We start from the raw sequence: 72,089 nt of genomic DNA on the forward strand, positions 1-72,089 counted from the left end.
ATTGAGGATAGAAGATTGAGGATTGAGGATTGAGGATTGAGGATTGAGGACTGAGGACTGAGGATTGAGGATTGAAGATTGAGTATTGAGTATTGAAGGTTGAGGACTGAGGATTGAGGATTGAGGATTGAGGATTGAAGATTGAGTATTGAGTATTGAGATTGAGGATTGGGTATTGGGGATTGAAGAATGAGGATTGAGGATTGAGGATTGAAGATTGAGTACTGAGGATTGAAGGTTGAGGATTGAGGATTGAGGATTGAACATTCAGGATTGAGGATTGAGGATAGAGAATTGAGTATTGAGGATTGAATGTTGAATATTGATGATTGAAGATTGAGGATTGAGGATTGAGCGTTGTCGATTGCGGACGAGGCCTGAGGGTTGAGTATTGATGTTTGAGGTCTGAGGATTGAGGTTTGAGGATTGAGAATTGAGGATTGAGGATTGAGGATCGAAGATTGAGGATTGGGTGTTGAGGATTGAAGAATGAGGATTGAGGATTGAGGATTGAAGATTGAGGGTTGAAGATTGAGTATTGAGGATTGAGGATTGAAGATTGAGTATTGAGTATTGAAGATTGAGGATTGAGGATTGAGGATTGAGGATTGAGGGCTGAGGACTGAGGATTGAGGATTGAAGATTGAGTATTGAGTATTGAAGATTGAGGATTGAGGATTGAGGATTGAGAATTGAGGATTGAGGATTGAAGATTGAGGACTGAGTGTTGAGGGTTGAGTGAAGAGAATTGATGTTTGTGGATTGAGATTTGAAGTTTGAGGAATGGGGATTGAGTATTGAAAACTGTGAATTGAGGATATTCTATTGAGCATTGAGGATTGACAATTGATTGTTGAGGACTGAGCGCTGAAGATTGAGGATTCAGTATTGACGATTCGGTATTGATGTTTCAGGACTGAGGAATGAGGGTTGAGGGTTGAGGATTGAGGATTGAGGATTTGGGATTGAGGATTGAGGATTGAGGATCGAGGATTGAGGATTGAGGATCGAGGATTGAGGATTGAGGATTGAGTATTGAAGATTGAGTATTGAGGATTGAAAATTAACGATTGAGGATTGAGGATTGAGGATTGAGAATTGAGGATTGAGGATTGAGGATTGAAGATTGAGGACTGGGTTTTGAGGAGTGACGAATTAGGATTGAGGATTGAGGATTGAGGATTGAGGATTGCAGATTGAGTATTGAGGATAGAAGATTGAGGATTGAGGATTGAGGATTTAGGATTGAGGATTGAGGATTGAGGACTGAGGACTGAGGATTGAGGATTGAAGATTGAGTATTGAGTATTGAAGATTGAGGATTGAGGATTGAGGATTGAGGATTGAGGATTGAGGATTGAGGATTGAAGATTGAGGACTCGGATTCGAGGAGTGACGAATTGGGATTGAGGATTGAGGATTGAGTATTAAGGATTGAAGATGGAGGATTGGGTATTGAGGATTGTACATTCAGGATTGAGGATTGAGGATAGAGGATTGAGTATTAAGGATTGAAGGTTGAATATTGATGATTGAAGATTGAGGATTGAGGACTGAGCGTTGTGGATTGCGGACGAGGACTGAGGGTTGAGTATTGATGTTTGAGGTCTGAGGATTGAGGATTGAGGATTGAGAATTAAGGATTGAGGATTGAGGATTGAAGATTGAGGATTGGGTGTTGAGGATTGAAGAACGAGGATTGAGGATTCAGGATTGAAGATTGAGTGTTGAAGATTGAGTATTGAGGATTGAAGATTGAGGATTGAGGATTGACGATTGAGGATTGAGGATTGAGAATTGAGGATTGAAGATTGAGTATTGATGTTTGAAGATTGAGGATTGGGGATTGAGGATTGAGGATTAAGGATTGAAGATTGAAGATTGGGGATTGAAGATTGAGGATTGGGAATTGAGGATTGACGATTGAGGATTGAGTATTGAGGATTGCGAATTGAGGATTGAGGATTGAAGATTGAGTATTGAGGATTGAAGATTGAGGATTTAGGATTGAGGATTGAAGATTGAGGATTGAGGATTGAGGATTGAGGATTGCAGATTGAGTATTGAGGATAGAAGATTGAGGATTGAGGATTGAGGATTGAGGATTGAGGACTGAGGACTGAGGATTGAGGATTGAAGATTGAGTATTGAGTATTGAAGGTTGAGGACTGAGGATTGAGGATTGAGGATTGAGGATAGAAGATTGAGGATTGAGGATTGAGGATTGAGGATTGAGGACTGAGGACTGAGGATTGAGGATTGAAGATTGAGTATTGAGTATTCAAGATTGAGGGTTGAGGATTGAGGATTGAAGATTGTGGACTGAGCGTTGAGGGTTGAGTGATGAGAATTGATGTTTGTGGATTGAGATTTGAAGATTGAAGAATGGGGATTGAGTATTGAAAACTGTGAATTGAGGTAATTCTATTGAGGATTGAGGATTGACAATTGATTGTTGAGTACTGAGGGCTGAAGGTTGAGGATTCAGGATTGAGGATTCGGTATTGAGGTTTCAGGACTGAGGATTGAGGTTTGAGGATTGAGGATTGAGGATTGAGGATTGAAGGTTGAGGATTGGGTATTGAGGATTGAAATTTCAGGATTGAGGAATGAGGATAGAGGATTGAGGATTGAGGATTGAAGATTGAATATTGATGATTGAAGATTGAGGATTGAGGATTGAGGGTTGTGGATTGCGGACGAGGGCTGAGGGTTGTGTATTGATGTTTGAGGTCTGAGGATTGAGGATGGAGGATTGAGAATTGAGGACTGAGGACTGAGGATTGGGGATTGAGGATTGAGGATTGAGTATTGAGTATTGAGATTGAGGATTGGGTATTGGGGATTGAAGAATGAGGATTGAGGATTGAGGATTGAAGATTGAGTACTGAGGATTGAAGATTGAGGATTGAGGATTGAGGATTGAACATTCAGGATTGAGGATTGAGGATAGAGAATTGAGTATTGAGGATTGAATGTTGAATATTGATGATTGAAGATTGAGGATTGAGGATTGAGCGTTGTCGATTGCGGACGAGGCCTGAGGGTTGAGTATTGATGTTTGAGGTCTGCGGATTGAGGTTTGAGGATTGAGAATTGAGGATTGAGGATTGAGGATCGAAGATTGAGGATTGGGTGTTGAGGATTGAAGAATGAGGATTGAGGATTGAGGATTGAAGATTGAGGGTTGAAGATTGAGTATTGAGGATTGAGGATTGAAGATTGAGTATTGAGTATTGAAGATTGAGGATTGAGGATTGAGGATTGAGGATTGAGGGCTGAGGACTGAGGATTGAGGATTGAAGATTGAGTATTGAGTATTGAAGATTGAGGATTGAGGATTGAGGATTGAGAATTGAGGATTGAGGATTGAAGATTGAGGACTGAGTGTTGAGGGTTGAGTGAAGAGAATTGATGTTTGTGGATTGAGATTTGAAGTTTGAGGAATGGGGATTGAGTATTGAAAACTGTGAATTGAGGATATTCTATTGAGCATTGAGGATTGACAATTGATTGTTGAGGACTGAGCGCTGAAGATTGAGGATTCAGTATTGACGATTCGGTATTGATGTTTCAGGACTGAGGAATGAGGGTTGAGGGTTGAGGATTGAGGATTGAGGATTTGGGATTGAGGATTGAGGATTGAGGATCGAGGATTGAGGATTGAGGATCGAGGATTGAGGATTGAGGATTGAGTATTGAAGATTGAGTATTGAGGATTGAAAATTAACGATTGAGGATTGAGGATTGAGGATTGAGAATTGAGGATTGAGGATTGAGGATTGAAGATTGAGGACTGGGTTTTGAGGAGTGACGAATTAGGATTGAGGATTGAGGATTGAGGATTGAGGATTGCAGATTGAGTATTGAGGATAGAAGATTGAGGATTGAGGATTGAGGATTTAGGATTGAGGATTGAGGATTGAGGACTGAGGACTGAGGATTGAGGATTGAAGATTGAGTATTGAGTATTGAAGATTGAGGATTGAGGATTGAGGATTGAGGATTGAGGATTGAGGATTGAGGATTGAAGATTGAGGACTCGGTTTCGAGGAGTGACGAATTGGGATTGAGGATTGAGGATTGAGTATTAAGGATTGAAGATGGAGGATTGGGTATTGAGGATTGTACATTCAGGATTGAGGATTGAGGATAGAGGATTGAGTATTAAGGATTGAAGGTTGAATATTGATGATTGAAGATTGAGGATTGAGGACTGAGCGTTGTGGATTGCGGACGAGGACTGAGGGTTGAGTATTGATGTTTGAGGTCTGAGGATTGAGGATTGAGGATTGAGAATTAAGGATTGAGGATTGAGGATTGAAGATTGAGGATTGGGTGTTGAGGATTGAAGAACGAGGATTGAGGATTCAGGATTGAAGATTGAGTGTTGAAGATTGAGTATTGAGGATTGAAGATTGAGGATTGAGGATTGACGATTGAGGATTGAGGATTGAGAATTGAGGATTGAAGATTGAGTATTGATGTTTGAAGATTGAGGATTGGGGATTGAGGATTGAGGATTAAGGATTGAAGATTGAAGATTGGGGATTGACGATTGAGGATTGGGAATTGAGGATTGACGATTGAGGATTGAGTATTGAGGATTGCGAATTGAGGATTGAGGATTGAAGATTGAGTATTGAGGATTGAAGATTGAGGATTTAGGATTGAGGATTGAAGATTGAGGACTGAGAGTTGAGGGTTGAGTGAAGAGAATTGATGTTTGTGGATTGAGATTTGAAGATTGAAGAATGGGGATTGAGTATTGGAAACTGTGAATTGAGGATATTCTATTGAGGATTGAGGATTGACAATTGATTGTTGAGGACTGAGGGCTGAAGATTGAGGATTCAGTATTGAAGATTCGGTATTGATGTTTCAGGACTGAGGAATGAGGGTTGAGGGTTGAGGATTGAGGATTGAGGATTTGGGATTGAGGATTGGGGATTGAAGATTGTGGACTGAGTGTTGAGGGTTGAGTGATGTGAATTGATGTTTGTGGATTGAGATTTGAAGATTGAAGAATGGGGATTGAGTATTGAAAACTGTGAATTGAGGTAATTCTATTGAGGATTGAGGATTGACAATTGATTGTTGAGGACTGAGGGCTGAAGATTGAGGATTCAGGATTGAGGATTCGGTATTGAGGTTTCAGGACTGAGGATTGAGGTTTGAGGATTGAGGATTGAGGATTGAGTATTGAAGGTTGAGGATTGGGTATTGAGGATTGAAAATTCAGGATTGAGGAATGAGGATAGAGGATTGAGGATTGAGGATTGAAGATTGAATATTGATGATTGAAGATTGAGGATTGAGGATTGAGGGTTGTGGATTGCGGACGAGGGCTGAGGGTTGAGTATTGATGTTTGAGGTCTGAGGATTGAGGATTGAGGATTGAGAATTGAGGATTGAGGACTGAGGATTGGGGATTGAGGATTGAGGATTGAGTATTGAGGATTGAGATTGAGGATTGGGTATTGAGGATTGAACATTCAGGATTGAGGATTGAGGATAGAGGATTGAAGATTGAAGATTGAAGATAGAATATTGATGATTGAAGATTGAGGATTGAGGATTGAGGGTTGTGGATTGCGGACGAGGTCTGAGGGTTGAGTATTGATGTTTGAGGTCTGAGGATTGAGGATTCTGGATTGAGAATTGAGGATTGAGGATTGAGGATTGAAGATTGAGGATTTGGTATTGAGGATTGAAGAATGAGGATAGAGGACTGAGGATTGAAGATTGAGGATTGGGTGTTGAGGATTGAAGAATGAGGATTGAGGATTGAGGATTGAAGATTGAGGGTTGAAGATTGAGTATTGAGGATTGAGGATTGGGGATTGACGGTTGAGGATTAAGGATTGAAGATTGAGGATTGGGGATTGAGGATTGAGGAGTAAGGATTGAAGATTGAGGATTGAGGATTGAAGATTGAGGATTGGGAATTGAGGATTGACGATTGAGGATTGACTATTGAGGATTGAGAATTGAGGATTGAGGATTGAAGATTGAGTATTGAGGATTGAAGATTGAGGATTTAGGATTGAGGATTGAAGATTGAGGACTGAGTGTTGCGGGTTGAGTGAAGAGAATTGATGTTTGTGGATTGAGATTTGAAGTTTGAAGAATGGGGATTGAGTATTGAAAACTGTGAATTGAGGATATTCTATTGAGGATTGAGGATTGACAATTGATTGTTGAGGACTGAGAGCTGAAGATTGAGGATTCAGTATTGAAGATTCGGTATTGATGTTTCAGGTCTGAGGAATGAGAGTTGAGTGTTGAGGATTGAGGATTGAGGATTTGGGATTGAGGATTGAGGATTGAGGATTGAGGATTGAGGATTGAGGATTGAGTATTGAAGATTGAGTATTGAGGATTGAAAATTGAGGATTGAGGATTCAGGATTGAGGATTGAGAATTGAGGATTGAGGATTGAGGATTGAAGATTGAGGACTCGGTTTCGAGGAGTGACGAATTAGGATTGAGGATTGAGGAATGATGATTGAGGATTGCAGATTGAGTATTGAGGATAGAAGATTGAGGACTGAGGATTGAGGATTGAGGATTGAGGACTGAGGATTGAGGATTGAGGATTGAAGATTGAGTATTGAGTATTGAAGATTGAGGATTGGAGATTGAGGATTGAGGATTGAGGATAGAGGATTGAAGATTGAGGATTGGGGATTGAGGATTGACGATTGAGGATTGAGTGTTGAGGACTGAGAATTGAGGATTGAGTATTGAAGATTGAGTATTGAGGATTCAAGATTCAGGATTGAGGATTGAGGGTTGAGTATTGAGGATTGAAGATTGAGTATTGAGGATTGAAGATTGAGGATTGGGGATTGAGGATTGAGGATTCAGGATTGAAGATTGAGGATTGAGGATTGAAGATTGAGGATTGGGAATTGAGGATTGACAATTGAGGATTGAGTGTTGAGGATTGAAAATTGAGGATTGAGGATTGAGGATTGAGGATTGAGAATTGCGGATTGAGGATTGAGGATTGAAGATTGAGGACTGGGTTTCGAGGAGTGACGAATTAGGATTGAGGATTGAGGATTGAGGATTGAGGATTGCAGATTGAGTATTGAGGATAGAAGATTGAGGATTGAGGATTGAGGATTGAGGATTGAGGGCTGAGGACTGAGGATTGAGGATTGAAGATTGAGTATTGAGTATTGAAGATTGAGGATTGAGGATTGAGGATTGAGAATTGAGGATTGAGGATTGAAGATTGAGGACTGAGTGTTGAGGGTTGAGTGAAGAGAATTGATGTTTGTGGATTGAGATTTGAAGTTTGAGGAATGGGGATTGAGTATTGAAAACTGTGAATTGAGGATATTCTATTGAGGATTGAGGATTGACAATTGATTGTTGAGGACTGAGCGCTGAAGATTGAGGATTCAGTATTGACGATTCGGTATTGATGTTTCAGGACTGAGGAATGAGGGTTGAGGGTTGAGGATTGAGGATTGAGGATTTGGGATTGAGGATTGAGGATTGAGGATCGAGGATTGAGGATTGAGGATCGAGGATTGAGGATTGAGGATTGTGTATTGAAGATTGAGTATTGAGGATTGAAAATTAACGATTGAGGATTGAGGATTGAGGATTGAGAATTGAGGATTGAGGATTGAGGATTGAAGATTGAGGACTGGGTTTTGAGGAGTGACGAATTAGGATTGAGGATTGAGGATTAAGGATTGAGGATTGCAGATTGAGTATTGAGGATAGAAGATTGAGGATTGAGGATTGAGGATTGAGGATTGAGGATTGAGGAATGAGGACTGAGGACTGAGGATTGAGGATTGAAGATTGAGTATTGAGTATTGAAGATTGAGGATTGAGGATTGAGAATTGAGGATTGAGGATTGAGGATTGAGGATTGAAGATTGAGGACTCGGTTTCGAGGACTGACGAATTGGGATTGAGGATTGAGGATTGAGGATTGAGGATTGAGGATTGCAGATTGAGTATTGAGGATAGAAGATTGAGGATTGAGGATTGAGGATTGAGGATTGCAGATTGAGTATTGAGGATAGAAGATTGAGGATTGAGGATTGAGGATTGAGGATTGAGGACTGAGGACTGAGGATTGAGGATTGAAGATTGAGTATTGAGTATTGAAGATTGAGGACTGAGGATTGAGGATTGAGGATTGAGGATAGAAGATTGAGGATTGAGGATTGAGGATTGAGGATTGAGGACTGAGGACTGAGGATTGAGGATTGAAGATTGAGTATTGAGGATTCAAGATTGAGGGTTGAGGATTGAGGATTGAAGATTGTGGACTGAGTGTTCAGGGTTGAGTGATGAGAATTGATGTTTGTGGATTGAGATTTGAAGATTGAAGAATGGGGATTGAGTATTGAAAACTGTGAATTGAGGTAATTCTATTGAGGATTGAGGATTGACAATTGATTGTTGAGTACTGAGGGCTGAAGGTTGAGGATTCAGGATTGAGGATTCGGTATTGAGGTTTCAGGACTGAGGATTGAGGTTTGAGGATTGAGGATTGAGGATTGGGGATTGAAGGTTGAGGATTGGGTATTGAGGATTGAAAATTCAGGATTGAGGAATGAGGATAGAGGATTGAGGATTGAGGATTGAAGATTGAATATTGATGATTGAAGATTGAGGATTGAGGATTGAGGGTTGTGGATTGCGGACGAGGGCTGAGGGTCGAGTATTGATGTTTGAGGTCTGAGGATTGAGGATGGAGGATTGAGAATTGAGGACTGAGGACTGAGGATTGGGGATTGAGGATTGAGGATTGAGTATTGAGGATTGAGATTGAGGATTGGGTATTGAGGATTGAAGAATGAGGATTGAGGATTGAGGATTGAAGATTGAGTACTGAGGATTGAAGATTGAGGATTGAGGATTGAGGATTGAACATTCAGGATTGAGGATTGAGGATAGAGAATTGAGTATTGAGGATTGAATGTTTAATATTGATGATTGAAGATTGAGGATTGAGGATTGAGCGTTGTCGATTGCGGACGAGGCCTGAGGGTTGAGTATTGATGTTTGAGGTCTGAGGATTGAGGATTGAGGATTGAGAATTGAGGATTGAGGATTGAGGATCGAAGATTGAGGATTGGGTGTTGAGGATTGAAGAATGAGGATTGAGGATTGAGGATTGAAGATTGAGGGTTGAAGATTGAGTATTGAGGATTGAAGATTGAGGATTGAGGATTGAGGATTGAGTATTGAGGATTGAGGATTGAGGATTGAAGATTGAGTATTGAGGATTGGAGATTGAGGATTTGGGATTGAGGATTGAGGATTAAGGATTGAATATTGAGGATTGAGGATTGAAGATTGAGGATTGGGAATTGAGGATTGACGATTGAGTATTGAGTGTTGAGGATTGAGAATTGAGGATTGAGGATTGAAGATTGAGTATTGAGGATTGAAGATTGAGGATTTAGGATTGAGGATTGAAGATTGAGGACTGAGTGTTGAGGGTTGAGTGAAGAGAATAGATGTTTGTGGAATGAGATTTGATGTTTGAAGAATGGGGATTGAGTATTGAAAACTGTGAATTGAGGATATTCTATTGAGGATTGAGGATTGACAATTGATTGTTGAGGACTGAGGGCTGAAGATTGAGGATTCAGTATTGACGACTCGGTATTGATGTTTCAGGACTGAGGAATGAGGGTTGAGGGTTGAGGATTGAGGATTGAGGATTTGGGATTGAGGATTGTGGATTGAGGATTGAGGATAGAGGATTGAGGATTGAGTATTGAAGATTGAGTATTGAGGATTGAAAATTGAGGATTGAGGATTGAGAATTGAGGATTGAGGATTGAGGATTGAAGATTGAGGACTGGGTTTCGAGGAGTGACGAATTAGGATTGAGGATTGAGGATTGAGGATTGAGGATTGCAGATTGAGTATTGAGGATAGAAGATTGAGGATTGAGGATTGAGGATTGAGGATTGAGGGTTGAGGACTGAGGATTGAGGATTGAAGATTGAGTATTGAGTATTGAAGATTCAGGATTGAGGATTGAGGATTGAGGATTGAGGATAGAGGATTGAAGATTGAGGATTGGGGATTGAGGATTGACGATTGAGGATTGAGTGTTGAGGATTGAGAATTGAGGATTGAGGATTGAAGATTGAGTATTGAGGATTCAAGATTGAGGGTTGAGGATTGAGGATTGAAGATTGTGGACTGAGTGTTGAGGGTTGAGTGATGAGAATTGATGTTTGTGGATTGAGATTTGAAGATTGAAGAATGGGGATTGAGTATTGAAAACTGTGAATTGAGGTAATTCTATTGAGGATTGAGGATTGACAATTGATTGTTGAGTACTGAGGGCTGAAGGTTGAGGATTCAGGATTGAGGATTCGGTATTGAGGTTTCAGGACTGAGGATTGAGGTTTGAGGATTGAGGATTGAGGATTGAGGATTGAAGGTTGAGGATTGGGTATTGAGGATTGAAAATTCAGGATTGAGGAGTGAGGATAGAGGATTGAGGATTGAGGATTGAAGATTGAATATTGATGATTGAAGATTGAGGATTGAGGATTGAGGGTTGTGGATTGCGGACGAGGGCTGAGGGTCGAGTATTGATGTTTGAGGTCTGAGGATTGAGGATGGAGGATTGAGAATTGAGGACTGAGGACTGAGGATTGGGGATTGAGGATTGAGGATTGAGTATTGAGGATTGAGATTGAGGATTGGGTATTGAGGATTGAAGAATGAGGATTGAGGATTGAGGATTGAAGATTGAGTACTGAGGATTGAAGATTGAGGATTGAGGATTGAGGATTGAACATTCAGGATTGAGGATTGAGGATAGAGAATTGAGTATTGAGGATTGAATGTTTAATATTGATGATTGAAGATTGAGGATTGAGGATTGAGCGTTGTCGATTGCGGACGAGGCCTGAGGGTTGAGTATTGATGTTTGAGGTCTGAGGATTGAGGATTGAGGATTGAGAATTGAGGATTGAGGATTGAGGATCGAAGATTGAGGATTGGGTGTTGAGGATTGAAGAATGAGGATTGAGGATTGAGGATTGAAGATTGAGGGTTGAAGATTGAGTATTGAGGATTGAAGATTGAGGATTGAGGATTGAGGATTGAGGATTGAGGATTGAGGATTGAGGATTGAAGATTGAGTATTGAGGATTGGAGATTGAGGATTTGGGATTGAGGATTGAGGATTAAGGATTGAATATTGAGGATTGAGGATTGAAGATTGAGGATTGGGAATTGAGGATTGACGATTGAGTATTGAGTGTTGAGGATTGAGAATTGAGGATTGAGGATTGAAGATTGAGTATTGAGGATTGAAGATTGAGGATTTAGGATTGAGGATTGAAGATTGAGGACTGAGTGTTGAGGGTTGAGTGAAGAGAATAGATGTTTGTGGAATGAGATTTGATGTTTGAAGAATGGGGATTGAGTATTGAAAACTGTGAATTGAGGATATTCTATTGAGGATTGAGGATTGACAATTGATTGTTGAGGACTGAGGGCTGAAGATTGAGGATTCAGTATTGACGACTCGGTATTGATGTTTCAGGACTGAGGAATGAGGGTTGAGGGTTGAGGATTGAGGATTGAGGATTTGGGATTGAGGATTGTGGATTGAGGATTGAGGATAGAGGATTGAGGATTGAGTATTGAAGATTGAGTATTGAGGATTGAAAATTGAGGATTGAGGATTGAGGATTGAGGATTGAGAATTGAGGATTGAGGATTGAGGATTGAAGATTGAGGACTGGGTTTCGAGGAGTGACGAATTAGGATTGAGGATTGAGGATTGAGGATTGAGGATTGCAGATTGAGTATTGAGGATAGAAGATTGAGGATTGAGGATTGAGGATTGAGGATTGAGGGTTGAGGACTGAGGATTGAGGATTGAAGATTGAGTATTGAGTATTGAAGATTCAGGATTGAGGATTGAGGATTGAGGATTGAGGATAGAGGATTGAAGATTGAGGATTGGGGATTGAGGATTGACGATTGAGGATTGAGTGTTGAGGATTGAGAATTGAGGATTGAGGATTGAAGATTGAGTATTGAGGATTCAAGATTGAGGATTGAGGATTGAGGATTGAAGATTGTGGACTGAGTGTTGAGTGTTGAGTGATGAGAATTGATGTTTGTGGATTGAGATTTGAAGATTGAAGAATGGGGATTGAGTATTGAAAACTGTGAGTTGAGGATATTCTATTGAGGGTTGAGGATTGACAATTGATTGTTGAGGACTGAGGGCTGAAGATTGAGGATTCAGGATTGAGGATACGGTATTGAGGTTTCATGACTGAGGATTGAGGTTTGAGGATTGAGGATTGAGGATTGAGGATTGAAGGTTGAGGATTGGGTATTGAGGATTGAACATTCAGGATTGAGGATTGAGGATAGAGGATTGAGGATCGAGGATTGAATATTGAATATTGATGATTGAAGATTGAGGATTGAGGATTGAGGATTGAGGATAGAGGATTGAAGATTGAGGATTGGGGATTGAGGATTGACGATTGAGGATTGAGTGTTGAGGATTGAGTATTGAGGATTCAGGATTGAAGATTGAGTATTGAGGATTCAAGATTGAGGATTGAGGATTGAGGATTGAGGATGAGGGTTGAGGTTTGAGGATTGAGGTTTGAGGACTAAGGACTGAGGATTGAGGATAGAGAATTGAGGATTGAGGATTGAGGATTGAAGATTGAGGCTCCGGTATTGAGGTTTGAGGATTGAGGATTGAGGATTGAGGATTGAGGACTGAGGATTGAGGATTGAAGGTTGAATATTGATGATTGAAGATTGCGGATTGAGAATTAAGGGTTGTGGATTGAGGACGAGGACAGAGGGTTGGGTATTGACGCTTGAGGTCTGAGGATTGAGGATTGAGGATTGCGAATTGAGGATTGAGGATTGAGGATTGAAGATTGAGGATTTAGTATTGAGGATTGAAGAATGAGGATTGAGGATTGAGGATTGAGGATTGAGGATTGAGGATTGAGGATTGAGGATTGTGGATTGAAGATTGAGGATTGGGTATTGTGGATTGAACATTCAGGATTGAGGATTGAGAATAGAGGATTGATGATTGAGGATTGAAGATTGAATATTGATGATTGAAGGTTGAGGATTGAGGATTGAGGGTTGTGGATTGTGGACGAGTACTGAGGGTTGAGTATTGATGCTTGAGGTCTGACGATTGAGGATTGAGTGTTGAGAATTGAGGATTGAGGATTGAAAATTGAGGATTGGGTATTGAGGATTGAAGAATGAGGATTGAGGATTGAGGATTGAGGATTGAGGATTGAAGATTGAGTAGTCAGGATTGGAGATTGACAATTGAGGATTAAGGATTGAGGATTGAGGACTGAGGATTGAGGATTGAGGATTGAAGATTGAGTACTGAGGATTGAAGATTGAGGATTGAGGATTGAGGATTGAGGATTGAGGATTGAAAATTGAGGATTGGGGACTGAGTGTTGAGCGTTGAGTGATGAGAATTGATGTTTGTGGATTGAGATTTGGAGATTGAAGATTGGGGATTGAGTATTGAAAACTGCGAATTGGGTATATTCTATTGAGGATTGAGGACTGACAATTGATTGTTGAGGACTGAGGGCTGAAGATTGAGGATTCAGTATTGAAGATTCGGTATTGATGTTTCAGGACTGAGGAATGAGGGTTGAGGGTTGAGGATTGAGGATTGAGGATTTGGGATTGAGGATTGGGGATTGAAGATTGTGGACTGAGTGTTGAGGGTTGAGTGATGTGAATTGATGTTTGTGGATTGAGATTTGAAGATTGAAGAATGGGGATTGAGTATCGAAAACTGTGAATTGAGGTAATTCTATTGAGGATTGAGGATTGACAATTGATTGTTGAGGACTGAGGGCTGAAGATTGAGGATTCAGGATTGAGGATTCGGTATTGAGGTTTCAGGACTGAGGATTGAGGTTTGAGGATTGAGGATTGAGGATTGAGTATTGAAGGTTGAGGATTGGGTATTGAGGATTGAAAATTCAGGATTGAGGAATGAGGATAGAGGATTGAGGATTGAGGATTGAAGATTGAATATTGATGATTGAAGATTGAGGATTGAGGATTGAGGGTTGTGGATTGCGGACGAGGGCTGAGGGTTGAGTATTGATGTTTGAGGTCTGAGGATTGAGGATTGAGGATTGAGAATTGAGGATTGAGGATTGAGGATCGAAGATTGAGGATTGGGTGTTGAGGATTGAAGAATGAGGATTGAGGATTGAGGATTGAAGATTGAGGGTTGAAGATTGAGTATTCAGGATTGAAGATTGAGGATTGAGGATTGAGGATTGAGGATTGAGGATTGAGGATTGAGGATTGAAGATTGAGTATTGAGGATTGGAGATTGAGGATTTGGGATTGAGGATTGAGGATTAAGGATTGAATATTGAGGATTGAGGATTGAAGATTGAGGATTGGGAATTGAGGATTGACGATTGAGGATTGAGTGTTGAGGATTGAGAATTGAGGATTGAGGATTGAAGATTGAGTATTGAGGATTGAAGATTGAGGATTTAGGATTGAGGATTGAAGATTGAGGACTGAGTGTTGAGGGTTGAGTGAAGAGAATAGATGTTTGTGGAATGAGATTTGATGTTTGAAGAATGGGGATTGAGTATTGAAAACTGTGAATTGAGGATATTCTATTGAGGATTGAGGATTGACAATTGATTGTTGAGGACTGAGGGCTGAAGATTGAGGATTCAGTATTGACGACTCGGTATTGATGTTTCAGGACTGAGGAATGAGGGTTGAGGGTTGAGGATTGAGGATTGAGGATTTGGGATTGAGGATTGTGGATTGAGGATTGAGGATAGAGGATTGAGGATTGAGTATTGAAGATTGAGTATTGAGGATTGAAAATTGAGGATTGAGGATTGAGGATTGAGGATTGAGAATTGAGGATTGAGGATTGAGGATTGAAGATTGAGGACTGGGTTTCGAGGAGTGACGAATTAGGATTGAGGATTGAGGATTGAGGATTGAGGATTGCAGTTTGAGTATTGAGGATAGAAGATTGAGGATTGAGGATTGAGGATTGAGGATTGAGGGTTGAGGACTGAGGATTGAGGATTGAAGATTGAGTATTGAGTATTGAAGATTGAGGATTGAGGATTGAGGATTGAGGATTGAGGATAGAGGATTGAAGATTGAGGATTGGGGATTGAGGATTGACGATTGAGGATTGAGTGTTGAGGATTGAGAATTGAGGATTGAGGATTGAAGATTGAGTATTGAGGATTCAAGATTGAGGATTGAGGATTGAGGATTGAAGATTGTGGACTGAGTGTTGAGTGTTGAGTGATGAGAATTGATGTTTGTGGATTGAGATTTGAAGATTGAAGAATGGGGATTGAGTATTGAAAACTGTGAGTTGAGGATATTCTATTGAGGATTGAGGATTGACGATTGATTGTTGAGGACTGAGGGCTGAAGATTGAGGATTCAGGATTGAGGATACGGTATTGAGGTTTCATGACTGAGGATTGAGGTTTGAGGATTGAGGATTGAGGATTGAGGATTGAAGGTTGAGGATTGTGTATTGAGGATTGAACATTCAGGATTGAGGATTGAGGATAGAGGATTGAGGATCGAGGATTGAATATTGAATATTGATGATTGAAGATTGAGGATTGAGGATTGAGGATTGAGGATAGAGGATTGAAGATTGAGGATTGGGGATTGAGGATTGACGATTGAGGATTGAGTGTTGAGGATTGAGTATTGAGGATTCAGGATTGAAGATTGAGTATTGAGGATTCAAGATTGAGGATTGAGGATTGAGGATTGAGGATGAGGGTTGAGGTTTGAGGATTGAGGTTTGAGGACTAAGGACTGAGGATTGAGGATAGAGAATTGAGGATTGAGGATTGAGGATTGAAGATTGAGGCTCCGGTATTGAGGTTTGAGGATTGAGGATTGAGGATTGAGGATTGAGGACTGAGGATTGAGGATTGAAGGTTGAATATTGATGATTGAAGATTGCGGATTGAGAATTAAGGGTTGTGGATTGAGGACGAGGACAGAGGGTTGGGTATTGACGCTTGAGGTCTGAGGATTGAGGATTGAGGATTGCGAATTGAGGATTGAGGATTGAGGATTGAAGATTGAGGATTTAGTATTGAGGATTGAAGAATGAGGATTGAGGATTGAGGATTGAGGATTGAGGATTGAGGATTGAGGATTGAGGATTGTGGATTGAAGATTGAGGATTGGGTATTGTGGATTGAACATTCAGGATTGAGGATTGAGAATAGAGGATTGATGATTGAGGATTGAAGATTGAATATTGATGATTGAAGGTTGAGGATTGAGGATTGAGGGTTGTGGATTGTGGACGAGTACTGAGGGTTGAGTATTGATGCTTGAGGTCTGACGATTGAGGATTGAGTGTTGAGAATTGAGGATTGAGGATTGAAAATTGAGGATTGGGTATTGAGGATTGAAGAATGAGGAATGAGGATTGAGGATTGAGGATTGAGGATTGAAGATTGAGTAGTCAGGATTGGAGATTGACAATTGAGGATTAAGGATTGAGGATTGAGGACTGAGGATTGAGGATTGAGGATTGAAGATTGAGTACTGAGGATTGAAGATTGAGGATTGAGGATTGAGGATTGAGGATTGAGGATTGAAAATTGAGGATTGGGGACTGAGTGTTGAGCGTTGAGTGATGAGAATTGATGTTTGTGGATTGAGATTTGGAGATTGAAGATTGGGGATTGAGTATTGAAAACTGCGAATTGGGTATATTCTATTGAGGATTGAGGACTGACAATTGATTGTTGAGGACTGAGGGCTGAAGATTGAGGATTCAGGATTGAGGATTCAGGTTTGAGGTTTGAGGACTGAGGATTGAGGATTGAGGTTTGAGGATTGAGTATTAAGGATTGAAGATGGAGGATTGGGTATTGAGGATTGTACATTCAGGACTGAGGATTGAGGATAGAGAATTGAGGATTGAGGATTGAGGATTGAAGATTGAGGCTCCGGTATTGAGGTTTGAGGATTGAGGATTGAGGATTGAGGATTGAGGACTGAGGATTGAGGATTGAAGGTTGAATATTGATGATTGAAGATTGCGGATTGAGAATTAAGGGTTGTGGATTGAGGACGAGGACAGAGGGTTGGGTATTGACGCTTGAGGTCTGAGGATTGAGGATTGAGGATTGCGAATTGAGGATTGAGGATTGAGGATTGAAGATTGAGGATTTAGTATTGAGGATTGAAGAATGAGGATTGAGGATTGAGGATTGAGGATTGAGGATTGAGGATTGAGGATTGAGGATTGTGGATTGAAGATTGAGGATTGGGTATTGTGGATTGAACATTCAGGATTGAGGATTGAGAATAGAGGATTGATGATTGAGGATTGAAGATTGAATATTGATGATTGAAGGTTGAGGATTGAGGATTGAGGGTTGTGGATTGTGGACGAGTACTGAGGGTTGAGTATTGATGCTTGAGGTCTGACGATTGAGGATTGAGTGTTGAGAATTGAGGATTGAGGATTGAAAATTGAGGATTGGGTATTGAGGATTGAAGAATGAGGATTGAGGATTGAGGATTGAGGATTGAGGATTGAAGATTGAGTAGTCAGGATTGGAGATTGACAATTGAGGATTAAGGATTCAGGATTGAGGACTGAGGATTGAGGATTGAGGATTGAAGATTGAGTACTGAGGATTGAAGATTGAGGATTGAGGATTGAGGATTGAGGATTGAGGATTGAAAATTGAGGATTGGGGACTGAGTGTTGAGCGTTGAGTGATGAGAATTGATGTTTGTGGATTGAGATTTGGAGATTGAAGATTGGGGATTGAGTATTGAAAACTGCGAATTGGGTATATTCTATTGAGGATTGAGGACTGACAATTGATTGTTGAGGACTGAGGGCTGAAGATTGAGGATTCAGGATTGAGGATTCAGGTTTGAGGTTTGAGGACTGAGGATTGAGGATTGAGGTTTGAGGATTGAGTATTAAGGATTGAAGATGGAGGATTGGGTATTGAGGATTGTACATTCAGCATTGAGGATTGAGGATAGAGGATTGAGTATTGAGGATTGAAGGTTGAATATTGATGATTGAAAATTGAGGATTGAGGACTGAGCGTTGTGGATTGCGGACGAGGACTGAGGGTTGAGTATTGATGTTTGAGGTCTGAGGATTGAGGATTGAGGATTGACAATTAAGGATTGAGGATTGAGGATTGAAGATTGAGGATTGGGTGTTGAGGATTGAAGAACGAGGATTGAGGATTCAGGATTGAAGATTGAGTGTTGAAGATTGAGTATTGAGGATTGAAGATTGAGGATTGAGGATTGACGATTGAGGATTGAGGATTGAGAATTGAGGATTGAAGATGAGTATTGATGTTTGAAGATTGAGGATTGGGGATTGAGGATTGAGGATTAAGGATTGAAGATTGAAGATTGGGGATTGAAGATTGAGGATTGGGAATTGAGGATTGACGATTGAGGATTGAGTATTGAGGATTGCGAATTGAGGATTGAGGATTGAAGATTGAGTATTGAGGATTGAAGTTTGAGGATTTAGGATTGAGGATTGAAGATTGAGGACTGAGAGTTGAGGGTTGAGTGAAGAGAATTGATGTTTGTGGATTGAGATTTGAAGATTGAAGAATGGGGATTGAGTATTGGAAACTGTGAATTGAGGATATTCTATTGAGGATTGAGGATTGACAATTGATTGTTGAGGACTGAGGGCTGAAGATTGAGGATTCAGTATTGAAGATTCGGTATTGATGTTTCAGGACTGAGGAATGAGGGTTGAGGGTTGAGGATTGAGGATTGAGGATTTGGGATTGAGGATTGGGGATTGAAGATTGTGGACTGAGTGTTGAGGGTTGAGTGATGTGAATTGATGTTTGTGGATTGAGATTTGAAGATTGAAGAATGGGGATTGAGTATCGAAAACTGTGAATTGAGGTAATTCTATTGAGGATTGAGGATTGACAATTGATTGTTGAGGACTGAGGGCTGAAGATTGAGGATTCAGGATTGAGGATTCGGTATTGAGGTTTCAGGACTGAGGATTGAGGTTTGAGGATTGAGGATTGAGGATTGAGTATTGAAGGTTGAGGATTGGGTATTGAGGATTGAAAATTCAGGATTGAGGAATGAGGATAGAGGATTGAGGATTGAGGATTGAAGATTGAATATTGATGATTGAAGATTGAGGATTGAGGATTGAGGGTTGTGGATTGCGGACGAGGGCTGAGGGTTGAGTATTGATGTTTGAGGTCTGAGGATTGAGGATTGAGGATTGAGAATTGAGGATTGAGGATTGAGGATCGAAGATTGAGGATTGGGTGTTGAGGATTGAAGAATGAGGATTGAGGATTGAGGATTGAAGATTGAGGGTTGAAGATTGAGTATTCAGGATTGAAGATTGAGGATTGAGGATTGAGGATTGAGGATTGAGGATTGAGGATTGAGGATTGAAGATTGAGTATTGAGGATTGGAGATTGAGGATTTGGGATTGAGGATTGAGGATTGAGGATTAAGGATTGAATATTGAGGATTGAGGATTGAAGATTGAGGATTGGGAATTGAGGATTGACGATTGAGGATTGAGTGTTGAGGATTGAGAATTGAGGATTGAGGATTGAAGATTGAGTATTGAGGATTGAAGATTGAGGATTTAGGATTGAGGATTGAAGATTGAGGACTGAGTGTTGAGGGTTGAGTGAAGAGAATAGATGTTTGTGGAATGAGATTTGATGTTTGAAGAATGGGGATTGAGTATTGAAAACTGTGAATTGAGGATATTCTATTGAGGATTGAGGATTGACAATTGATTGTTGAGGACTGAGGGCTGAAGATTGAGGATTCAGTATTGACGACTCGGTATTGATGTTTCAGGACTGAGGAATGAGGGTTGAGGGTTGAGGATTGAGGATTGAGGATATGGGATTGAGGATTGTGGATTGAGGATTGAGGATAGAGGATTGAGGATTGAGTATTGAAGATTGAGTATTGAGGATTGAAAATTGAGGATTGAGGATTGAGGATTGAGGATTGAGAATTGAGGATTGAGGATTGAGGATTGAAGATTGAGGACTGGGTTTCGAGGAGTGACGAATTAGGATTGAGGATTGAGGATTGAGGATTGAGGATTGCAGTTTGAGTATTGAGGATAGAAGATTGAGGATTGAGGATTGAGGATTGAGGATTGAGGGTTGAGGACTGAGGATTGAGGATTGAAGATTGAGTATTGAGTATTGAAGATTGAGGATTGAGGATTGAGGATTGAGGATTGAGGATAGAGGATTGAAGATTGAGGATTGGGGATTGAGGATTGACGATTGAGGATTGAGTGTTGAGGATTGAGAATTGAGGATTGAGGATTGAAGATTGAGTATTGAGGATTCAAGATTGAGGATTGAGGATTGAGGATTGAAGATTGTGGACTGAGTGTTGAGTGTTGAGTGATGAGAATTGATGTTTGTGGATTGAGATTTGAAGATTGAAGAATGGGGATTGAGTATTGAAAACTGTGAGTTGAGGATATTCTATTGAGGATTGAGGATTGACGATTGATTGTTGAGGACTGAGGGCTGAAGATTGAGGATTCAGGATTGAGGATACGGTATTGAGGTTTCATGACTGAGGATTGAGGTTTGAGGATTGAGGATTGAGGATTGAGGATTGAAGGTTGAGGATTGTGTATTGAGGATTGAACATTCAGGATTGAGGATTGAGGATAGAGGATTGAGGATCGAGGATTGAATATTGAATATTGATGATTGAAGATTGAGGATTGAGGATTGAGGATTGAGGATAGAGGATTGAAGATTGAGGATTGGGGATTGAGGATTGACGATTGAGGATTGAGTGTTGAGGATTGAGTATTGAGGATTCAGGATTGAAGATTGAGTATTGAGGATTCAAGATTGAGGATTGAGGATTGAGGATTGAGGATGAGGGTTGAGGTTTGAGGATTGAGGTTTGAGGACTAAGGACTGAGGATTGAGGATAGAGAATTGAGGATTGAGGATTGAGGATTGAAGATTGAGGCTCCGGTATTGAGGTTTGAGGATTGAGGATTGAGGATTGAGGATTGAGGACTGAGGATTGAGGATTGAAGGTTGAATATTGATGATTGAAGATTGCGGATTGAGAATTAAGGGTTGTGGATTGAGGACGAGGACAGAGGGTTGGGTATTGACGCTTGAGGTCTGAGGATTGAGGATTGAGGATTGCGAATTGAGGATTGAGGATTGAGGATTGAAGATTGAGGATTTAGTATTGAGGATTGAAGAATGAGGATTGAGGATTGAGGATTGAGGATTGAGGATTGAGGATTGAGGATTGAGGATTGTGGATTGAAGATTGAGGATTGGGTATTGTGGATTGAACATTCAGGATTGAGGATTGAGAATAGAGGATTGATGATTGAGGATTGAAGATTGAATATTGATGATTGAAGGTTGAGGATTGAGGATTGAGGGTTGTGGATTGTGGACGAGTACTGAGGGTTGAGTATTGATGCTTGAGGTCTGACGATTGAGGATTGAGTGTTGAGAATTGAGGATTGAGGATTGAAAATTGAGGATTGGGTATTGAGGATTGAAGAATGAGGAATGAGGATTGAGGATTGAGGATTGAGGATTGAAGATTGAGTAGTCAGGATTGGAGATTGACAATTGAGGATTAAGGATTGAGGATTGAGGACTGAGGATTGAGGATTGAGGATTGAAGATTGAGTACTGAGGATTGAAGATTGAGGATTGAGGATTGAGGATTGAGGATTGAGGATTGAAAATTGAGGATTGGGGACTGAGTGTTGAGCGTTGAGTGATGAGAATTGATGTTTGTGGATTGAGATTTGGAGATTGAAGATTGGGGATTGAGTATTGAAAACTGCGAATTGGGTATATTCTATTGAGGATTGAGGACTGACAATTGATTGTTGAGGACTGAGGGCTGAAGATTGAGGATTCAGGATTGAGGATTCAGGTTTGAGGTTTGAGGACTGAGGATTGAGGATTGAGGTTTGAGGATTGAGTATTAAGGATTGAAGATGGAGGATTGGGTATTGAGGATTGTACATTCAGGACTGAGGATTGAGGATAGAGAATTGAGGATTGAGGATTGAGGATTGAAGATTGAGGCTCCGGTATTGAGGTTTGAGGATTGAGGATTGAGGATTGAGGATTGAGGACTGAGGATTGAGGATTGAAGGTTGAATATTGATGATTGAAGATTGCGGATTGAGAATTAAGGGTTGTGGATTGAGGACGAGGACAGAGGGTTGGGTATTGACGCTTGAGGTCTGAGGATTGAGGATTGAGGATTGCGAATTGAGGATTGAGGATTGAGGATTGAAGATTGAGGATTTAGTATTGAGGATTGAAGAATGAGGATTGAGGATTGAGGATTGAGGATTGAGGATTGAGGATTGAGGATTGAGGATTGTGGATTGAAGATTGAGGATTGGGTATTGTGGATTGAACATTCAGGATTGAGGATTGAGAATAGAGGATTGATGATTGAGGATTGAAGATTGAATATTGATGATTGAAGGTTGAGGATTGAGGATTGAGGGTTGTGGATTGTGGACGAGTACTGAGGGTTGAGTATTGATGCTTGAGGTCTGACGATTGAGGATTGAGTGTTGAGAATTGAGGATTGAGGATTGAAAATTGAGGATTGGGTATTGAGGATTGAAGAATGAGGATTGAGGATTGAGGATTGAGGATTGAGGATTGAAGATTGAGTAGTCAGGATTGGAGATTGACAATTGAGGATTAAGGATTGAGGATTGAGGACTGAGGATTGAGGATTGAGGATTGAAGATTGAGTACTGAGGATTGAGGTTTGAGGATTGAGGATTGAGGATTGAGGATTGAAGGTTGAGGATTGTGTATTGAGGATTGAACATTCAGGATTGAGGATTGAGGATAGAGGATTGAGGATCGAGGATTGAATATTGAATATTGATGATTGAAGATTGAGGATTGAGGATTGAGGATTGAGGATAGAGGATTGAAGATTGAGGATTGGGGATTGAGGATTGACGATTGAGGATTGAGTGTTGAGGATTGAGTATTGAGGATTCAGGATTGAAGATTGAGTATTGAGGATTCAAGATTGAGGATTGAGGATTGAGGATTGAGGATGAGGGTTGAGGTTTGAGGATTGAGGTTTGAGGACTAAGGACTGAGGATTGAGGATAGAGAATTGAGGATTGAGGATTGAGGATTGAAGATTGAGGCTCCGGTATTGAGGTTTGAGGATTGAGGATTGAGGATTGAGGATTGAGGACTGAGGATTGAGGATTGAAGGTTGAATATTGATGATTGAAGATTGCGGATTGAGAATTAAGGGTTGTGGATTGAGGACGAGGACAGAGGGTTGGGTATTGACGCTTGAGGTCTGAGGATTGAGGATTGAGGATTGCGAATTGAGGATTGAGGATTGAGGATTGAAGATTGAGGATTTAGTATTGAGGATTGAAGAATGAGGATTGAGGATTGAGGATTGAGGATTGAGGATTGAGGATTGAGGATTGAGGATTGTGGATTGAAGATTGAGGATTGGGTATTGTGGATTGAACATTCAGGATTGAGGATTGAGAATAGAGGATTGATGATTGAGGATTGAAGATTGAATATTGATGATTGAAGGTTGAGGATTGAGGATTGAGGGTTGTGGATTGTGGACGAGTACTGAGGGTTGAGTATTGATGCTTGAGGTCTGACGATTGAGGATTGAGTGTTGAGAATTGAGGATTGAGGATTGAAAATTGAGGATTGGGTATTGAGGATTGAAGAATGAGGAATGAGGATTGAGGATTGAGGATTGAGGATTGAAGATTGAGTAGTCAGGATTGGAGATTGACAATTGAGGATTAAGGATTGAGGATTGAGGACTGAGGATTGAGGATTGAGGATTGAAGATTGAGTACTGAGGATTGAAGATTGAGGATTGAGGATTGAGGATTGAGGATTGAGGATTGAAAATTGAGGATTGGGGACTGAGTGTTGAGCGTTGAGTGATGAGAATTGATGTTTGTGGATTGAGATTTGGAGATTGAAGATTGGGGATTGAGTATTGAAAACTGCGAATTGGGTATATTCTATTGAGGATTGAGGACTGACAATTGATTGTTGAGGACTGAGGGCTGAAGATTGAGGATTCAGGATTGAGGATTCAGGTTTGAGGTTTGAGGACTGAGGATTGAGGATTGAGGTTTGAGGATTGAGTATTAAGGATTGAAGATGGAGGATTGGGTATTGAGGATTGTACATTCAGGACTGAGGATTGAGGATAGAGAATTGAGGATTGAGGATTGAGGATTGAAGATTGAGGCTCCGGTATTGAGGTTTGAGGATTGAGGATTGAGGATTGAGGATTGAGGACTGAGGATTGAGGATTGAAGGTTGAATATTGATGATTGAAGATTGCGGATTGAGAATTAAGGGTTGTGGATTGAGGACGAGGACAGAGGGTTGGGTATTGACGCTTGAGGTCTGAGGATTGAGGATTGAGGATTGCGAATTGAGGATTGAGGATTGAGGATTGAAGATTGAGGATTTAGTATTGAGGATTGAAGAATGAGGATTGAGGATTGAGGATTGAGGATTGAGGATTGAGGATTGAGGATTGAGGATTGAGGATTGTGGATTGAAGATTGAGGATTGGGTATTGTGGATTGAACATTCAGGATTGAGGATTGAGAATAGAGGATTGATGATTGAGGATTGAAGATTGAATATTGATGATTGAAGGTTGAGGATTGAGGATTGAGGGTTGTGGATTGTGGACGAGTACTGAGGGTTGAGTATTGATGCTTGAGGTCTGACGATTGAGGATTGAGTGTTGAGAATTGAGGATTGAGGATTGAAAATTGAGGATTGGGTATTGAGGATTGAAGAATGAGGATTGAGGATTGAGGATTGAGGATTGAGGATTGAAGATTGAGTAGTCAGGATTGGAGATTGACAATTGAGGATTAAGGATTGAGGATTGAGGACTGAGGATTGAGGATTGAGGATTGAAGATTGAGTACTGAGGATTGAAGATTGAGGATTGAGGATTGAGGATTGAGGATTGAGGATTGAAAATTGAGGATTGGGGACTGAGTGTTGAGCGTTGAGTGATGAGAATTGATGTTTGTGGATTGAGATTTGGAGATTGAAGATTGGGGATTGAGTATTGAAAACTGCGAATTGGGTATATTCTATTGAGGATTGAGGACTGACAATTGATTGTTGAGGACTGAGGGCTGAAGATTGAGGATTCAGTATTGAGGATTCAGGTTTGAGGTTTTAGGACTGAGGATTGAGGATTGAGGTTTGAGGATTGAGTATTAAGGATTGAAGATGGAGGATTGGGTATTGAGGATTGTACATTCAGGATTGAGGATTGAGGATAGAGGATTGAGTATTGAGGATTGAAGGTTGAATATTGATGATTGAAGATTGAGGATTGAGGACTGAGCGTTGTGGATTGCGGACGAGGACTGAGGGTTGAGTATTGATGTTTGAGGTCTGAGGATTGAGGATTGAGGATTGAGAATTAAGGATTGAGGATTGAGGATTGAAGATTGAGGATTGGGTGTTGAGGATTGAAGAACGAGGATTGAGGATTCAGGATTGACGATTGAGTGTTGAAGATTGAGTATTGAGGATTGAAGATTGAGGATTGAGGATTGACGATTGAGGATTGAGGATTGAGGATTGAGAATTGAGGATTGAAGATTGAGTATTGATGTTTGAAGATTGAGGATTGGGGATTGAGGATTGAGGATTAAGGATTGAAGATTGAAGATTGGGGATTGAAGATTGAGGATTGGGAATTGAGGATTGACGATTGAGGATTGAGTATTGAGGATTGCGAATTGAGGATTGAGGATTGAAGATTGAGTATTGAGGATTGAAGATTGAGGATTTAGGATTGAGGATTGAAGATTGAGGACTGAGAGTTGAGGGTTGAGTGAAGAGAATTGATGTTTGTGGATTGAGATTTGAAGATTGAAGAATGGGGATTGAGTATTGGAAACTGTGAATTGAGGATATTCTATTGAGGATTGAGGATTGACAATTGATTGTTGACGACTGAGGGCTGAAGATTGAGGATTCAGTATTGAAGATTCGGTATTGATGTTTCAGGACTGAGGAATGAGGGTTGAGGGTTGAGGATTGAGGATTGAGGATTTGGGATTGAGGATTGGGGATTGAAGATTGTGGACTGAGTGTTGAGGGTTGAGTGATGTGAATTGATGTTTGTGGATTGAGATTTGAAGATTGAAGAATGGGGATTGAGTATTGAAAACTGTGAATTGAGGTAATTCTATTGAGGATTGAGGATTGACAATTGATTGTTGAGGACTGAGGGCTGAAGATTGAGGATTCAGGATTGAGGATTCGGTATTGAGGTTTCAGGACTGAGGATTGAGGTTTGAGGATTGAGGATTGAGGATTGAGTATTGAAGGTTGAGGATTGGGTATTGAGGATTGAAAATTCAGGATTGAGGAATGAGGATAGAAGATTGAGGATTAAGGATTGAAGATTGAATATTGATGATTGAAGATTGAGGATTGAGGATTGAGGGTTGTGGATTGCGGACGAGGGCTGAGGGTTGAGTATTGATGTTTGAGGTCTGAGGATTGAGGATTGAGGATTGAGAATTGAGGATTGAGGACTGAGGATTGGGGATTGAGGATTGAGGATTGAGGATTGAGTATTGAGGATTGAGATTGAGGATTGGGTATTGAGGATTGAACATTCAGGTTTGAGGATTGAGGATAGAGGATTGAAGATTGAAGATTGAAGATAGAATATTGATGATTGAAGATTGAGGATTGAGGATTGAGGGTTGTGGATTGCGGACGAGGTCTGAGGGTTGAGTATTGATGTTTGAGGTCTGAGGATTGAGGATTCTGGATTGAGAATTGAGGATTGAGGATTGAGGATTGAAGATTGAGGATTTGGTATTGAGGATTGAAGAATGAGGATAGAGGACTGAGGATTGAAGAATGAGGATAGAGGACTGAGGATTGAAGATTGAGGATTGGGTGTTGAGGATTGAAGAATGAGGATTGAGGATTGAGGATTGAAGATTGAGGGTTGAAGATTGAGTATTGAGGATTGAGGATTGGGGATTGAGGGTTGAGGATTAAGGATTGAAGATTGAGGATTGGGGATTGAGGATTGAGGAGTAAGGATTGAAGATTGAGGATTGAGGATTGAAGATTGAGGATTGGGAATTGAGGATTGACGATTGAGGATTGACTATTAAGGATTGAGAATTGAGGATTGAGGATTGAAGATTGAGTATTGAGGATTGAAGATTGAGGATTTAGGATTGAGGATTGAAGATTGAGGACTGAGTGTTGAGGGTTGAGTGAAGAGAATTGATGTTTGTGGATTGAGATTTGAAGTTTGAAGAATGGGGATTGAGTATTGAAAACTGTGAATTGAGGATATTCTATTGAGGATTGAGGATTGACAATTGATTGTTGAGGACTGAGAGCTGAAGATTGAGGATTCAGTATTGAAGATTCGGTATTGATGTTTCAGGTCTGAGGAATGAGAGTTGAGTGTTGAGGATTGAGGATTGAGGATTTGGGATTGAGGATTGAGGATTGAGGATTGAGGATTGAGGATTGAGGATTGAGTATTGAAGATTGAGTATTGAGGATTGAAAATTGAGGATTGAGGATTCAGGATTGAGGATTGAGAATTGAGGATTGAGGATTGAGGATTGAAGATTGAGGACTCGGTTTCGAGGAGTGACGAATTAGGATTGAGGATTGAGGAATGATGATTGAGGATTGCAGATTGAGTATTGAGGATAGAAGATTGAGGACTGAGGATTGAGGATTGAGGATTGAGGACTGAGGATTGAGGATTGAGGATTGAAGATTGAGTATTGAGTATTGAAGGTTGAGGATTGGAGATTGAGGATTGGAGATTGAGGATTGAGGATTGAGGATAGAGGATTGAAGATTGAGGATTGGGGATTGAGGATTGACGATTGAGGATTGAGTGTTGAGGACTGAGAATTGAGGATTGAGTATTGAAGATTGAGTATTGAGGATTCAGGATTCAGGATTGAGGATTGAGGGTTGAGTATTGAGGATTGAAGATTGAGTATTGAGGATTGAAGATTGAGGATTGGGGATTGAGGATTGAGAATTCAGGATTGAAGATTGAGGATTGAGGATTGAAGATTGAGGATTGGGAATTGAGGATTGACGATTGAGGATTGAGTGTTGAGGATTGAAAATTGAGGATTGAGGATTGAGGATTGAGGATTGAGAATTGCGGATTGAGGATTGAGGATTGAAGATTGAGGACTGGGTTTCGAGGAGTGACGAATTAGGATTAAGGATTGAGGATTGAGGATTGAGGATTGCAGATTGAGTATTGTGGATAGAAGATTGAGGATTGAGGATTGAGGATTGAGGATTGAGGGCTGAGGACTGAGGATTGAGGATTGAAGATTGAGTATTGAGTATTGAAGATTGAGGATTGAGGATTGAGGATTGAGAATTGAGGATTGAGGATTGAAGATTGAGGACTGAGTGTTGAGGGTTGAGTGAAGAGAATTGATGTTTGTGGATTGAGATTTGAAGTTTGAAGAATGGGGATTGAGTATTGAAAACTGTGAATTGAGGATATTCTATTGAGGATTGAGGATTGACAATTGATTGTTGAGGACTGAGCGCTGAAGATTGAGGATTCAGTATTGACGATTCGGTATTGATGTTTCAGGACTGAGGAATGAGGGTTGAGGGTTGAGGATTGAGGATTGAGGATTTGGGATTGAGGATTGAGGATTGAGGATCGAGGATTGAGGATTGAAGATTGAGTATTGAGTATTGAAGATTGAGGATTGAGGATTGAGGATTGAGGATTGAGGATAGAGGATTGAAGATTGAGGATTGGGGATTGAGGATTGACGATTGAGGATTGAGTGTTGAGGATTGAGAATTGAGGATTGAGGATTGAAGATTGAGTATTGAGGATTCAAGATTGAGGATTGAGGATTGAGGATTGAAGATTGTGGACTGAGTGTTGAGTGTTGAGTGATGAGAATTGATGTTTGTGGATTGAGATTTGAAGATTGAAGAATGGGGATTGAGTATTGAAAACTGTGAGTTGAGGATATTCTATTGAGGATTGAGGATTGACGATTGATTGTTGAGGACTGAGGGCTGAAGATTGAGGATTCAGGATTGAGGATACGGTATTGAGGTTTCATGACTGAGGATTGAGGTTTGAGGATTGAGGATTGAGGATTGAGGATTGAAGGTTGAGGATTGTGTATTGAGGATTGAACATTCAGGATTGAGGATTGAGGATAGAGGATTGAGGATCGAGGATTGAATATTGAATATTGATGATTGAAGATTGAGGATTGAGGATTGAGGATTGAGGATAGAGGATTGAAGATTGAGGATTGGGGATTGAGGATTGACGATTGAGGATTGAGTGTTGAGGATTGAGTATTGAGGATTCAGGATTGAAGATTGAGTATTGAGGATTCAAGATTGAGGATTGAGGATTGAGGATTGAGGATGAGGGTTGAGGTTTGAGGATTGAGGTTTGAGGACTAAGGACTGAGGATTGAGGATAGAGAATTGAGGATTGAGGATTGAGGATTGAAGATTGAGGCTCCGGTATTGAGGTTTGAGGATTGAGGATTGAGGATTGAGGATTGAGGACTGAGGATTGAGGATTGAAGGTTGAATATTGATGATTGAAGATTGCGGATTGAGAATTAAGGGTTGTGGATTGAGGACGAGGACAGAGGGTTGGGTATTGACGCTTGAGGTCTGAGGATTGAGGATTGAGGATTGCGAATTGAGGATTGAGGATTGAGGATTGAAGATTGAGGATTTAGTATTGAGGATTGAAGAATGAGGATTGAGGATTGAGGATTGAGGATTGAGGATTGAGGATTGAGGATTGAGGATTGTGGATTGAAGATTGAGGATTGGGTATTGTGGATTGAACATTCAGGATTGAGGATTGAGAATAGAGGATTGATGATTGAGGATTGAAGATTGAATATTGATGATTGAAGGTTGAGGATTGAGGATTGAGGGTTGTGGATTGTGGACGAGTACTGAGGGTTGAGTATTGATGCTTGAGGTCTGACGATTGAGGATTGAGTGTTGAGAATTGAGGATTGAGGATTGAAAATTGAGGATTGGGTATTGAGGATTGAAGAATGAGGAATGAGGATTGAGGATTGAGGATTGAGGATTGAAGATTGAGTAGTCAGGATTGGAGATTGACAATTGAGGATTAAGGATTGAGGATTGAGGACTGAGGATTGAGGATTGAGGATTGAAGATTGAGTACTGAGGATTGAAGATTGAGGATTGAGGATTGAGGATTGAGGATTGAGGATTGAAAATTGAGGATTGGGGACTGAGTGTTGAGCGTTGAGTGATGAGAATTGATGTTTGTGGATTGAGATTTGGAGATTGAAGATTGGGGATTGAGTATTGAAAACTGCGAATTGGGTATATTCTATTGAGGATTGAGGACTGACAATTGATTGTTGAGGACTGAGGGCTGAAGATTGAGGATTCAGGATTGAGGATTCAGGTTTGAGGTTTGAGGACTGAGGATTGAGGATTGAGGTTTGAGGATTGAGTATTAAGGATTGAAGATGGAGGATTGGGTATTGAGGATTGTACATTCAGGACTGAGGATTGAGGATAGAGAATTGAGGATTGAGGATTGAGGATTGAAGATTGAGGCTCCGGTATTGAGGTTTGAGGATTGAGGATTGAGGATTGAGGATTGAGGACTGAGGATTGAGGATTGAAGGTTGAATATTGATGATTGAAGATTGCGGATTGAGAATTAAGGGTTGTGGATTGAGGACGAGGACAGAGGGTTGGGTATTGACGCTTGAGGTCTGAGGATTGAGGATTGAGGATTGCGAATTGAGGATTGAGGATTGAGGATTGAAGATTGAGGATTTAGTATTGAGGATTGAAGAATGAGGATTGAGGATTGAGGATTGAGGATTGAGGATTGAGGATTGAGGATTGAGGATTGTGGATTGAAGATTGAGGATTGGGTATTGTGGATTGAACATTCAGGATTGAGGATTGAGAATAGAGGATTGATGATTGAGGATTGAAGATTGAATATTGATGATTGAAGGTTGAGGATTGAGGATTGAGGGTTGTGGATTGTGGACGAGTACTGAGGGTTGAGTATTGATGCTTGAGGTCTGACGATTGAGGATTGAGTGTTGAGAATTGAGGATTGAGGATTGAAAATTGAGGATTGGGTATTGAGGATTGAAGAATGAGGATTGAGGATTGAGGATTGAGGATTGAGGATTGAAGATTGAGTAGTCAGGATTGGAGATTGACAATTGAGGATTAAGGATTGAGGATTGAGGACTGAGGATTGAGGATTGAGGATTGAAGATTGAGTACTGAGGATTGAAGATTGAGGATTGAGGATTGAGGATTGAGGATTGAGGATTGAAAATTGAGGATTGGGGACTGAGTGTTGAGCGTTGAGTGATGAGAATTGATGTTTGTGGATTGAGATTTGGAGATTGAAGATTGGGGATTGAGTATTGAAAACTGCGAATTGGGTATATTCTATTGAGGATTGAGGACTGACAATTGATTGTTGAGGACTGAGGGCTGAAGATTGAGGATTCAGTATTGAGGATTCAGGTTTGAGGTTTTAGGACTGAGGATTGAGGATTGAGGTTTGAGGATTGAGTATTAAGGATTGAAGATGGAGGATTGGGTATTGAGGATTGTACATTCAGGATTGAGGATTGAGGATAGAGGATTGAGTATTGAGGATTGAAGGTTGAATATTGATGATTGAAGATTGAGGATTGAGGACTGAGCGTTGTGGATTGCGGACGAGGACTGAGGGTTGAGTATTGATGTTTGAGGTCTGAGGATTGAGGATTGAGGATTGAGAATTAAGGATTGAGGATTGAGGATTGAAGATTGAGGATTGGGTGTTGAGGATTGAAGAACGAGGATTGAGGATTCAGGATTGACGATTGAGTGTTGAAGATTGAGTATTGAGGATTGAAGATTGAGGATTGAGGATTGACGATTGAGGATTGAGGATTGAGAATTGAGGATTGAAGATTGAGTATTGATGTTTGAAGTTTGAGGATTGGGGATTGAGGATTGAGGATTAAGGATTGAAGATTGAAGATTGGGGATTGAAGATTGAGGATTGGGAATTGAGGATTGACGATTGAGGATTGAGTATTGAGGATTGCGAATTGAGGATTGAGGATTGAAGATTGAGTATTCAGGATTGAAGATTGAGGATTTAGGATTGAGGATTGAAGATTGAGGACTGAGAGTTGAGGGTTGAGTGAAGAGAATTGATGTTTGTGGATTGAGATTTGAAGATTGAAGAATGGGGATTGAGTATTGGAAACTGTGAATTGAGGATATTCTATTGAGGATTGAGGATTGACAATTGATTGTTGACGACTGAGGGCTGAAGATTGAGGATTCAGTATTGAAGATTCGGTATTGATGTTTCAGGACTGAGGAATGAGGGTTGAGGGTTGAGGATTGAGGATTGAGGATTTGGGATTGAGGATTGGGGATTGAAGATTGTGGACTGAGTGTTGAGGGTTGAGTGATGTGAATTGATGTTTGTGGATTGAGATTTGAAGATTGAAGAATGGGGATTGAGTATTGAAAACTGTGAATTGAGGTAATTCTATTGAGGATTGAGGATTGACAATTGATTGTTGAGGACTGAGGGCTGAAGATTGAGGATTCAGGATTGAGGATTCGGTATTGAGGTTTCAGGACTGAGGATTGAGGTTTGAGGATTGAGGATTGAGGATTGAGTATTGAAGGTTGAGGATTGGGTATTGAGGATTGAAAATTCAGGATTGAGGAATGAGGATAGAAGATTGAGGATTGAGGATTGAAGATTGAATATTGATGATTGAAGATTGAGGATTGAGGATTGAGGGTTGTGGATTGCGGACGAGGGCTGAGGGTTGAGTATTGATGTTTGAGGTCTGAGGATTGAGGATTGAGGATTGAGAATTGAGGATTGAGGACTGAGGATTGGGGATTGAGGATTGAGGATTGAGGATTGAGTATTGAGGATTGAGATTGAGGATTGGGTATTGAGGATTGAACATTCAGGTTTGAGGATTGAGGATAGAGGATTGAAGATTGAAGATTGAAGATAGAATATTGATGATTGAAGATTGAGGATTGAGGATTGAGGGTTGTGGATTGCGGACGAGGTCTGAGGGTTGAGTATTGATGTTTGAGGTCTGAGGATTGAGGATTCTGGATTGAGAATTGAGGATTGAGGATTGAGGATTGAAGATTGAGGATTTGGTATTGAGGATTGAAGAATGAGGATAGAGGACTGAGGATTGAAGAATGAGGATAGAGGACTGAGGATTGAAGATTGAGGATTGGGTGTTGAGGATTGAAGAATGAGGATTGAGGATTGAGGATTGAAGATTGAGGGTTGAAGATTGGGTATTGAGGATTGAGGATTGGGGATTGAGGGTTGAGGATTAAGGATTGAAGATTGAGGATTGGGGATTGAGAATTGAGGAGTAAGGATTGAAGATTGAGGATTGAGGATTGAAGATTGAGGATTGGGAATTGAGGATTGACGATTGAGGATTGACTATTAAGGATTGAGAATTGAGGATTGAGGATTGAAGATTGAGTATTGAGGATTGAAGATTGAGGATTTAGGATTGAGGATTGAAGATTGAGGACTGAGTGTTGAGGGTTGAGTGAAGAGAATTGATGTTTGTGGATTGAGATTTGAAGTTTGAAGAATGGGGATTGAGTATTGAAAACTGTGAATTGAGGATATTCTATTGAGGATTGAGGATTGACAATTGATTGTTGAGGACTGAGAGCTGAAGATTGAGGATTCAGTATTGAAGATTCGGTATTGATGTTTCAGGTCTGAGGAATGAGAGTTGAGTGTTGAGGATTGAGGATTGAGGATTTGGGATTGAGGATTGAGGATTGAGGATTGAGGATTGAGGATTGAGGATTGAGTATTGAAGATTGAGTATTGAGGATTGAAAATTGAGGATTGAGGATTCAGGATTGAGGATTGAGAATTGAGGATTGAGGATTGAGGATTGAAGATTGAGGCCTCGGTTTCGAGGAGTGACGAATTAGGTTTGAGGATTGAGGAATGATGATTGAGGATTGCAGATTGAGTATTGAGGATAGAAGATTGAGGACTGAGGATTGAGGATTGAGGATTGAGGACTGAGGATTGAGGATTGAGGATTGAAGATTGAGTATTGAGTATTGAAGGTTGAGGATTGGAGATTGAGGATTGGAGATTGAGGATTGAGGATTGAGGATAGAGGATTGAAGATTGAGGATTGGGGATTGAGGATTGACGATTGAGGATTGAGTGTTGAGGACTGAGAATTGAGGATTGAGTATTGAAGATTGAGTATTGAGGATTCAGGATTCAGGATTGAGGATTGAGGGTTGAGTATTGAGGATTGAAGATTGAGTATTGAGGATTGAAGATTGAGGATTGGGGATTGAGGATTGAGAATTCAGGATTGAAGATTGAGGATTGAGGATTGAAGATTGAGGATTGGGAATTGAGGATTGACGATTGAGGATTGAGTGTTGAGGATTGAAAATTGAGGATTGAGGATTGAGGATTGAGGATTGAGAATTGCGGATTGAGGATTGAGGATTGAAGATTGAGGACTGGGTTTCGAGGAGTGACGAATTAGGATTAAGGATTGAGGATTGAGGATTGAGGATTGCAGATTGAGTATTGTGGATAGAAGATTGAGGATTGAGGATTGAGGATTGAGGATTGAGGGCTGAGGACTGAGGATTGAGGATTGAAGATTGAGTATTGAGTATTGAAGATTGAGGATTGAGGATTGAGGATTGAGAATTGAGGATTGAGGATTGAAGATTGAGGACTGAGTGTTGAGGGTTGAGTGAAGAGAATTGATGTTTGTGGATTGAGATTTGAAGTTTGAAGAATGGGGATTGAGTATTGAAAACTGTGAATTGAGGATATTCTATTGAGGATTGAGGATTGACAATTGATTGTTGAGGACTGAGCGCTGAAGATTGAGGATTCAGTATTGACGATTCGGTATTGATGTTTCAGGACTGAGGAATGAGGGTTGAGGGTTGAGGATTGAGGATTGAGGATTTGGGATTGAGGATTGAGGATTGAGGATCGAGGATTGAGGATTGAGGATCGAGGATTGAGGATTGAGGATTGAGTATTGAAGATTGAGTATTGAGGATTGAAAATTAACGATTGAGGATTGAGGATTGAGGATAGAGAATTGAGGATTGAGGATTGAGGATTGAAGATTGAGGACTGGGTTTCGAGGTGTGACGAATTAGGATTGAGGATTGAGGATTGAGGATTGAGGATTGCAGATTGAGTATTGAGGATAGAAGATTGAGGATTGAGGATTGAGGATTGAGGATTGAGGATCGAGGATTGAGGATTGAGGATTGAGTATTGAAGATTGAGTATTGAGGATTGAAAATTAACGATTGAGGATTGAGGATTGAGGATAGAGAATTGAGGATTGAGGATTGAGGATTGAAGATTGAGGACTGGGTTTCGAGGAGTGACGAATTAGGATTGAGGATTGAGGATTGAGGATTGAGGATTGCAGATTGAGTATTGAGGATAGAAGATTGAGGATTGAGGATTGAGGATTGAGGATTGAGGATTGAGGATTGAGGACTGAGGACTGAGGATTGAGGATTGAAGATTGAGTATTGAGTATTGAAGATTGAGGATTGAGGATTGAGGATTGAGGATTGAGGATTGAGGATTGAGGATTGAAGATTGAGGACTCGGTTTCGAGGAGTGACGAATTGGGATTGAGGATTGAGGATTGAGGATTGAGGATTGAGGATTGCAGATTGAGTATTGAGGATAGAAGATGGAGGATTGAGGATTGAGGATTGAGGATTGCAGATTGAGTATTGAGGATAGAAGATTGAGGATTGAGGATTGAGGATTGAGGATTGAGGACTGAGGACTGAGGATTGAGGATTGAAGATTGAGTATTGAGTATTGAAGATTGAGGACTGAGGATTGAGGATTGAGGATTGAGGATAGAAGATTGAGGATTGAGGATTGAGGATTGAGGATTGAGGATTGGGGATTGAGGGTTGAGGATTAAGGATTAAAGATTGAGGATTGGGGATTGAGGATTGAGGAGTAACGATTGAAGATTGAGGATTGAGGATTGAAGATTGAGGATTGGGAATTGAGGATTGACGATTGAGAATTGACTATTGAGGATTGAGAATTGAGGATTGAGGATTGAAGATTGAGTATTGAGGATTGAAGATTGAGGATATAGGATTGAGGATTGAAGATTGAGGACTGAGTGTTGAGGGTTGAGTGAAGAGAATTGATGTTTGTGGATTGAGATTTGAAGTTTGAAGAATAGGGATTGAGTATTGAAAACTGTGAATTGAGGATATTCTATTGAGGATAGAGGATTGACAATTGATTGTTGAGGACTGAGGGCTGAAGATTGAGGAATCAGGATTGAGGATTCGGTATTGAGGTTTCAGGACTGAGGATTGAGGTTTGAGGATTGAGGATTGAGGATTGAGGATTGAGGGTTGTGGATTGCGGACGAGGGCTGAGGGTTGAGTATTGATGTTTGAGGTCTGAGGATTGAGGTTTGAGGATTGAGAATTGAGGATTGAGGATTGAGGATTGAAGATTGAGGATTGGGTGTTGAGGATTGAAGAGTGAGGATAGAGGATTGAGGAATGAAGATTGAGGGTTGAAGATTGAGTATTGAGGATTGAAGATTGAGGATTGAGAATTGAGGATTGAGGATTGAGGATTGAGGATTGAGGATTGAACATTGAGTATTGAGGATTGAAGATTGAGGATTGAGGAATGAGGATTGACGATTCAGGACTGAATATTCAGGATTGAGGAATGGGAATTGAGGATTGACGATTGAGGATTGAGCATTGAGGATTGAGGATTGAGGGTTGAGGATTGAAGGTTGAGTATTGAGGATTGAAGATTGCGGATTTAGGATTGACGATTGAAGGTTGAGGACTGAGTGTTGAGGGTTGAGTGATGATAATTGATGTTTGTGGATTGAGATTTGAAGATTGAAGAATGGGGATTGAGTATTGAAAACTGTGAATTGAAGATATTCTATTGAGGGTTGAGGATTGACAATTGATTGTTGAGGACTGAGGGCTGAGGATTGAGGATTCAGGATTGAGGATTCGGTATTGAGGTATCAGGACTCAGGATTGTGGGTTGAGGATTGAGGATTGAGGATTAAGTATTTGGGATTGAGGATTGAGGTTTGAGGATTGAGGATTGAGGATTGAGGATTGAGTATTGAAGATTGAGTATTGAGGATTGAAGGTTGAGGATTCAGGATTGAGGATTGACGATTGAGGATTGAGTATTGCGGATTGAGAATTGAGGTTTGAGGATTGAGGATTGAAGATTGAATATTGATGATTGAATATTGAGGATTGAGGATTGAGGGTTGTGGATTGCGGACGAGGACTGCGGGTTGAGTATTGATGCTTGATGTCTGAGGATTGAGGACTGAGGATTGAGAATTGAGGATTGAGGATTGAGGATTGAAGATTGAGGATTGGGTGTTGAGGATTGAAGAATGAGGATTGAGGATTGAGGATTGAAGATTGAGTACTGAGGATTGAAGATTGAGGATTGAGGATTGAGGATTGAACATTCAGGATTGAGGATTGAGGATAGAGAATTGAGTATTGAGGATTGAATGTTGAATATTGATGATTGAAGATTGAGGATTGAGGATTGAGCGTTGTCGATTGCGGACGAGGCCTGAGGGTTGAGTATTGATGTTTGAGGTCTGAGGATTGAGGATTGAGGATTGAGAATTGAGGATTGAGGATTGAGGATCGAAGATTGAGGATTGGGTGTTGAGGATTGAAGAATGAGGATTGAGGATTGAGGATTGAAGATTGAGGGTTGAAGATTGATTATTGAGGATTGAAGATTGAGGATTGAGGATTGAGGATTGAGGATTGAGGATTGAGTGTTGAGGATTGAGGATTGGGGATTGAGGATTGAGGATTAAGGGTTGAATACTGAGGATTGAGGATTGAAGATTGAAGATTGGGAATTGAGGATTGACGATTGAGGATTGAGTGTTGAGGATTGAGAATTGAGGATTGAGGATTGAGGATTGAGTATTGAAGATTGAGTATTGAGGATTGAAAATTAACGATTGAGGATTGAGGATTGAGGATAGAGAATTGAGGATTGAGGATTGAGGATTGAAGATTGAGGACTGGGTTTCGAGGTGTGACGAATTAGGATTGAGGATTGAGGATTGAGGATTGAGGATTGCAGATTGAGTATTGAGGATAGAAGATTGAGGATTGAGGATTGAGGATTGAGGATTGAGGATCGAGGATTGAGGATTGAGGATTGAGTATTGAAGATTGAGTATTGAGGATTGAAAATTAACGATTGAGGATTGAGGATTGAGGATAGAGAATTGAGGATTGAGGATTGAGGATTGAAGATTGAGGACTGGGTTTCAAGGAGTGACGAATTAGGATTGAGGATTGAGGATTGAGGATTGAGGATTGCAGATTGAGTATTGAGGATAGAAGATTGAGGATTGAGGATTGAGGATTGAGGATTGAGGATTGAGGATTGAGGACTGAGGACTGAGGATTGAGGATTGAAGATTGAGTATTGAGTATTGAAGATTGAGGATTGAGGATTGAGGATTGAGGATTGAGGATTGAGGATTGAGGATTGAAGATTGAGGACTCGGTTTCGAGGAGTGACGAATTGGGATTGAGGATTGAGGATTGAGGATTGAGGATTGAGGATTGCAGATTGAGTATTGAGGATAGAAGATGGAGGATTGAGGATTGAGGATTGAGGATTGCAGATTGAGTATTGAGGATAGAAGATTGAGGATTGAGGATTGAGGATTGAGGATTGAGGACTGAGGACTGAGGATTGAGGATTGAAGATTGAGTATTGAGTATTGAAGATTGAGGACTGAGGATTGAGGATTGAGGATTGAGGATAGAAGATTGAGGATTGAGGATTGAGGATTGAGGATTGAGGATTGGGGATTGAGGGTTGAGGATTAAGGATTAAAGATTGAGGATTGGGGATTGAGGATTGAGGAGTAACGGTTGAAGATTGAGGATTGAGGATTGAAGATTGAGGATTGGGAATTGAGGATTGACGATTGAGAATTGACTATTGAGGATTGAGAATTGAGGATTGAGGATTGAAGATTGAGTATTGAGGATTGAAGATTGAGGATATAGGATTGAGGATTGAAGATTGAGGACTGAGTGTTGAGGGTTGAGTGAAGAGAATTGATGTTTGTGGATTGAGATTTGAAGTTTGAAGTATAGGGATTGAGTATTGAAAACTGTGAATTGAGGATATTCTATTGAGGATAGAGGATTGACAATTGATTGTTGAGGACTGAGGGCTGAAGATTGAGGAATCAGGATTGAGGATTCGGTATTGAGGTTTCAGGACTGAGGATTGAGGTTTGAGGATTGAGGATTGAGGATTGAGGATTGAGGGTTGTGGATTGCGGACGAGGGCTGAGGGTTGAGTATTGATGTTTGAGGTCTGAGGATTGAGGTTTGAGGATTGAGAATTGAGGATTGAGGATTGAGGATTGAAGATTGAGGATTGGGTGTTGAGGATTGAAGAGTGAGGATAGAGGATTGAGGAATGAAGATTGAGGGTTGAAGATTGAGTATTGAGGATTGAAGATTGAGGATTGAGAATTGAGGATTGAGGATTGAGGATTGAGGATTGAGGATTGAACATTGAGTATTGAGGATTGAAGATTGAGGATTGAGGAATGAGGATTGACGATTCAGGACTGAATATTCAGGATTGAGGAATGGGAATTGAGGATTGACGATTGAGGATTGAGCATTGAGGATTGAGGATTGAGGGTTGAGGATTGAAGGTTGAGTATTGAGGATTGAAGATTGCGGATTTAGGATTGACGATTGAAGGTTGAGGACTGAGTGTTGAGGGTTGAGTGATGATAATTGATGTTTGTGGATTGAGATTTGAAGATTGAAGAATGGGGATTGAGTATTGAAAACTGTGAATTGAAGATATTCTATTGAGGGTTGAGGATTGACAATTGATTGTTGAGGACTGAGGGCTGAGGATTGAGGATTCAGGATTGAGGATTCGGTATTGAGGTATCAGGACTCAGGATTGTGGGTTGAGGATTGAGGATTGAGGATTAAGTATTTGGGATTGAGGATTGAGGTTTGAGGATTGAGGATTGAGGATTGAGGATTGAGTATTGAAGATTGAGTATTGAGGATTGAAGGTTGAGGATTCAGGATTGAGGATTGACGATTGAGGATTGAGTATTGCGGATTGAGAATTGAGGATTGAGGATTGATAATTGAAGATTGAATATTGATGATTGAATATTGAGGATTGAGGATTGAGGGTTGTGGATTGCGGACGAGGACTGCGGGTTGAGTATTGATGCTTGATGTCTGAGGATTGAGGACTGAGGATTGAGAATTGAGGATTGAGGATTGAGGATTGAAGATTGAGGATTGGGTGTTGAGGATTGAAGAATGAGGATTGAGGATTGAGGATTGAAGATTGAGTACTGAGGATTGAAGATTGAGGATTGAGGATTGAGGATTGAACATTCAGGATTGAGGATTGAGGATAGAGAATTGAGTATTGAGGATTGAATGTTGAATATTGATGATTGAAGATTGAGGATTGAGGATTGAGCGTTGTCGATTGCGGACGAGGCCTGAGGGTTGAGTATTGATGTTTGAGGTCTGAGGATTGAGGATTGAGGATTGAGAATTGAGGATTGAGGATTGAGGATCGAAGATTGAGGATTGGGTGTTGAGGATTGAAGAATGAGGATTGAGGATTGAGGATTGAAGATTGAGGGTTGAAGATTGATTATTGAGGATTGAAGATTGAGGATTGAGGATTGAGGATTGAGGATTGAGGATTGAGTGTTGAGGATTGAGGATTGGGGATTGAGGATTGAGGATTAAGGGTTGAATACTGAGGATTGACGATTGAAGATTGAAGATTGGGAATTGAGGATTGACGATTGAGGATTGAGTGTTGAGGATTGAGAATTGAGGATTGAGGATTGAAGATTGAGTATTGAGGATTGAAGATTGAGTATTTAGGATTGAGGATTGAAGATTGAGGACTGAGTGTTGAGGGTTGAGTGAAGAGAATTGATGTTTGTGGAATGAGATTTGATGTTTGAAGAATGGGGATTGAGTATTGAAAACTGTGAATTGAGGATATTCTATTGAGGATTGATGATTGACAATTGATTGTTGAGGACTGAGGGCTGAAGATTGAGGATTCAGTATTGACGACTCGGTATTGATGTTTCAGGACTGAGGAATGAGGGTTGAGGGTTGAGGATTGAGGATTGAGGATTTGGGATTGAGGATTGAGGATTGAGGATTGGGGATAGAGGATTGAGGATTGAGTATTGAAGATTGAGTATTGAGGATTGAAAATTGAGGATTGAGGATTGAGGATTGAGGATTGAGAGTTGAGGATTGAGGATTGAGGATTGAAGATTGAGGACTGGGTTTCGAGGAGTGACGAATTAGGATTGAGGATTGAGGATTGAGGATTGAGGATTGCAGATTGAGTATTGAGGATAGAAGATTGAGGATTGAGGATTGAGGATTGAGGATTGAGGACTGAGGACTGAGGATTGAGGATTGAAGATTGAGTATTGAGTATTGAAGGTTGAGGATTGAGGATTGAGGATTGAGGATTGAGGATAGAGGATTGAAGATTGGGGATTGGGGATTGAGGATTGACGATTGAGGATTGAGTGTTGAGGATTGAGAATTGAGGATTGAGGATTGAAGATTGAGTATTGAGGATTCAAGATTGGGGATTGAGGATTGAGGATTGAAGATTGTGGACTGAGTGTTGAGTGTTGAGTGATGAGAATTGATGTTTGTGGATTGAGATTTGAAGATTGAAGAATGGGGATTGAGTATTGAAAACTGTGAGTTGAGGATATTCTATTGAGGATTGAGGATTGACAATTGATTGTTGAGAACTGAGGGCTGAAGATTGAGGATTCAGGATTGAGGATACGGTATTGAGGTTTCATGACTGAGGATTGAGGTTTGAGGATTGAGGATTGAGGATTGAGGATTGAAGGTTGAGGATTGGGTATTGAGGATTGAACATTCAGGATTCAGGATTGAGGATAGAGGATTGAGGATCGAGGATTGAATATTGAATATTGATGATTGAAGATTGAGGATTGAGGATTGAGGATTGCAGATTGAGTATTGAGGATAGAAGATTGAGGATTTAAGATTGAAAATTCAGTATTGAGGATTGAAGATTGAGGATTGATGACTGAGGATTGAAGATTGAATATAGAGGATTGAAGATTGACGATTGAGGATTAAGAATTGAGGATTGAGTATTGAGGGTAGAGGATTGAAGATTGAGCATTGAGGATTGATGGTTGAGGATTGAGGATTGAGGATTGAGGATTCAGGATTGAAGATTGAGGATTGAGGATTGAAGGTTGAATATTGATGAATGAATATTGAGGATTGAGGATTAAGGGTTGTGGATTGAGGACGAGGACTGAGGGTTGGGTATTGATGCTTGAGGTCTGAGGATTGAGGATAGAGGATTGCGAATTGAGGATTGAGGATTGAGGATTGAAGATTGAGGATTGGGTATTGAGGATTGAAGAATGAGGATTGAGGATTGAGGACTGAGGATTGAGGATTGAAGGTTGAGTATTGAGGTTTGAAGATTGAGGATTGGGGATTGAGGATTGAGGATTAAGGATTGAAGATTGAAGATTGGGGATTGAAGATTGAGGATTGGGAATTGAGGATTGACGATTGAGGATTGAGTATTGAGGATTGCGAATTGAGGATTGAGGATTGAAGATTGAGTATTGAGGATTGAAGATTGAGGATTTAGGATTGAGGATTGAAGATTGAGGACTGAGTGTTGAGGGTTGAGTGAAGAGAATTGATGTTTGTGGATTGAGATTTGAAGATTGAAGAATGGGGATTGAGTATTGGAAACTGTGAATTGAGGATATTCTATTGAGGATTGAGGATTGACAATTGATTGTTGAGGACTGAGGGCTGAAGATTGAGGATTCAGTATTGAAGATTCGGTATTGATGTTTCAGGACAGAGGAATGAGGGTTGAGGGTTGAGGATTGAGGATTGAGGATTTGGGATTGAGGATTGGGGATTGAGGATTGAGGATTGAGTATTGAGGATTGAGTATTGAAGATTGAGTATTGAGCATTGAAAATTAAGGATTTAGGATTGAGGATTGAGGATTGAGGATTGAAGATTGTGGACTGAGTGTTGAGGGTTGTGTGATGAGAATTGATGTTTGTGGACTGAGATTTGAAGATTGAAGAATGGGGATTGAGTATTGAAAACTGTGAATTGAGGATATACTATTGAGAATTGAGGATTGACAATTGATTGTTGAGGTCTCAGGACTGAAGTTTGCGGATTCAGGATTGAGCATTCGGGATTGAGGTTTCAGGACTGAGGATTGAGTGTTGATGATTGAGGATTGAGGATTGCGGATTGAGTATTGAGGATTGAGGATTGAGGATTGAGTATTGAGGATTGAAAATTGAGGATTGATGATTGAGGATTGAGGATTGAGGATTGAGGATGAGGGTTGAGGGCTGAGGATTGAGGTTTGAGGACTAAGGACTGAGGATTGAGGATAGATAATTGAGGATTGAGGATTGAGGATTGAAGATTGAGGCTCCGGTATTGAGGTTTGAGGATTGAGGATTGGAGATTGACGATTGAGGATTGAGGATTGAGGATTGAGGACTGAGGATTGAGGATTGAGGATTGAAGATTGAGGATTGAGGATTGAGGATTGACGATTGAGGATTGGGAATTGAGGATTGACGATTGAGGATTGAGTATTGAGGATTGAGAATTGAGGATTGAGGATTGAAGATTGAGTATTGAGGACTGAAGATTGAGGATTGAGGATTGAGGATTGAGAATTGAGGACTGAGGATTGAGGATTGAGGATTGAAGATTGAGAATTGAGTATCGAAGATTGAGGATTGAGGATTGGGGATTGAGGATTGAGGATTGAGGATAGAGGATTGAAGATTGAGGATTGGGGATTGAGGATTGACGATTGAGGATTGAGTGTTGAGGATTGAGAATTGAGGATTGAGGATTGAAGATTGAGTATTGAGGATTCAAGATTGAGGATTGAGGATTGAGGGTTGATGATTGAGGACTGAGTGTTGAGGGCTGAGTGATGAGAATTGATGTTTGTGGATTGAGATTTGAAGATTGAAGAATGGGGATTGAGTATTGAAAACTGTGAATTGAGGATATTCTATTGAGGATTGAGGATTGACAATTGATTGTTGAGGTCTTAGGACTGAAGTTTGCGGATTCAGGATTGAGGATTCGGGATTGAGGTTTCAGGACTGTGGACTGAGGGTTGAGGATTGAGGATTGTGGATTGAGGATTGAATGTTTAATATTGATGATTGAAGATTGAGGATTGAGGATTGAGGGTTGTGGATTGAGGACGAGGACTGAGGGTTGGGTATTGATGCTTGAGGTCTGAGGATTGAGGATTGAGGATTGCGAATTGAGGATTGAGGATTGAGGATTGAAGATTGAGGATTGAAGACTGAGGCTTGGGTATTGAGGATTGATGATTGAGGATGGAAGATTGAGGATTGAAGATTGAGGATTGGGGACGGAGTGTTGAGGGTTGAGTGATGAGCATTGATGTTTGTTGATAGAGATTTGAAGATTGCAGATTGAGTACTGAGTATTGAAAACTGTGAATTGATGATGTTGTATTGATGATTGAGGATTGACAACTGATTGTTGAGGACTGAGGGCTGAAGATTGAGGATTCAGGATTGAGGATTGAGGATTGAAGATTGAGGATTGCGGACTGAGGATTGAAGATTGAGGATTGAGGATTGAGGATTGAGGATTGAGGATTTAGGATTGAAGATTCAGTATTGAGGATTGGAGATAGAGAATTGAGGATTGAGGATTGAACATTGAGGACTGAGTGTTGAGGGTTGAGTGGTGAGAATTGATGTTTGTGGATAGAGATGTGAAGATTGCAGATTGAGTATTGAGTATTGAAAACTGTGAATTGAGGATATTCTATTGAGGACTGAGGATTGACAACTGATTGTTGAGGACTGAGGGCTGAAGGTTGAGGATTCAGGACTGAGGATTCAGGATTGAGGATTGAGGATTGAGGATTGAGGATTGAGAATTGAGGATTGAGGATTGAGGATTTAAGATTGAGGATTGGGTATTGACGAGTGACGAATTAGGATTGAGGATTGAGGATTGAGGTTTGAGGACTGAGGATTGCGGATTGAGGATTGAAGATTGATTATTGAGGATTGAACATTGAGGATTGAGGATTGAGGATTGAGGATAGAGGATTGAAGGTTGAGGATTGGGGATTGAGGATTGACGATTGAGTATTGAGTATTGACGATTGAGGATTGAGGATTGAGTATTGAGGATTGAAGATTGAGGATTGAAGATTGCGGATTGGGGACGGAGTGTTGCGGGTTGTGTGATGAGAATTGATGTCTGTGGATAGAGATTTGAAGATTGCAGATTGAGTATTGAGTATTAAAAACTGTGAATTGATGTTGTTGTATTGAGGATTGAGGATTGACAACTGATTGTTGAGGACTGCGGGCTGAAGAATGAGGATTCAGAATTGAGGATTGAGGATTGATGATTGGGGATTGGGGACTGAGGATTGAAGATTGAGGATTGAGGATTGAGGATTGAGGATTGAGGATTTAAGATTGAAAATTCAGTATTGAGGATTGAAGATTGAGGATTGATGACTGAGGATTGAAGATTGAATATAGAGGATTGAAGATTGACGATTGAGGATTAAGAATTGAGGATTGAGTATTGAGGGTAGAGGATTGAAGATTGAGCATTGAGGATTGATGGTTGAGGATTGAGGATTGAGGATTGAGGATTCAGGATTGAAGATTGAGGATTGAGGATTGAAGGTTGAATATTGATGAATGAATATTGAGGATTGAGGATTAAGGGTTGTGGATTGAGGACGAGGACTGAGGGTTGGGTATTGATGCTTGAGGTCTGAGGATTGAGGATAGAGGATTGCGAATTGAGGATTGAGGATTGAGGATTGAAGATTGAGGATTGGGTATTGAGGATTGAAGAATGAGGATTGAGGATTGAGGACTGAGGATTGAGGATTGAAGGTTCAGTATTGAGGATTGCAGATTGAGAATTGAGGATTGAGGATTGAACATTGAGGACTGAGTGTTGAGGGTTGATGGATGGGAATGAATGTTTGTGGATAGAGATTTGAAGATTGCAGATTGAGTATTGAGTATTGAAAACTGTGAATTCAGGATATTCTATTGAGGATTGAGGATTGTTAACTGATTGTTGATGACTGAGGGCAGAAGCTTGAGGATTCAAGATTGAGGATTCAGAATTGAGGTTTGAGGACTGAGGATTGAGGATTGCAGATTGAGTATTGAGGATTGATGATTGAGGATTGAGGATTGAGGATTGAGGTTTGAGGACTGAGGATTGCGGATTGAGGATTGAAGATTGATTATTGAGGATTGAAGATTGAGGATTGAGGATTGAGGATTGAGGATAGAGGATTGAAGGTTGAGGATTGGGTATTGAGGATTGAAGAATGAGTATTGAGTATTGAGGATTGAGGATTGAATATTGAGGATTGGGTACTGCGTGTTGAGGGTTGAGTGATAAGTGTTGATGTTTGTGTATAGAGGTTTCAAGATGGCAGATTGAGTATTGAGTATTGCAAACTGTGAATTGGTGATATTCTATTGAGGATTGAGGATTGACAACTGATTGTTGAGGACTGAGGGCTGAAGATTGAGGTTTCAGGATTGAGGATTCAGGATTGATGTTTGATTACTGAGGATTGAGGATTGAGGTTTGAGGATTGAGGATTGAGGATTGATGATTGGCGATTGAGGATTGGGTATTGAAGATTGAGGATCGAGGATTGAGGATTGAGGATTGAGTATTGAGGATTGAGGATTGAAGGTTGAATATTGATGTATGAAGATTGAGGATTGAGGATTGAGTGTTGTGGACTGCGGACGAGGACTGAGGGTTGAGTATTGATGTTTGTGGTCTGAGGATTCAGGATTGAGGATTGAGAATTGAGGATTGAGGATTGAACATTGAGGACTGAGTGTTGAGGGCTGAGTGATGAGAATTGATGTTTGTGGATAGAGATTTGAAGATGGCAGATTGAGTATTGAGTATTGAAAGCTGTGAATTGGTGATATTCTATTGATGATTGAGGATTGACAACTGATTGTTGAGGACTGAGGGCTGAAGATTGAGGATTCAGGATTGAGGATTCAGGATTGATGTTTGAGGACTGAGGATTCAGGGCTGAGGACTCAGAATTGAAGTTTAAGGACTGAGGATTGAGGATTAAAGATTGAGTATTGAGGATTGAAGATTGAGGATTGAGGATTGAAGGTTGAGCATTCAGGATTGAGGATTCAGAATTGAGGTTTGAGGACTGAGGATTGAGGATTGAAGATTGAGTATCGAGGATTGAAGATTGAGGATTGAGGATTGAGGATTGAGAATTGAGGAATGAGGATGAGGGCTGAGGGTTGGGGATTGAGGATTGAGGACTGAGTATTGAGGATTGAAGATTCAGTATTGAGGATCGCAGATTGAGAATTGAGGAATGAGGATTGAACATTGAGGACTGAGTGTTGAGGGTTGAGTGATGAGAATTGATGTTTGTGGATAGAGATTGGAAGATTGCAGATTGAGTATTGTGTATTGAAAACTGTGAATTGAAGATATTCCATTGAGGATTGAGGATTGGCACCTGACTGTTGAGGACTGAGGGCTGAAGGTTGAGGATTCAGGATTGAGGATTCAGAATTGAGGTTTGAGGACTGAGGATTGAGGATTGAAGATTGAGTATCGAGGATTGAAGATTGAGGATTGAGGATTGAGGATTGAGAATTGAGGAATGAGGATGAGGGCTGAGGGTTGAGGATTGAGGATTGAGGACTGAGGACTGAGGATTGAGTATTGACAATTGAGGATTGAGGATTGAAGATTGAGGATTGGGAATTGAGGATTGACGATTGAGGATTGAGTATTGAGGATTGAGAATTGAGGATTGAGGACTGAAGATTGAGTATTGAGGATTGGAGATTGACGATTGAGGATTAAGGATTGAGGATTGAGGACTGAGGATTGAGGATTGAGGATTGAAGATTGAGTACTGAGGATTGAAGATTGAGGATTGAGGATTGGGGATTGAGGATTGAGGATTGAAGATTGAGGATTGGGGACTGAGTGTTGAGCGTTGAGTGATGAGAATTGATGTTTGTGGATTGAGATTTGAAGATTGAAGATTGGGGATTGAGTATTGAAAACTCTGAATTGAGGATATTCTATTGAGGATTGAGGATTGACAATTGATTGTTGAGGACTGAGGGCTAAAGATTGAGGATTCAGTATTGAAGATTCGGTATTGATGTTTCAGGACTGAGGAATGAGGGTTGAGGGTTGAGGATTGAGGATTGATGATTGAGGATTTGGGATTGAGGATTGGGGATTCAGGATTGCGGATTGAGTATTGAGGATTGAGTATTGAAGATTGAGTATTGAGGATGGAAAATTGAGGATTGAGGATTGAGGATTGAGGATTGAGAATTGAGGATTGAGGATTGAGGGTTGAAGATTGAGGACTGGGTTTCGAGGAGTGACGAATTAGGATTGAGGATTGAGGATTGAGGATTGAGGATTGAGGATTGAGGATAGAGGATTGAAGATTGAGGATTGGGGATTGAGGATTGAAGATTGAGGATTGAGTGTTGAGGATTGAGAATTGAGGATTGAGGATTTAAGATTGAGTATTGAGGATTCAAGATTGAGGATTGAGGATTGAGGATTGAAGATTGTGGACTGAGTGTTGAGGGTTGAGTGATGAGAATTGATGTTTGTGGTTTGAGATTTGTAGATTGAAGAATGGGGATTGAGTATTGAAAACTGTGAATTGAGGATATACTATTGAGAATTGAGGATTGACAATTGATTGTTGAGGTCTAAGGACTGAAGTTTGCGGATTCAGCATTGAGGATTCGGGATTGAGGTTTCAGTACTGAGGATTGAGGGTTGAGTACTGAGGATTGTGGATTGAGGATTGAAGGTTTAATATTGATGATTGAAGATTGAGGATTGAGAATTGAGGGTTGTGGATTGAGGACGAGGACTGAGGGTTGGGTATTGATGCTTGAGGTCTGAGGATTGAGGATTGAGGATTGCGAATTGAGGATTGAGGATTGAGGATTGAAGATTGAGGATTGAAGACTGAGGCTTGGGTATTGAGGATTGATGATTGAGGATGGAAGATTGAGGATTGAAGATTGAGGATTGGGGACGGAGTGTTGAGGGTTGAGTGATGAGCATTGATGTTTGTGGATAGAGATTTGAAGATTGCAGATTGAGTATTGAGTATTGAAAACTGTGAATTGATGATGTTGTATTGAGGATTGAGGATTGACAACTGTTTGTTGAGGACTGAGGACAGAAGTTTGCGGATTCAGGATTGAGGATTCGGGGTTGAGGTTTCAGGCCTGAGGATTGAGGGTTGAGGATTGAGGATTGAGGATTGAAGATTGAGGATTGAGGATTGAGGATTGAGGATTGAGGATTGAAGATTGAGTATAGAGGATTGAGGATTGAGGAGTGAGTGTTGAGGATTGAGGATAGAGGATTGAAGATAGAGGATTGGGGATTGTGGATTGACGATTGAGGATTGAGTATTGAGGATTGAGTATTGAGGATTGAAGAATGAGGATTGAGGATTGAGGACTGAGGATTGAGGACTGAACATTGAGGACTGAGTGTTGAGGGTTGAGTGATGGGAATGAATGTTTGTGGATAGAGATTTGAAGATTGCAGATTGAGTATTGAGTATTGAAAACTGTGAATTGGTGATATTCTATTGAGGATTGAGGATTGACAACTGATTATTGAGGACTGAGGGCTGAAGGTTGAGGATTAAGGATTGAGGATTCAGGATTGATGTTTGAGGACTGAGGATTGAGGATTGAGGATTGAAGATTGAGTACTGAGGATTGAAGATTGAGGGTTGAGGATTGGGGATTGAGGATTGAGGATTGAAGATTGAGGATTGGGGACTGAGTGTTGAGCGATGAGTGATGAGAATTGATGTTTGTGGATTGAGATTTGAAGATTGAAGATTGGGGATTGAGTATTGAAAACTGTGAATTGAGGATATTCTATTGAGGATTGAGGATTGACAATTGATTGTTGAGGACTGAGGGCTGAAGATTGAGGATTCAGTATTGAAGATTCGGTATTGATGTTTCAGGACTGAGGAATGAGGGTTGAGGGTTGAGGATTGAGGATTGAGGATTGAGGATTGAGGATTTGGGATTGAGGATTGGGGATTCAGGATTGCGGATTGAGTATTGAGGATTGAGTATTGAAGATTGAGTATTGAGGATTGAAAATTGAGGATTGAGGATTGAGAATTGAGAATTGAGGATTGAGGGTTGAAGATTGAGGACTGGGTTTCGAGGAGTGACGAATTAGGATTGAGGATTGAGGATTGAGGATTGAGGATTGAGGATAGAGGATTGAGGATTGAGGATTGCGAATTGAGGATTGAGGATTGAGGATTGAAGATTGAGGATTTGGTATTGAGGATTGAAGAATGAGGATTGAGGATTGAGGATTGATGATTGAGGATTGAGGAATGAGGATTGAGGATTGAGGATTGAGGATTGAAGATTGAGGATTGGGTATTGTGGATTGAACATTCAGGATTGTGGATTGAGTATAGAGGATTGATGATTGAGGATTGAGGATTGAATATTGATGATTGAAGGTTGAGGATTGAGGATTGAGGGTTGTGGATTGCGGACGAGTACTGAGGGTTGAGTATTGATGCTTGAGGTCTGACGATTGAGGATTGAGTGTTGAGAATTGAGGATTGAGGATTGGATATTGAGGATTGGGTATTGAGGATTGAAGAATGAGGATTGAGGATTGAGGATTGAGGATTGAGGATTGAAGATTGAGTATTCAGGATTGGAGATTGACGATTGAGGATTGAGGATTGAGGATTGAGGACTGAGGATTGAGGATTGAGGATTGAAGATTGAGTACTGAGGATTGAAGATTGAGGATTGAGGATTGAGGATTGAGGATTGAGGATTGAAGATTGAGGATTGTGGACTGAGTGTTGAGCGTTGAGTGATGAGAATTGATGTTTGTGGATTGAGATTTGAAGATTGAAGATTGGGGATTGAGTATTGAAAACTGCGAATTGGGTATATTCTATTGAGGATTGAGGACTGACAATTGATTGTTGTGGACTGAGGGCTGAAGATTGAGGATTCAGGATTGAGGATTCAGGATTGAGGTTTGAGGACTGAGGATTGAGGATTGAGGATTGAGGATTGAGTATTGAGGATTGAAGATTGAGGATTGGGTATTGAGGATTGAACATTCAGGATTGAGGATTGAGGATAGAGGATTGAGTATTGAGGATTGAAGGTTGAATATTGATGATTGAAGATTGAGGATTGAGGATTGAGGGTTGTGGATTGCGGACGAGGACTGAGGGTTGAGTATTGATGTTTGAGGTCTGAGGATTGAGGATTGAGGATTGAGAATTGAGGATTGAGGATTGAGGATTGAAGATTGAGGATTTGGTGATGAGGATTGAAGAATGAGGATTGAGGATTGAGGATTGAAGATTGAGGGTTGAAGATTGAGTATTGAGGATTGAAGATTGAGTATTGAGGATTGAAGGTTGAGGATTTAGGATTGAGGATTGAAAATTGATTATTGGGGACTGAGTGTTGAGCGTTGAGTGATGAGAATTGATGTTTGTGGATTGAGATTTGAAGATTGAAGATTGGGGATTGTGTATTGAAAACTGTGAATTGTTGATATTCTATTGAGGATTGAGGATTGACAACTGACTGTTGAGGACTGAGGGCTGAAGATTGAGGATTCAGGATTGAGGATTCGGGATTGATGATTGAGGATTGAGGATTGAGGATTGAGGATTGAAGAATGAGGATTGAGGATTGAGGATTGAGGATTGAGGATTGAAGATTGAGTATTGAGGATTGAAGATTGACGATTGAGGGTTGAGAATTGAGGATTGAGAATTGAGGACTGAGGACTGAACATTGAGAACTGAGTGTTGAAGGTTGAGGATTGAGGATTGAGGATTGAGGATTGAGGATTGAATATTGAGGATTGGGGACTGAGTGATGAGGGTTGAGTGACGAGAATTGATGTTTGTGTATAGTGATTTCAAGATAGCAGATTGAGTATTGTGTATCGAAAACTGTGAATTGTTGATATTCTATTGAGGATTGAGGATTGACAACTGATTGACGAGGACTGAGGGCTGAAGATTGAGGTTTCAGCATTGAGGATTCAGGATTGATGTTTGATTACTGAGGATTGAGGATTGAGGATTGAGGATTGAGTATTGAGGATTGATGATTGACGATTGAGGATTGGGTATTGAAGATAGAGGATTGAGGATTGAGAATTGAGGATTGAGTATTGAGGATTGAGGATTGAAGGTTGAATATTGATGTATGAGGATTGAGGATTGAGGATTGAGGGTTGTGGATTGCGGACGAGGACTGAGGGTTGAGTATTGACGTTTGTGGTCTGAGGATTGAGGATTGAGGATTGAGAGTTGAGGATTGAGGATTGAACATTGAGGACTGAGTGTTAAGGGTTGAGTGATGAGAATTGATGTTTGTGGATAGAGATTTGAAGATGGCAGATTGAGTATTGAGTATTGAAAGCTGTGAGTTGGTGATATTCTATTGATGATTGAGGATTGAAAACTGATTGTTGAGGACTGAGGGCTGAAGATTGAGGATTCAGGATTCAGGATTAAGGATTGATGTTTGAGGACTGAGGATTCAGGGCTGAGGACTCAGAATTGAAGTTTAAGGACTGAGGATTGAGGATTAAAGATTGAGTATTGAGGATTGAAGATTGAGGATTGAGGATTGAAGGTTGAGCATTCAGGATTGAGGATTCAGAATTGAGGTTTGAGGACTGAGGATTGAGGATTGAAGATTGAGTATCGAGGTTTGAAGGTTGAGGATTGAGGATTGAGGATTGAGAATTGAGGAATGAGGATGAGGGCTGAGGGTTGAGGATTGAGGTTTGAGGACTGAGGACTGAGGATTGAGTACTGACAATTGAGGATTGAGGATTGAAGATTGAGGATTGGGTATTGAGGATTGAAGAATGAGGATTGAGGATTGCGGACTGAGGATTGAGGATTGAAGGTTCAGTATTGAGGATTGCAGATTGAAAACTGAGGATTGAGGATTGAACATTGAGGACTGAGTGTTGAGGGTTGAGTGATGGGAATGAATGTTTGTGGATAGAGATTTGAAGATTGCAGATTGAGTATTGAGTATTGAAAACTGTAAATTCAGGATATTCTATTGAGGATTGAGGATTGTTAACTGATTGTTGATGACTGAGGGCAGAAGCTTGAGGATTCAAGATTGAGGATTCAGAATTGAGGTTTGAGGACTGAGGATTGAGGATTGCAGATTGAGTATTGAGGATTGATGATTGAGGATTGAGGATTGAGGATTGAGGTTTGAGGACTGAGGATTGCGGATTGAGGATTGAAGATTGATTATTGAGGACTGAAGATTGAGGATTGAGGATTGAGGATTGAGGATAGAGGACTGAAGGTTGAGGACTGGGTATTGAGGATTGAAGAATGAGTATTGAGGATTGAGGATTGAGGATTGAATATTGAGGATTGGGTACTGCGTGTTGAGGGTTGAGTGATAAGTGTTGATGTTTGTGTATAGAGGTTTCAAGATTGCAGATTGAGTATTGTGTATTGGAAACTGTGATGGTTGATATCCTATTGAGGATTGAGGATTGACAACTGACTGTTGAGGACTGAGGGCTGAAGATTGAGGATTCAGGATTGAGGATTCAGGATTGAGGATTGAGGATTGAGGATTGAGGATTGAGGATTGAGTATTGAGGATTGAAGATTGAATATTGATGAATGAAGATTTAGAATTGAGGATTGAGCGTTGAACATTGAGGACTGAGTGCTGAGGGCTGAGTGATGAGAATTGATGTTTGTGGATAGAGATGTGAAGATGGCAGATTGAGTATTGACTATTGCAAACTGTGAATTGGTGATATTCTATTGAGGATTGAGGATTGGCAACTGATTGTTGAGGACTGAGGGCTGAAGATTGAGGTTTCAGGATTGAGGATTCAGGATTGATGTTTGATTACTGAGGATTGAGGATTGAGGTTTGAGGATTGAGGATTGAGGATTGATGATTGAGGATTGAGAATTGAGGAATGAGGATGAGGGCTGAGGGTTGAGGATTGAGGTTTGAGGACTGAGGACTGAGGATTGAGTATTGACAATTGAGGATTGAGGATTGAAGATTGAGGATTGGGAATTGAGGATTGACGATTGAGGATTGAGCATTGAGGATTGAGAATTGAGGATTGAGGACTGAAGATTGAGTATTGAGGATTGAAGATTGAGGATTTTGGATTGAGGATTGAAGATTGAGGACTGAGTGTTGAGGGTTGAGTGATGAGAATTGATGTATGTGGATTGAGACTTGAAGATTGAAGAATTGGGATTGAGTATTGAAAACTGTGAATTGAGGATATTCTGTCGAGGATTGAGGATTGACAATTGATTGTTGAGGACTGAGGTCTGAAGGTTGAGGATTCAGGATTGAGGATTCGGCATTGAGGTTTCAGTTCTGAGGATTGACGGTTGAGGATTGAGGATTGAGGATTGGGGATTGAGAATTTGGGATTGAGGATTGAGGATTGAGGATTGGGGATTGAGGATTGAGGATTGAGGATTGAAGACTGAGTATTGTGGGTCGAAGATTGAGGATTGAGGATTGAGGATTGAAGATTGAGCATTGAGGATTGAAGGTTGACGATTGAGGTTTGAGGATTGAGGATTGAGGATTGAGGATTGAGGATTGAGGATTGAGGATTGAAGATTGAGGACTCGGTTTCGAGGAGTGACGAATTAGGATTGAGGATTGAGGATTGAGGATTGAGGATTGCAGATTGAGTATTGAGGATAGAAGATTGAGGATTGAGGATTGAGGATTGAGGATTGAGGACTGAGGACTGAGGATTGAGGATTGAAGATTGAGTATTGAGTATTGAAGATTGAGGACTGAGGATTGAGTATTGAGGATTGAGGATAGAAGATTGAGGATTGAGGATTGTGGATTGCGGACGAGGACTGAGGGTTGAGTATTGATGTTTGAGGTCTGAGGATTGAGGACTCAGGATTGAGAATTGAGGATTGAGGATTGAGGATTGAGTATTGAGGATTGAGATTGAGGATTGGGTATTGAGGATTGAACATTCAGGATTGAGGATTCAGGATAGAGGATTGAGGATTGAGGATTGAAGATTGAATATTGATGATTGAAGATTGAGGATTGAGGATTGAGGATTGTGGATTGCGGACGAGGACTGAGGGTTGAGTATTGATGTTTGAGGTCTGAGGATTGAGGATTCAGGATTGAGAATTGAGGATTGAGGATTGAGGATTGAAGATTGAGGATTGGGTATTGAGGATTGAAGAATGAGGATAGAGGATTGAGGATTGAAGATTGAGGATTGGGTGTTGAGGATTGAAGAATGAGTATTAAGGTTTGAGGATTGAAGATTGAGGGTTGAAGATTGAGTATTGAGGATTGAGGATTGAGAATTGAGGATTGAGGATTAAGGATTGAAGATTGAGGATTTGGTGATGAGGATTGAAGAATGAGGATTGAGGATTGAGGATTGAAGATTGATGGTTGAAGATTGAGTATTGAGGATTGAAGATTGAGTTTTGAGGATTGAGGATTGAGGATTGGGGATTGAGGATTGAGGATTGAGGACTGCGGATTGCGGATTGAGGATTGAAGATTGAGTATTGAGTATTGAAGATTGAGGATTGAGGATTGAGGATTGAGGATTGAGTATTGAGGATAGATGATTGAAGATTGAGGATTGGCGATTGAGGATTGAGTGTTGAGGATTGAGTGATGAGGATTGAGAATTGAGGATTGAGGATTGAAGACTGAGGCTTGGGTATTGAGGATTGATGATTGAGGATTGAGGTTTTAGGATTGAAGATTCAGTATTGAGGATTGAAGATAGAGAATTGAGGATTGAGGATTGAACATTGAGGACTGAGTGTTGAGGGTTGAGTGATGAGAATTGATGTCTGTGGATAGAGATTTGAAGATTGCAGATTGAGTATTGAGTATTGAAAGCTGTGAATTGAGGATATTCTATTGAGGACTGAGGACTGACAACTGACTGTTGAGGACTGAGGGCTGAAGATTGAGGATTCAGGATTGAGGATTCAGGATTGATGTTTGAGGACTGAGGATTGAGGATTGAGGATTGAGGATTGAGGATTGAGGATTGAGGACTGAGGATTGGTTATAGAGGATTGAGGATTGAGGATTGAGGATTGAGTGTTGAGGATTGATGATTGAGGATTGAGGATTGAGGATGATGTCTGAGTGTTGAGGGTTGAGGTTTGAGGAGTGACGAATTAGGATTGAGGATTGAGGATTGAGGATTGCAGATTGGGTATTGACGATAGAAGATTGAGGATTGAGGATTGAGGACTGAGGATTGAGGATTGAGGATTGAAGATTGAGTATTGAGTATTGAACATTGAGGATTGAGGTTTGAGGATTGAGGATTGAGGATTGAGGATTGAGGATAGAGGATTGAAGATTGGGGATTGAATATTGAGTATTGAGGATTCAAGATTGAGGATTGAGGATTGAGGATTGAAGATTGAGGACTGAGTGTTGAGGGCTGAGTGACGAGAATTGATGTTTGTGGATTGAGATTTGAAGATTGAAGAATGGGGATTGAGTATTGAAAACTGTGAATTGAGGATATTCTATTGTGGATTGAGGATTGACTATTGATTGTTGAGGACTGAGGACTGAAGTTTGCGGATTCAGGATTGAGGATTCGTGATTGAGGTTTCAGGACTGAGGATTGAGGGTTGAGGATTGACGATTGTGGATTGAGGATTGAAGGTTGAGTATGGATGATTGAAGGTTGAGGACTGAGAATTGAGGATTGTGGATTGAGGACGAGGACTGAGGGTTGGGTATTGATGCTTGAGGTCTGAGGATTGAGGATTGAGGATTGCGAATTGAGGATTGAGGATTGAGGATTGAAGACTGAGGATTGAAGATTGAGGCTTGGGTATTGAGGATTGATGATTGAGGATTGAAGATTGAGGATTGAAAATTGAGGATTGGGGACGGAGTGTTGAGGGTTGAGTTATGAGCATTGATGTATGTTGATATAGATTTGATGATTGCAGTTTGAGTATTGAGTATTGAAAACTGTGAATTGATGATGTTGTATTGGGGATTGAGGATTGACAACTGCTTGTTGAGGACTGACGGCTGAAGATTGAGGATTCAGGATTGAGGATTGAGGATTGAAGATTGAGGATTGCGGACTGAGGATTGAAGATTGAGGATTGAGGATTGAGGATCGAGGATTGAGGATTGAGGATGAGGGTTGAGGGTTGAGGATTGAGGTTTGAGGACTGAGGACTGAGGATTGAGGACTGAGGATTGAGGATTGAGGATTGCGTATTGAGGATTGAGTGTTGAGGATTGAAGATTGAGGATTTGGTAATGAGGATTGAAGAGTGAGGTTTCAGGATTGAGGATTGAGGATTGAGGATTGAGGATTGAGGATTGAGGATTGAGGACTGAGGATTGAGGATTGAGGACTGAAGATTGAGTGTTGAGTATTGAAGATTGAGGATTGAGGATTGAGGATTGAGGATTGAGGATTGAGGATAGAGGATTGAAGATTGAGGATTGGGGATCGAGGATTGACGATTGAGGATTGAGTGTTGAGGATTGAGAATTGAGGATTGAGGATTGAAGATTGAGTATTGAGGATTCAAGATTGAGGATTGAGGATTCAGGGTTGAAGATTGAGGACTGAGTGTTGAGGGCTGAGTGATGAGAATTGATGTTTGTGGATTGAGATTTGAAGATTGAAGAATGGGGATTTAGTATTGAAAACTGTGAATTGAGGATATTCTATCGAGGATTGAGGATTGACTATTGATTGTTGAGGACTGAGGACTGAAGTTTGCTGATTCAGGATTGAGGATTCGGGATTGAGGTTTCAGGACTGAGGATTGAGGGTTGAGGATTGAGGATTGTGGATTGAGGATTGAAGGTTTAATATTGATGATTGAAGATTGAGGATTGAGGATTGAGGGTTGTGGATTGAGGACGAGGACTGAGGGTTGGGTATTGATGCTTGAGGTCTGAGGATTGAGGATTGAGGATTGCGAATTGAGGATTGAGGATTGAGGATTGAGGATTTAGGATTGAAGATTCAGTATTGGGGATTGAAGATTGAGAATTGAGGATTGAGGATTGAACATTGAGGACTGAGTGTTGAGGGTTGAGAGATGAGAATCGATGTTTGTGTATATAGGTTTGAAGATTGCAGATTGAGTATTCAGTATTGAAAACTGTGAATTGAGGATATTCTATTGAAGCTTGAGGATTGACTACTGATTGTTGAGGACTGAGGGCTGAAGGTTGAGAATTCAGGACTGAGGACTCAGAATTGAGGTTTGAGGACCGAGGATTGAGGATTAAAGATTGAGTATTGAGGATTGAAGGTTGAGGATTGAGGATTGAGGATGGAGGATTGAGGATTGGCGATGAGGGCTGAGGGTTGAGGATTGAGGTTTGAGGACTGAGGACTGAGGATTGAGGATTGAGAATTGAGGATTGAGGATTGAGGATTGAAGATTGAGGATTGGGTATTGAGGATTGAAGAATGAGGATTGAGGATTGAGGATTGAGGACTGAGGGTTGAAGGTTGAGTATTGAGGATTGAAGATTGACGATTGAGGATTGAGAATTGAGGATTGAGAATTGAGGATTGAGGATTGGAGATTGAGTATTGAGGATTGAAGATTGAGGATTGAGGATTGAGGGTTGAGGATAGAGGATTGAAGATAGAGGATTGGGGATTGAGGATTGACGATTGAGGATTGAGTATTGAGGATTGAGGATTGAGGATTGAGTATTGAGGATTGAGGATTGGGGATTGAAGATTGAGTACTGAGGATTGAAGATTGAGGATTGAGGATTGAGGATTGAGGATTGAGGATTGAGGATTGAGGATTGAAGATTGAGGATTGAGGATTGAGGATTGAGGATTGAAGATTGAGGATTGGGGACTGAGGATTGAAGGTTGAGGATTCAGGATTGAGAATTGAGGATTGAGGATTGGAGATTGAGAATTGAGGATTGAGGATTGAACATTGAGGACTGAGTGTTATGGGTTGAGTGATGAGAATTGATATTTGTGGATAGAGATGTGAAGATTGCAGATTGAGTATTGAGTATTGAAAACTGTGAATTGAGGATATTCTATTTAGGATTGAGGATTGACAACTGATTGTTGAGGACTGTGGGCTGAAGGTTGAGGATTCAGGATTGAGGATTCAGAATTGAGGTTTGAGGACTGAGGATTGAGGATTGAAGATTGAGTATTGAGGGTTGAAGATTCAGGATTGAGGATTGAGGATTGAGGATTGAGAATTGAGGATTGAGGATTGAGGATTTAAGATTGAGGATTGGGTATTGACGAGTGACGAATTAGGATTGAGGATTGAGGATTGAGGATTGAGGATTGCAGATTGAGTATTGAGGATTGAAGATTGAGGATTGAGGATTGAGGATTGAGGTTTGAGGACTGAGGATTGCGGATTGAGGATTGAAGATTGATTATTGAGGATTGAAGATTGAGGATTGAGGATTGAGGATTGAGGATAGAGGATTGAAGGTTGAGGATTGGGGATTGAGGATTGACGATTGAGTATTGAGTATTGACGATTGAGGATTGAGGATTGAGTATTGAGGATTGAAGGTTGAGGATTGAAGATTGAGGATTGGGGACGGAGTGTTGAGGGTTGTGTGGTGAGAATTGATGTTTGTGGATAGAGATTTGAAGATTGCAGATTGAGTATTGAGTATTGAAAACTGTGAATTGATGTTGTTGTATTGAGGATTGAGGATTGACAACTGATTGCTGAAGACTACGGGCTGAAGATTGAGGATTCAGGATTGAGGATTGAGGATTGAAGATTGAGGATTGGGGACTGAGGATTGAAGATTGAGGATTGAGGACTGAGGATTGAGGACTGAGGATTTAAGATTGAAGATTCAGTATTGAGGATTGAAGATTGAGAATTGAGGATTGAGGATTGATGACTGAGGATTGAAGATTGAATATAGAGGATAGAAGATTGACGATTGAGGATTGAGAATTGAGGATTGAGTATTGAGGGTTGAGGATTGAAGATTGAGCATTGAGGATTGAAGGTTGAGGATTGAGGACTTAGGATTGAGGATTCAGGATTGAAGATTGAGGATTGAGGATTGAAGGTTGAATATTGATGAATGAATATTGAGGATTGAGGATTGAGGGTTGTGGATTGAGGACGAGAACTGAGGGTTGGGTATTGATCCTTGATGTCTGAGGATTGAGGATAGAGGATTGCGAATTGAGGATTGAGGATTGAGGATTGAAGATTGAGGATTGGGTATTGAGGATTGAAGAATGATGATTGAGGATTGAGGACTGAGGATTGAGGATTGAAGGTTCAGTATTGAGGATTGCAGATTGAGAATTGAGGATTGAGGATTGAACATTGAGGACTGAGTGTTGAGGGTTGAGTGATGGGAATGAATGTTTGAGGATAGAGATTTGAAGATTGCAGATTGAGTATTGAGTATTGAAAACTGTGAATTGAAGATATTCTACTGAGGATTGAGGATTGGCAACTGATTGTTGAGGACTGAGGGCTGAAGGTTGAGGATTCAGGATTGAGGATTCAGAATCGAGGTTTTAGGACTGAGGATTGAGGATTGAAGATTGAGTATCGAGGATTGAAGATTGAGGATTGAGGATTGAGGATTGAGAATTGAGGAATGAGGATGAGGGCTGAGGGTTGAGGATTGAGGTTTGAGGACTGAGGACTGAGGATTGAGTATTGACAATTGAGGATTGAGGATTGAAGATTGAGGATTGGGAATTGAGGATTGACGATTGAGGATTGAGTATTGAGGATTGAGAATTGAGGATTGAGGACTGAAGATTGAGTATTGAGGATTGAAGATTGAGGATTTTGGATTGAGGGTTGAAGATTGAGGACTGAGTGTTGAGGGTTGAGTGATGAGAATTGATGTATGTGGATTGAGACTTGAAGATTGAAGAATTGGGATTGAGTACTGAAAACTGTGAATTGAGGATATTCTGTCGAGGATTGAGGATTGACAATTGATTGTTGAGGGCTGAGGTCTGAAGGTTGAGGATTCAGGATTGAGGATTCGGGATTCAGGTTTCAGGACTGAGGATTGAGGGTTGAGGATTGAGGATTGAGAATTTGGGATTGAGGATTGAGTATTGAGGATTGAGGATTGAGGATTGAGGATTGAGGATTGAAGACTGAGTATTGAGGGTTGAAGATTGAGGATTGAGGATTGAGGATTGAGGATTGAGGATTGAGGATTGAAGAATGAGGACTGAGGATTGAGGATTGAGGATTGAGGATTGAAGAATGAGGACTGAGGATTGAGGACTGAGGATTGAGGATTGAAGATTGAGTATTGAGGATTGAAGATTGAGTATTGAGGATTGAAGGTTGACGATTGAGGATTGAGAATTGAGGATTGATAATTGAGGACTGAGGATTGAAGATTGATCATTGAGGATTGAAGGTTGAGGATTGAGGATTGAGGATTGAGGATTGAATATTGAGGATTGGGTACTGCGTGTTGAGGGTTGAGTGATAAGTGTTGATGTTTGTGTATAGAGGTTTCAAGATTGCAGATTGAGTATTGTGTATTGGAAACTGTGATGGTTGATGTCCTATTGAGGATTGAGGATTGACAACTGGCTGTTGAGGACTGAGGGCTGAAGATTGAGGATTCGAGGATAGAGGATTCAGGATTGAGGATTCTGGATTGAGGATTCAGGATTGAGGATTGAGGATTGAGGATTGAGGATTGAGTATTGAGGATTGAAGGTTGAATATTGATGAATGAAGATTGATATTGAGGGTTGCGGGTTGTGGATTGAGGACGAGGACTGAGGGTTGGGTATTAATGCTTGAGGCCTGAGGATTGAGGATTGAGGATTGCGAATTGATGATTGAGGATTGGGGATTGAAGATTGAGGATTGGGTACTGAGGATTGAAGAATGAGGATTGAGGATTGAGGACTGAGGATTGAGGATTGAAGATTCAGTATTGAGGATTGAAGATTGAGAATTGAGGATTGAGGATTGAACATTGAGGACTGAGTGCTGAGGGTTGAGTGATGAGAATTGAGGATTGAGGATTGAACATTGAGGACTGAGTGCTGAGGGTTGAGTGATGAGAATTGATGTTTGTGGATAGAGATGTGAAGATGGCAGATTGAGTATTGAGTATTGAAAACTGTGAATTGGTGATATTCTATTGAGGATTGAGGATTGACAACTGATTGTTGAGGACTGAGGGCTGAAGATTGAGGTTTCAGGATTGAGGATTCAGGATTGATGTTTGATTACTGAGGATAGAGTATTGAGGATTGAGGATTGAGGATTGAGGATTGATGATTGACGATTGAGGATTGGGTATTGAAGATTGAGGATTGAGGATTGAGTATTGAGGATTGAGGATTGAAGGTTGAATATCGATGTATGAAGATTGAGGATTGAGGATTGAGGGTTGTGGATTGCGGACGAGGACTGAGGGTTGAGTATTGATGTTTGAGATCTGAGGATTGAGGATTGAGGATTGAGAATTGAGGATTGAGGATTGAACATTGAGGACTGAGTGTTGAGGGTTGAGTGATGAGAATTGATGTTTGTGGAAAGAGATTTGAAGATGGCAGATTGAGTATTGAGTATTGAAAGCTGTGAATTGGTGATATTCTATTGATGATTGAGGATTGAAAACTGATTGTTGAGGACTGAGGGCTGAAGATTGAGGATTAAGGATTGAGGATTCAGGATTGATGTTTGAGGACTGAGGATTCAGGGCTGAGGACTCAGAATTGAAGTTTAAGGACTGAGGATTGAGGATTAAAGATTGAGTATTGAGGATTGAAGATTGAGGATTGAGGATTGAGGATTGAGGATTGAGGATTGAGGATTGAGGATGAGGGCTGATGTTTGAGGATTGAGGTATGAGGACTGAGGACTGAGGATTGAGGATTGAGAATTGAGGATTGAGGATTGAGGATTGAAGATTGAGAATTGGGTATTGAAGATTGAGGATTGAGTATTGAGGATTGAGGGTTGAGGATTGAGGATTGAGGATTGAGGATTTGGGATTGAGGATTGAGGATTGAGGATTGAGGATTGAGGATTGTGGATTTAGTATTGAAGATTGAGTATTGAGGATTGAAGATTGTGGATTGAGTATTGAGGATTGAAGATTGAGGATTGAGGATTGAGGATCGAGGATTGAGGATTGAGGATGAGGGCTGAGGGTTGAGGATTGAGGTTTGAGGACTGAGGAATGAGGATTGAGGATTGAGAATTGGGGATTTAGGATTGAGGATTGAGGATTGAGGATTGGGTGTTGAGGATTGGGGTTTGAGGACTGAGGATTGATGATTAAAGATTGGGTATTGAGGATAGAAGATTGAGGATTGAGTATTGAGGATTGAAGATTGAGGATTGAGGATTGAGGATTGAGAATTGAGGATTGAGGATTGAGGATTGAAGATTGAGGATTGGGTGTTGAGGATTGAAGAATGAGGATAGAGGATTGAGGATTGAAGATTGAGGGTTGAAGATTGAGTATTGAGGATTGAAGATTGAGGATTGAGGATTGAGGATTGAGGATTGAGGATTGAGGATTGAGGATTGAGGATTGAGGATTGAAGATTGAGTATTGAGGATTGAAGATTGAGGATTGAGGATTGAGGATTGACGATTCAGGATTGAATATTGAGGATTGAGGACTAAGATTGAGGATTGGGAATTGAGGATTGACGATTGAGGATTGAGCATTGAGGATTGAGGATTGAGGGTTGAGGATTGAATATTGAGTATTGAGGATTGAAGATTTCGGATTTAGGATTGACGATTGAAGATTGAGGACTGAGTGTTGAGAGTTGAGTGATGATAATTGATGTTTGTGGATTGAGATTTGAAGATTGAAGAATGGGGTTGAGTATTGAAAACTGTGAATTGAAGATATTCTATTGAGGAATGAGGATTGACAATTGATTGTTGAGGACTGAGGGCTGAGGATTGAGGATTCAGGATTGAGGATTCGGTATTGAGGTATCAGGACTGAGGATTCGGTGTTGAGGATTGAAGAATGAGGATAGAGGATTGAGGATTGAAGGTTGAGAGTTGAAGATTGAGTATTGAGGATTGTAGATTGAGGATTGAGGATTGAGGATTGAGGATTGAGGATTGAGAATTGAGGATTGAGGATTGACGATTGAGGATTGAGTATTGCGGATTGAGAATTGAGGATTGAGGATTGAGGATTGAAGATTGAATATTGATGATTGAAGATTGAGGATTGAGGATTGAGGGTTGTGGATTGCGGACGAGGACTGAGGGTTGAGTACTGATGCTTGAGGTCTGAGGATTGAGGACTGAGGATTGAGAATTGAGGATTGAGGATTGAGGATGGAAGATTGAGGATTGGGTGTTGAGGATTGAAGAATGAGGATTGAGGAGTGAGGACTGAGGATTGAGGACTGAGGATTGAAGATTGAGTATTGAAGATTGAGGATTGGGGATTGAGGATTGAGGAATAAGGATTGAAGATTGAGGATTGAGGATTGAAGATTGAGGATTGGGAATTGAGGATTGACGATTGAGGATTGAGGATTGAGAATTGAGGATTGAGGATTGATGATTGAAGATTGAGGATTGAGGATTGAGGATTGAGGATTGAGAATTGAGGATTGAGGATTGAGGATTGAAGATTGAGTATTGGGTATTGAGGAGTGACGAATTAGGATTGATGATTGAAGATTGAGGATTGAGGATTGCAGATTGAGTATTGAGGATTGAAGATTGAGGATTGAGGATTGAGGATTGAGGATTGAGGACTGAGGATTGAGGATTGAGAATTGAGGATTGAGGATTGAGGATTGAAGATTGAGGATTGGGTGTTGAGGATTGAAGAATGAGGATTGAGGATTGAGGACTGAGGATTGAGGATTGAGGATTGAAGATTGAGTATTGAAGATTGAGGATTGGGGATTGAGGATTGAGGAATAAGGATTGAAGATTGAGGATTGAGGATTGAAGATTGAGGGTTGGGAATTGAGGATTGACGATTGAGGATTGAGGATTGAGAATTGAGGATTGAGGATTGATGAATGAAGATTGAGGATTGAGGATTGAGGATTGAGGATTGAGAATTGAGGATTGAGGATTGAGGATTGAAGATTGAGTATTGGGTATTGAGGAGTGACGAATTAGGATTGATGATTGAGGATTGAGGATTGAGGATTGCAGATTGAGTATTGAGGATTGAAGATTGAGGATTGAGGACTGAGGATTGAGGATTGAGGATTGAAGATTGAGTATTGGGCATTGAAGGTTGAGGATTGAGGATTGAGGATAGAGGATTGAAGATTGAGGATTGGGGATTGAGGATTGAGGATTGAAGATTCAGTATTGAAGATTGAGGATTGGGGATTGAGGATTGAGGAATAAGGATTGAAGATTGAGGATTGAGGATTGAAGATTGAGGATTGGGAATTGAGGATTGACGATTGAGGATTGAGGATTGAGAATTGAGGATTGAGGATTGATGAATGAAGATTGAGGATTGAGGATTGAGGATTGAGGATTGCAGATTGAGTATTGAGGATAGAAGATTGAGGATTGAGGATTGAGGATTGAGGATTGAGGATTGAAGACTGAGTATTGAGGATTGAAACTTGAGGATTGATGATTGAGGATTGAAGATTGAGGGTTGAGGATTGAAGATTGAGGATTGGGAATTGAGGATTGACGATTGAGGATTGAGGACAGAGGATTGAGGATTCAGGATTGAGTATTGAAGATTGAGTATTGAGGATTGAAGATTGAGGATTGAGTATTTAGGATTAAGGATTGAGAATTGAGTATTGAGGATTGAGGATTGAAGATCGAGGATTGGGTATTGAGGAGTGACGAATTAGGATTGAGGATTGAGGATTGGGGATTGAGGATTGCAGAATGAGTATTGAGGATTGAAGATTGAGGATTTAGGATTGAGGATTGAAGATAGAGGACTGAGTGTTGAGGGTTGAGTGATGAGAATTGATGTTAGTGGATTTAGATTTGAAGATTGAAGAATGGGGATTGAGTATTGAAAACTGTGAATTGAGGATATTCTATTGAGGATTGAGGATTGACAACTGATTGTTGAGGACTGAGGGCTGAAGATTGAGGATTCAGGATTGAGGATTCGGTATTGATGTTTCTGGACTGAGGATTGAGGGTTGAGTATTGAGGATTGAGGATTGAGGATTGAGGATTGAGAATTGAGGATTGAGGATTGAGGATTGAAGATTGAGGATTGAGGATTCAGGATTGAGGATTGAGAATTGGGGATTGAGGATTGAGGATTGAAGATTGAGGATTGGGTATTGAGGATTGAAGAATGAGGATTGGGGATTGAGGATTGAGGACTGAGGATTGAAGATTGAGTATTGAGGATTGAAGATTGACGATTGAGTATTGAGAATTGAGAATTGAGTATTGAGGATTGAGGATTGAAGATTGAGCATTGAGGATTGAAGGTTGAGGATTGAGGATTGAGGATTGAGGATTGAGGATTGAATATTGAGGATTGGGGACTGAGTGTTGAGGGTTGAGTGATGAGAATTGATGTTTGTGGATACAGATTTGAAGATTGCAGATTGAGTATTGAGTATTGAAAACTGTGAATTGGTGATATTCTATTGAGGATTGAGGATTGACAACTGATTGTTGAGGACTGAGGGCTGAAGATTGAGGATTCAGGATTGATGTTTGAGGATTGAGGATTGAGGATTGAGGATTGATGATTGAGGATTTGGGATTGATGATTGAGGATTGAGGATTGAGGACTGAGAATTGAGGGTGAGGACTGAGGATTGAGGATTGAGGTTTGAGGAATGAGGATTGAGGATTGAGGATTGAGCATTGAGGATTGAGGATTGAGGATTGAAGATTGAGGATTGGGGACTGAGTTTTGAGCGTTGAGTGATGAGAATTGATGTTTGTGGATTGAGATTTGAAGATTGAACATTGGGGATTGAGTATTGAAAACTGCGAATTGGGTATATTCTATTCAGGATTGAGGACTGACAATTGAATGTTGAGGACTGAGGGCTGAAGATTGAGGATTCAGGATTGAGGATTCAGGATTGAGGTTTGAGGACTGAGGATTGAGGGTTGAGGATTGAGGATTGAGTATTGAGGATTGAAGATTGAGGATTGTGTATTGAGGATTGAACATTCAGGATTGAGGTTTTAGGATAAGAGGTTTGAGGATTGAGGATTGAAAATTGAGTATTGAGGATTGAAGATTGAGGATTGGGGACTGAGGATTGAGGATTGAGGATTGAATATTGTGGATTGAGGATTGAAGATTGAGGATTGGGAATTGAGGATTGACGATTGAGGATTGCGTATTGAGGATTGAGGGTTGAGGATTGAGGATTGAAGATTGAGTATTGAGGATAGAAGATTGAGGATTGAGGACGAGGACAGAGGGTTGGGTATTGATGCTTGAGGTCTGTGGATTGAGGATTGAGGATTGGGAATTGAGGATTGAGGATTGAGGATTGAAGATTGAGGATCGAGGATTGAGGATTGTGGATGAGGGTTGAGGTTTGAGGATTGAGGTTTGAGGACCGAGGACTGAGGATTGAGGATTGAGGATTGAGGATTGAGGATTGAGGATAGAGGATTGAAGATTGAGGATTGGGGATTGAGGATTGACGATTGAGGATTGAGTGTTGAGGATTGAGAGTTGAGGATTCAGGATCGAAGATTGAGTATTGAGGATTCAAGATTGAGGATTGAGGATTGAGGATTGAAGACCGTGGACTGAGTGTTGAGGGTTGAGTGATGAGAACTGATGTTTGTGGATTGAGATTTGAAGATTGAAGAATGGGGATTGAGTATTGAAAAAAGTGAATTCGGGATATTCTATTGAGGATTGAGGATTGACAATTGATTGTTGAGGTCTGAGGACTGAAGTTTGCGGATTCATGATTGAGAATTCGGGATTGAGGTTTCAGGACTGAGGATTGAGGGTTGAGGATTGAGGATTGAGGATTGAGGATTGAGTATTGAGGATTGAGGATTGAGGATTGAGTATTGAGGATTGAAGATTGAGGATTGATGATTGAGGATTGAGGATTGAGGATTGAGGATGAGGGTTGAGGGTTGAGGATTGAGGTTTGAGGACTAAGGACTGAGGATTGAGGATAGAGAATTGAGGATTGAGGATTGAGGATTGAAGATTGAGGCTCCGGTATTGAGGTTTGAGGATTGAGGATTGAGGATTGAGGATTGAGGATTGAGGATTGAGGATTGAACGTTGAATATTGATGATTGAAGATTGCGGATTGAGGATTAAGGGTTGTGGATTGAGGACGAGAACGGAGGGTTGGGTATTGATGCTTGAGGTTTGAGGATTGAGGATTGAGGATTGGGAATTGAGGATTGAGGATTGAGGATTGAAGATTGAGCATCGAGGATTGAAGATTGAGGATGAGGGTTGAGGTTTGAGGATTGAGGTTTGAGGACTGAGGACTGAGGATTGAGGATTGAGGATTGAGGATTGAGTATTGCGTATTGAGGATTGAGTGTTGAGGATTGAAGATTGAGGATTTGGTATTGGGGATTGAGGATTCAGGATTGAGGATTGAGGATTGAATATTGAGGATTGGGAATTGAGGGTTGACGGTTGAGGATTGAGGATTGAATATTGAGGATTGGGTATTGAGTATTGAACATTCAGGATTGAGGATTGAGGATAGAGTATTGAGGATTGAGGATTGAAGATTGAATATTGATGATTGAAGATTGAGGATTGAGGATTGAGGATTGAGTGTTGTGGATTGCGGACGAGGACTGAGGGTTGAGTATTGATGTTTGAGGTCTGAGGATTGAGGATTGCGGATTGAGAATTGAGGATTGAGGATTGAGGATTGAAGATTGAGGATTCGGTGTTGAGGATTGAAGAATGAGGATAGAGGATTGAGGATTGAAGGTTGAGAGTTGAAGATTGAGTATTGAGGATTGTAGATTGAGGATTGAGGATTGAGGATTGAGGATTGAGAATTGAGGATTGAGGATTGAAGATTGAGTATTGAGGATTGAAAATTGAGGACTTAGGATTGAGGATTGAAGATTGAGGACTGAGTGTTGAGGGTTGAGTGATGAGAATTGATGTTTGTGAATTGAGATTTGAAGATTGAAGAATGGGGATTGAGTATTGAAAACTGTGAATTGAGGATATTCTATTGAGGATTGAGGATTGACAATTGATTGTTGAGGACAGAGGGCTGAAGATTGAGGATTCAGGATTGAGGATTCGGTATTGAGGTTTCAGGACTGAGGATTGAGGTTTGAGGATTGAGGATTGAGGATTGAGGATTGAAGGTTGAGGATTGGGTATTGAGGATTGAACATTCAGGATTGGGGATTGTGGATAGAGGATTGAGGATTGAGGATAGAGGATTGAGGATTGAGGATTGAAGATTGAATATTGATGATTGAAGATTGAGGATTGAGGATTGAGGGTTGTGGATTGCGGACGAGGGCTGAGGGTTGAGTATTGATGTTTGAGGTCTGAGGATTGAGGATTGAGGATTGAGAATTGAGGATTGAGGACTGAGGATTGAGGATTGAGTATTGAGGATTGAAGATTGAGGATTGGGTATTGAGGATTGAACAATCAGGATTGAGGATTGAGGATAGAGGATTGAGGATTGAGGATTGAAGATTGAATATTGATGATTGACGATTGAGGATTGAGGATTGAGGGTTGTGGATTGCGGACGAGCACTGAGGGCTGAGTATTGATGTTTGAGGTCTGAGGATTGAGGATTGAGGATTGAGAATTGAGGATTGAGGATTGAGGATTGAAGATTCAGGATTGGGTGTTGAGGATTGAAGGATGAGGATAGAGGATTGAGGATTGAAGACTGGGGGTTGAAGATTGAGTATTGAGGATTGAAGAATGAGGATTGAGGATTGAGGATTGAGGATTGAGGATTGAGGATTGAGGATTGAAGATTGAGTATTGAGGATTGAAGATTGAGGATTCAGGATTGAGGATTGACGATTCAGGATTGAATATTGTGGATTGAGGATTGAAGATTGAGGATTGGGTATTGAGGATTGACGATTGAGGAATGAGTATTGATGATTGAGAATAGAGGGTTGAGGATTGAAGATTGAGTATTGAGGATTGAAGGTTGAGGATTTAGGATTGAGGATTGAAGATTGAGGACTGAGTGTTGAGGGTTGAGTGATGATAATTGATGTGTGTGGATTGAGATTAGAAGATTGAAGAATGGGGATTGAGTATTGAAAACTGTGAATTGAAGATATTCTACTGAGGATTGAGGATTGACAATTGATTGTTGAGGACTGAGGGCTGAGGATTGAGGATTCAGTATTGAGGATTCGGTATTGAGATATCAGGACTGAGGATTGTGGGTTGAGAATTGAGGATTGAGGATTGAGGGTTGTGGATTGCGGACGAGGACTGAGGGTTGAGTAGTGATGCTTGAGGTCTGAGGATTGAGGATTGAGGATTGAGAATTGAGGATTGAGGATTGAGGATTGAAGATTGAGGATTGGGTGTTGAGGATTGAAGAATGAGGATAGAGGATTGAGGATTGAAGATTAAGGGTTGAAGATTGAGTATTGAGGATTGAAGATTGAGGATTGAGGATTGAGGATTGAGGATTGAGGATTGAGGATTGAGGATTGAGGATTGAAGATTGAGTATTGAGGATTGAAGATTGAGGATTGGGGATGGAGGATTGAGTATTGAGTATTGAGGATTGCGAATTGAGGATTGAGGAATTAGGATTGAAGATTCAGAATTGAGGATTGAATATTGAGAATTGAGGATTGAGGACTGAACATTGAGGACTGAGTGTTGAGTGTTGAGTTATGAGAATTGATGTTTGTGGATAGAGATTTGAAGAATGCAGATTGAGTATTGAGTATTGAAAGCTGTGAATTGAGGATATTCTATTGAGGACTGAGGATTGGCAACTGATAGTTGAGGACTAAGGGCTGAAGGTTGAGTATTCAGGACTGAGTACTCAGAATTGAAGTTTAAGGACTGAGGATTGAGGATTAAAGATTGAGTATTGAGGATTGAAGATTGAGGATTGAGGATTGAGGATTGAGTATTGAGGATTGAAGATTGAGGATTGAGGATTGAGGATCGAGGATTGAGGATTGAGGATGAGGGCTGAGGGTTGAGGATTGAGGTTTGAGGACTGAGGACTGAGGATTGAGGATTGAGAATTGGGGATTGAGGATTGAGGATTGAGGATTGAGGATTGGGTGTTGAGGATTGGGGTTTGAGGACTGAGGATTGATGATTAAAGATTGGGTATTGAGGATAGAAGATTGAGGATTGAGTATTGAGGATTGAAGATTGAGGATTGAGGATTGAGGATTGAGAATTGAGGATTGAGGATTGAGGATTGAAGATTGAGAATTGGGTATTGAGGATTGAAGAATGAGGATTGAAGATTGAGCATCGAGGATTGAATGTTGACGGTTGAGGATTGAGGATTGAGGATTG

Source organism: Calliopsis andreniformis, unplaced genomic scaffold (genome assembly GCF_051401765.1).
Source record: "Calliopsis andreniformis isolate RMS-2024a unplaced genomic scaffold, iyCalAndr_principal scaffold0111, whole genome shotgun sequence".
Taxonomy (NCBI): Eukaryota; Metazoa; Arthropoda; class Insecta; order Hymenoptera; family Andrenidae; genus Calliopsis; species Calliopsis andreniformis.